The sequence below is a fragment of the Ceratotherium simum genome, chromosome 16 (assembly GCF_057802395.1).
Source record: "Ceratotherium simum simum isolate JZ-2026a chromosome 16, ASM5780239v1, whole genome shotgun sequence".
NCBI lineage: Eukaryota > Metazoa > Chordata > Mammalia > Perissodactyla > Rhinocerotidae > Ceratotherium > Ceratotherium simum.
The window spans coordinates 40,148,859-40,220,301 of NC_141915.1; the positions used below are offsets into that span (position 1 = coordinate 40,148,859).

The window sequence follows — 71,443 nt, forward strand, 5'->3', positions numbered from 1 at the left end:
CTCCAAATGCCTGGAGAGATGGCCCTGAATTGCTTCAGCATCCCCCTCTGCTGCCATATCTGGCCAAGCTGTGTGAGTTAAGTCTGTCACAGGGTCACTTTTCTTTTCTCTGCTTTGGAAAATTCTAGCTGAGGTCTTAGGCCCCATCTCTCAAAGTGGGGAGGGCACCCCAGGGCTGTGCATTCAAACCGTGAAAAAGACCAGCTCAGCCCTGGTTCGATGTTTTCATTTTGTGTAACAGAAACCCTGCCCCCTCACTCACCTCTTGCTCCCTGCTGGGCAGATGAAGAGAGAAAAAACAGATTCTTCGTGGCCCACCCGCCCTACCAACGGCCCAGAGCCCGTTCTGAGCAAAGCTTCTCAGTGGCTTCCTCTCCTACCAGTATTTCAGGCTCGGCCGTTGGGGCTCTCTCGAGTTGAGTGAAGCAGCAAGAACATCCCTTTCTCCTGGACCAGAGCTTTCCCTCCCTCCCCCCATCAAAGCCCGTGAGGCTAGCACCCCCAAACTAGGTCTGGGGGGAGGACCCTCAGTAGCGTGCTGGAGCTGGCTCTCACAGGCTCGTTGAGCCAGTGGTGTACATCTCTTTCTGACTCTGTGTTCAGTCATTTTGTGACTTGAAATCGGCTGCAGGCTTGAAATCAGCTATGGTGGGAGAGTTTACACTATGGAAATTGGCAAGCACTACGAATCAGGGCCCTTCCCCACCCTGGGGTGCCAGTTTTCCAACATTTACCAGCACACCACCAGGACCCTGCTTGGTTTCCTTCCCAGAGGTCAATCAGAGAGGCAAGAGTGGGGTCTGCCTTCTGGGACTGTGGTCAGTGGGTGTGGATGTCTGGGGAGTGGGATTAGAGAATAGGCTGCTGGGAGGAGAGGAAGCTGGAAGAGATTTTAAAAAAACTGAAATCAACTCAGAGTTCTCGATGCCATTCATTCATTCTACAAACATTTTCTGCTCACACCCCCAATACACCTGGGACCGAGATGCTAGAATCAGACTCTGCCTACAGGAGTTCACAGCCGGTGGGTGGTGGGTGGGGTGGCCACTTTAACCCTTTCACAGCTGTTTGCTAGGTCCACCCAGGGTTCCGGGTGGGCGGGAAAGGCAGAGATGAAGGCAAGAGGCTGTGGTGTGGTGGGGAGGGGTGTGAGGACAGCACAGGGTGCACCAGGGAACCTTCACTTTTTAAAGCCAACCCTTTGCGGCTTTGAGGCCGCCGTGGTGCTTCGCTTGCTGGTGAGAACGAGCCATCCAGGAACCTGGCCTTCGTAGCCTCAGCCGGCTCTGACTCCACAGCTGAGATTTACAAATGGGGTGTCTGGGGCTGGACGAAACCCTCAGAAGCCCCTCAGGGTTTCCCTTGTACTCCCTCTAGTTAAGATTGAGGTTAGAGCAGAGGATGGGCTTTTTAAAGAGAAGAGTCATCTGCCCGGCTAGAAAAAGTGAATGAATGAGGCAGGGGGCTGTGCTGGAGGCCGGGGCTGTGACTTCTCCAGGCCAAGTGCCCCTTGCTGTCCCATTTCATGTTGCTCATCCAGCCTTTAACCTGCAAGAGGCAACAGCGAAGCCGGTGGGATGTGCGGCAGAGAGAAAACAACCACAGCTTGTATTTGCATGGCGTAGTACCATTCGCACAATGCAGTCACCTTCAATTTCCTCCTCCTCATAACCCCAAGAGGACAGAGGTTCTAATCGGTATTTAGCAGGGGAGAAAGGTGGGAATCAGAGAGGCGGTGGAGGGTCTGGAGCCCTCTAAGGAGAATTTCCCTCTGATGAAACAGGTCCCAGAGAGCCTCACCCGTCACCCATTACCCCAAGCCGAGACGAGAACAGCTGCCGTCCAGATCACCACCAAAGCCAGCCCCGCCGCCTTCCTCGGTCCCTGCTGTTCTAGAAAGACACGACCTCGACCCCCTTGTCTTTCTTGGTACCAGTGGTTACCCGCTTCCCCAGGTCTGAAAGGTGCACCCTTCGTGCCTGGGAGAACAGGGTGGCATTCTCTGGGAGCAGCCACCTATTCCACACCAGAACCTGATTTCTCCAGAGGCTCCCCCATGCCTTCCGATCCCCTCCGACACCCCCGCTCCACAAAGTCAGTCTGGGTGTCAAAGTGACCCCAGTACTGCTCTTTCTCATACAGGGAGGCTCACTCACCCAGGTCCATGACACGCTCTGGACGGCTGAAACCACACAGGAAGGCTGTGCCGGGCCTCGCGCTCCCCCTGTCTGGGGAGGAAGTGGTATGAGCCCCTTTTAAGTTGTAAGAGGAGCCACCCTCTTCCCTGCCCCTCCCACCTCTGCTCCTCCCTCCAATCGGCCTCACCCAGGGCCGCTCCAGTGCCTTCTGGGACCAAGGGGTAAGGTAACAGAAAGTGACAACCTACTCACTGGTCATAGGATAATGAATCATCTGATCATTTACGTTCAAAAAGCCCCCTGTGCAGCCCAGCAGAGACAAGACGGGGTGCCCAGCCCAAGGCAGGCAAATAGGCCATTTATTGATTCAACAAATGTTTATGGCCTGAATACCACATGCTGGGGAGTCAGAGAGGATGAGGGATGTATCCCCATCCTACTGCTTCCCTGCTAGGTGTCATAGGGGACTACTTTGCCCTCTGGCTTCTGGGCAGGTTTGGCCAATGGGAGGCACTGACAGATGATGGAAGGGAGAAGGGAAGGGATATGCCAAGATGTATCTTTTTTCTTTCCTCTTCTCTTCTCTTCCTTTCCTTTTTCTTTCTCTTTCTTCCTTTCTTTCTTCCTTTCTTTCTTTCTTCCTTCCTTCCTTCCTTTCTTTCTTTCTCTTTCTTTCTCTCTCTCTCTTTCTTTCTTTCTTTCTCTTTCTTTTTCTTTCTTTCTTTCTTTCTCTCTCTCTCTCTCTCTCTCCCTCCCTCCCTCCCTCCCTCCCTCCCTCCCTTCCTTCCTTCCTTCCTTCTTTCCTTCTCTTTCTTTCTTTCTTTCTTTCTTTCTTTCTTTCTTTCTTTCTTTCTTTTCTTTCTCTCTCTCTCTCTCTCTCTCTCTTCTCTCTCTCTTTCTCTCTCTCTTTCTCTCTCTCTTTCTCTCTCTCTTCTCTCTCTCTTTCTCTCTTTCTCTCTCTTTCTCTCTCTTTCTCTCTTTCTCTCTTCTCTCTTTCTTTCTTTCTTTCTTTCTTTCTTTCTTTCTTTCTTTCTTTCTTTCTTTCTTTCTTTCTTTCTTTCTTTCTTTCTTTCCTTCCTTCCTTCCTTCCTTCCTTCCTTCCTTCCTTCCTCCCTCCCTCCCTCCCTCCCTCCCCTCTTTCTTTCTTTTTCTGAACAGTTTTATTGAGATATAATTCATATATAAAATTTACCCTTTTAAAATGTACCAGTCAATGGTTTTTGTTTATTTACAGAGTTTACAACCGTCACTACAATCAATTTTAGAACATTTTTTGGTTGTAATTTAGAGGGGAGAGACAAAAGGAACCTCTTACTCTCCCATGATGTGATGTCACTCCCTAGTAATGTTTTTTATCACCTCCCCCACAAACCCTCCCATACTCATTAGCAGTGACTCTCCATCTCCCCTCCACCCCTGCCCCCATCCCCCCATAACCACAAATCCACTTTCTGTCTCTATAGATTTACTTATTCTGGACATTTCATGTAAATGGAATTAGGCAATATGTGGTCTTTGTATTTGGCTTCTTTCATTTAGATGATGTTTTCAAAGTTCATCCATGTTATAGCATGTATCACTTCCTCATTCCTTTTTATGGCCCAATAATATTCCATTGTATGGATATACCACATTTTGGTTGTCCATCATCAGTTGGACATTGGGGTTGCTCCCACTTTTTTGGCTATTATGAATAATGCTGCTATGAACATTCGTGTACAAATTTTTGTTTGGACAGTGCTGTTATTTCTCTTGGATATATGCCTATAAGTGGAATATCTGGGTCACATGGTAACCACATGTTTAACATTTGGAGGAGCTGTCAAATTGCTTTCCAAAGTGGCCTCACCATTTTACATTCCCATCAGTAATGTATGAAGGTTCCACATCCTTGACAAAATTTGTTATTGTTTGTCTTTTTTATTCTAGCCATCCTAGTGGATATGAAGTGATATCTCATTGTGGTTTTGATTTGCATTATCCTAATGACTAATGATGTTGAGCACTTTTTCTTGTGCTTATTGACATTTGCGTATTTTCTTTGGAGAAATGTCTATTTAAATCTTTTGCCATTTTTAAATTGGGTTATTTGTTTTTTATTGTTGAGTTATAAGAGTTCTTTATATATTCCGGATACAAGTCCTTTATCAGATATATGATTTGTAAATATTTTCCCCCATTCTCTGTGGATTGTCTTTTCACTTTCTTGATGATGTCCTTTGAAGCACAGAACTTTTAAATTTTGAGGCCCAATTCATTTACTGTTCTTTTGTCACTTGTGATTTTGGTGTTATATCTAAGAAACTATTGCCTAATTCAAGTTCACAAAGATTTATTCCTATATTTTCTGCTAAGAGTTTTATAGTTTTTAGCTCTGACATTTAGCTTTGATTCATTTTGGGTTAATTTTTGTATATCATGTTCTCTTCTATTCTTACTTTTCTGGATTTTATTAAATGCTTTTTCTGTGTCTATTAAGATGAACTTGGTTTTGTTTTGTCCTTTATTCTATTAAATATGCTATATTACATAGATTGATTTTTGTATGTTGAACCAACCTTGAATTCCTGATATAAATCACTTGGTCATGGTGTATAATATTTTTTTAGTATGTTTCTGGATTTGGTGTGTTAATATTTTGTTGAGGAGTTTTGCATCTATATTATGAGGAATATTGGTCTGTAGTTTTATTTTCTTGTGATGTATTTGTGTGGTTTTGGTATCAGGATAAGTCTAGTTGAAGATTAGTCAATTTGTTGGTCTTTTCAATGTACCAACTTTTGGCTTTATTGATTTTCTCTACTTTTTCCTATTCTCTAGCTCATTTATTTCCTTTTAGTCTTTATTATTTCCTTTCTTCTGCTTGATTTACATTTAGTTTGCTCTTGTTTTTCTGGTTTCTTAAGGTGAAATGTTAAGTTCTTTATTTGAGATATTTCTTCTTTTTTTCTAGTATAGGTGTTTATAGCTATAAATTTCTCTCTAAGCACAGCTTTAGCTGCATCCCATAGATTTTGATATGTTGTGTTTTCATTTTCATTTATCTCAAAGTATTTTCTGATTTCCCTTGTGAGTTTTTCTTTGACCCATTGATGATTTAGGAGTGTATTGTTTAATTTCCACATATTTGTGAATTCTTCAAATTTTCTTCTGCTATTGATTGTGGGCAGAGAATGTAATTCATATGATCTCAATTCTTTTAAATTTATTGAGATTTGTTTTATGGTAACATATGGTACACCCTGAAGAATGTTACATGTGTACCTGAGAAGAATGTGTATTTTGAAGAATTCTGTAGATATCTGTTAGGTCCAGTTGGCTCATAGTGTTGTTCAAGTCTTTTATTTCCTTACTGATCTGCTGCCTAGTTGTTGTATCCGTTATTGAAAGTAGGGAATTGAAGTCTCTGACTATGATTGTTGAATTGTATATTTCTCCTATTTATCCCTTTAATTTTGTCAGTGTTTTCTTCATGTGTTTTTCAGCTCTGTTGTTTAGGTGCACGTATGTTTATTTGTTACGTCTTCTTGATGGATTGACCCTTTTATCATTATAAAATGTCTTTCTTTGTCTCTAAACAATTTTCGTCTTAAAGTCTATTTTATCTGATATTAGTATAGCCTTTCCAACTCCTTTTTGGGTACTGCTTGCATGGTTTATTTTTTTCCATCACTAGGATGTTTCTTTCCTCGCTCTGTTTCTGGTGGCATCCCAGCCATGACTACGTGTCTTTGGTCTGAGTCCATCAGCCAGCCCCTACCTCTGTGGTGACAGCACCAGATGAGTAAACCCTCTCTTGGCTCCAGGCCCTGCCCTAGTTTCTGGGCTCTGGTAACACCACTTTCTCCCTGTGTCCCTCCAGCTCTAGGGATGATGGCAACTTCTTCCTGTTACTAATCTCTGGGTGGCCTCACCATCCCCTGTTTGACTTCTCAGCTCTTCTGTCTTCTATATAACTGGCTTGCTATGCTAAATTCCTTTTGTTTGAAATACCTAGAGCAGGTCTTGTTTGCTTCAACCCTGACCAATACAAGGTGATTTCTGTCCCCAAGGAGTTTAAGTTATAGAAGAAGTTAAGGTTAGATTACACCCCTGTTATGACCAAGACCAAGCATGACATGATGCTTTAGCTAAAACAAGGGAAGAAAATCCAAGATTGCATAGGGCTGGAAGGCAGATGGACAAGTAGATAGAATAGCTTTTCTTCTCCCCAGAATTATGAAGAACTTTCAGTTGGGGTGTAGTGCAGTGAGCCTAGCTCTTCACCAGCTCCCTGTATGATCTTGGGTAAGTTACTTCCCCTCTCTTGGCCTCTGTTTTATCAAATGTAAAGTGAGGAGACTGGATTGCCTAGGAGATTCCTAAGCTTTGGTATCTGAGACTCTAAAGTGTAGGACTTTCTTGTGGCATCCTGCCCATTGCTTAACCACTCTCTGTTATTCCAAATTCCCCAAATGGAGGCATGAGAAGCCCTCATGGAACTTTCCCTCTAGCTCAAAGGTTTTGGCTACTCTCATCATTGGCATTTGGAGCCCACTTGCTTTTAGGGATATAGGCAATCTCTTTATCTAGGTGGAGAGGACTCTTAGGGGTTATATCTGGGCAGGGTGTTGGTAAGGAAGGGCAGGGCAACTTCAGTTTGGAACTATTCCAGAAGCTTCCTCCTGGAGTCTTTTTCTCTGTGCCAGATGCTTCTAAGAAAAATGAGCTTAGAGGCAAAAGACCTATGTTCCACTCTTGCCTCTGCTATAACTTACTCTATGGCCCTAGGCAAGTCAATTCCTTTTGCTGGTTCTTGGATCCTCACCTGAAAAGTAGTGGGATAGGACCACATAAGCTCCAAGATCCATTCTCAGGATAATCCTTGTTATCCTCAAGGATTCTCTTGGTTCTCCAGCTGGTATAGGTCCCTATAGAAGGTCCCAGGTCAGGAGTATACAGTACACAGGGCAGGACTGGAAAGCTTTGTGGTAGATGCACCATGTTGTTGGGGAGATAAAGGGCTGCTTCTGATTTTGATCCCCTTAGCAGCCTCAGCCTGATGCTTAAGTAGCAGTGCCCGCCCCAGATCCTTTTCCTCCTCTCACTGTCCTTTCCAACCCCTCCAACTCTGGCTGTGTGGACACTGTACACTTTGGCCTGGGAGCATTAAGTTTCAGTTTCTTAGCTGGTCTCTGAACGAGGCAGTGGGGATTCCCTAGTATTTCTCAACACTGATCGTGAGCTTTCCATCCACGTTAGCGTACAATTAGTGACTATTCGCTGTGAATCCACCCTCTAGTATCGGGACATTATAGGAGGAACCCAGGATGACTTTCCAAATCCCATCCCATCCTTCGAGGCCAAGGCAGGCTCACTTTCAATGCCCTCCCTCCTCTGAACTCCCACAGCATTTAACTTTAGGGACACCCAAATTGGCATATACAGCGATGGCATGTAAACTATTTTCTATTCTGGAATAGACTTTGTACTTCTTGAAAACAAGATTGTGCTGTGTACTTTTTTGGTAGTCTTTACATTGCCTCAATCAGTGCTGTAATTTTAAAGATTTTATTTATTCATTTCTTTCCCCCCAAAGCCCCAGTAGATAGTTGTACGTCACAGGTCCGCATCCTTCTAGTTGCTGTACGCGGGACTCGGCCCCGGGTTGGACGGAGAAGTGGTGCCTCGGGGCGCGCCCGGGACCCGAACCCGGGCCGCCAGCATCAGAGCGCGCGCACTTAACCGCCAAGCCACGGAGCCGGCCCAAGTGCTGTAATTTTAAAAACAGATTTTTTTATGTAGTTTGGTTTAGTTCAATAATAGTATGGTAATGGATCCCATGGCTGATATCCTCTATCACAGAAGGTTCTGTCTCAGCCAACTTGTTAAGAGCATGTATGGTATGCCTAGCAAGAGAATTGAAGCCAGCTCCTTGAGACTGCTGCCTCTTTGTCTCTAGAGAATCTTAAAAGTCAAAGCAGGGACTCTAGAAGTAAAGCCCTGTATCGATGCTCAGGGGCTTGTGAGAGTGGGTTCCACTGTGTCCAAGCTGTGCTGAGAATATGGTTTGTTTTATAAGTGACGGCAAGCTCTCCGAGTTCATGTTCTCCAGATGGAGTGCCATGGATACTCCAAAGTGTCCATACAAAGGACACGTCTGTAAGACAGGCAAATGCATTGTGCTTGCTTATATCTGGGGCATCTTTGGACCACTTGGTCTTTGGTATTCCACTGACTGATTGCCTTACAGAAATGAAGGCTGTTCAACACTGAATACCTAATAAGCAGATACTTAATAAACATTTAATTGATTGATGAAATGACTTCAACCTTTTCCTAAGATGCCGCCACTCTCTGAACCTCTTTCTTGGGAATCCCTTTCTTCCTTTTAAATTTATTTTATTGGGAACTGACTGCAGATCCTGATCTCATCAGCAGCTTGAATAGAACTAGTATCATGGCAGAGCAGAGAACACCCTGGTCCCAGAGAATGGAGCCTAGGACGCCTGTTTTGCTTCTGTAGTGACTTCATTCATTCATTCAATAAATATTTGATGAGCACTTATGTGCCAGGCATGGTGCTGGACTCTACAGATACAAAGATGAACACCCATGGTTCCCAGCCTCGCTAAGCTCGCATGGAGCACAGTGGGTATATTAGTCAGCTCTGGCTGCCATAACAAAATACCACGGGCTCAGTGGCTTCAACAACAGAGATTTATTTATGTTTTTACTTATTATTTTTTTTGTGAGGAAGATTGGCCCTGAGCTAACATTTGTGCCCATCTTCCTCTATTTTTTTTTTGTATGTGGGATACCGCCACAGCATGGCTTGATGAGTGGTGCTAAGTCCGTGCCCGGGATCCAAACCCATGAACCCCGGGCCGCCGAAGCAGAGCATGCGAACTTGATCACTATGCCACTGGGCCAGCTCCCAGAAATTTATTTTATAGCAGTTCTGGAGCCTGGAAGTCCCAGATCAAGGTCCAGCAGGGTCAGCCTCTCTTCTTGGCTTGCAGATGACTACCTTCTCTGTCCTCACATGGCCTTGTCTCAGTGTGTGCAAGCGGGGGGGTGGGGAGAGCGAACTCTCTGATATCTCTTCTTATAAGAACATTAATCCTATTGAATCAGGGCCCCACCTTTATGATCTTATTTAACATTAATTACTTCCTGGGAGGCCCCATCTCCAAATGTAGCCACACTGAGGATTAGGGCTTCAACATATGAATTTTGGGAGGACACAAACATTCATTCCATACCAGTGGGGAGATGGAAAAATAAAGAGGCAATTACCCATCAGCAGTGAAAGTATAAAAACATACATGAAAAAGTGTACACTAAATTCAGGATGGGAAAGGAGGAGCATGCAAATGCAGAGGATATCTAGGAGCTTAAACTGTGTTGGTAATGCTTTGTTTGTGGTGGACAAAGGTCTCATTGTATTATTCATAATATTTAAAAAATAATGGAAGATAAAATTATAGTACAATGTAGTAAGAGCTAATAGGGGTGGGGGGCAAGCCCAAGATGCCATAGGAGCACATAGGAGGGTAATCAGGACGGCTGTGGAAAAAGTGGCATCTATGGGGTGTAGGAATATCCAGGCGGAGGGAGTGGGTAGTTGAGTGGTCAGAGGCAAGGGCCAAGGCCAGAAGTCTTCCCTAATAGACCTTGAGCAGATTGCTTACTTTCTCAGAATTGCTCAGTTTGGGAGTTTAAGAGAAGGGGAGAGCCACACTGTTTAATTTGGCCTCCTTGCAGGGGAGACCGGGAGGCCGGGTTTCTGGCCTTTGTTACCTGTGCAATGGGTTGGTTGAGTTTGGCATATGAGATAGCTTTTGCTTCTGCTATGTCTTTGGAGTGAATCTATCCCTGCCGCTGTGAATTGTGAGACAGATGGTGTGCAAATCTTTTCCCAGGGCTGACTGTTCCCCACTACTCTGCTTGTCCATTTGTCCATCCTTCCATTCACTCGTCCATCCATTCATTCAGCATCCGTCTACTGAGCACCTGCTCTGCCAGGTATTGGGCCAAGTGCTAGGACTCAAAGGTCCAATAAGCCATGGCTAATTAATGACCAAAGAGCTTGTCAACTAAAATGGAAAACAATGTCTCCACATTTGTATGGGGCTTCCAAATTTCTAAGCACATTCTTGTATCTTATCTCATTTAACTTTCAGGGTTGCTCTGTTTGGTAGGTTTCAATTTTCTGATTGAGGAAATTGAGACTCAAAGAGAAGAAGTGACTTGCCCTTTGACTCCAAGCTAAGGGGCTTTTCCCACCATGCCCGACTGACGCTAGGCATGACCTGAAGGGCTCAGGCCATGGCTGTCCCCTCCCTGCCTGGAAAAGATGCCCTCAGAGAAGGCTTCCTGCACCCTGCCCTGTTCTCTGAAAATGTGCGCACTGCCTTTGGGGAAGTCCTGCCCCAAACAAAGGTTTCTGAGAAGGAGCAAGGAGCAAGACCTGGAAGAAACCTTCATAGTCATTCAGTCCAACCACTTACTGACGACTTGGTGACCTAGAAGATAAACAAAAACTTAGGCTACCATGAACTCAGCCCCGTTATTGTGAGAAAGAACAGGGAAAGTTTTGAACAGGGCAAGAAGGAAGAGAAACCTTCTCTAGAAGGTCTGATCTGGACAGACCCAGCAGAAGGAAGCTCCCTGGAGGGAGCTGGATCTACAGAAACTCAGTCCTGCCTTTCTTGTAGATGAAGCCCTGGTCAAAGTACCAAATTCTTGGCTCTACTCAGTGTCCTATGGCTTCCAGTCCCTCTGGGCTTGTAATTCAGTGGACAAAGTCCAAGATCACACCTCTTACCCCTGCCCCCACCTCCAATCCCTGTTTTATTTCACTTGGGAATAGTGTTTTCCCATGTGAAGCCAAGGAGAGAGGGCCTCCACCTGTGCTGGGTAACCTGACAGGCAGATTTGGCATGGATTTAGGGTCCCAGCCAGACAAGGACACTCCAAATTTGAGAAAGGTTCTGCTTTGAACTTACCTAGAATTTTGTAATCAGAAAATCTAAAATAGAAGCTCCTAATTTCAGCATATGTGTACATCTTGTGTTGGTTGCTCAGTATTAGGAATTATATTTGGAGAGAGGCTATAATCTTTTTAGGATTTAGGGCCTTCTAAGGTCTTAATCAGGCCTCGGGCCACCAAGAGAGAAAGGAGCAACAGGTGTGAGGTGAGGGGTTATCAGGCTGCAGGGAGGAAGGAGACAGCTCTCTAGGAGGAAGAAAAGGGAAGGAGGTCTGGGCACAGGCTAGCAGGAGGTCTCAGGTCACCCCGACACCTGTTGCCACGGCCCAGTGTTGGTTTCCTGCCACTTGTCAGGACGCGCGTGCACAATGGGTTTGCCTTGACAAGAAGATGCTTCCTGTTTTGCTGCGTGGGTTCATTGTTGGGCATTGAGAGGAAGGGTTTATAGGTCTGTGTTTTTTATGTCGCCAAGCTCCCTGAGGGAAGGGGTGGGCACAGGTGAGGATGGGGGTCTGGGGCAGGTGAGAGGGAAAGCAAGGAAGCTGTTTATTCTCCCAGAATTGCTCAGCAAAACCTCATCCCATTCTAGTTTCAGCCAGTTAGAGAGGGAGGGGCTGGCCACACTGTCCTGCTGTCCCCAACAGCTCCAAGCCAGAGGGCCTGTGTGTGCCTGAGGGTTGCCCAGAATCCCCCTGGCTCCTTTTGCCCTTCAGTGAGACCCAGTGTTGACTTCAGTGGTGACCTTTATCTTGGCAAGGTGGCAACGGCAACCGGAAACTTGGACTGAAATAGCCTCTGCAGTGAAAGCAGGGGTGGAAAATGACGAGGTTGGTCTCATGGCAAGTGATGAATGAGAATCTAGAGAGCTCACTCCCCACCTCCAGACCGAGCCCACCGCTGGGCCAATTCTGCACATGTCACAACTGAGTTTGTACATGTTAGTCATTAGACAACCCAGGTGTCTTTATGCTTGCTTAGCTCGAGACCTTCTGTTGCGGTAGAAAAGAGTGTGGGTTCCATTCTCAGCTCGGCCAGCCAAGTTTCCAGGAGAACCTCCTCTCTCGTTTCCTCATCTGGGGATCGAACCAGTCCTCTCTGGTCTCACGTTTGGGGATTCCATTGATCCTCTCCTGAGGGGCTGTGGGGTTCAGAGAAGCTTGAGTTACGCACATTTAGGAAATCTTAGCAGAGCTTTGGTCAGAAAGAAAAGATAGGAGGAGTCTTGAAACCATCCTGTTTCTTCCCACACAATTGTTTAAGGAGGCCTTGCTGCTTCATTGTCCTGTTGTGCCCTCTTTATGGCATTCAAAGCTCTTCTCAACCTGGCCCATTCACCAGCTCTGGCCTCAATTTCTGTACCCACTTTGTGCTCCAACCATTCTGTGCCAACTTGGAGTTCCCTCCAAAACACTGTGCATTTTCATTCTTCTGGGCTTTTCCACGTGCTCTTCTCTCAGGCTAAGATGCCTCTGGCTCTGTCTCCCCCTGTTAGACTCTAACTCATCATTCAAGACCCAGTACAGAAAGCCCTTGCCTCCTGAAGAATTTCTGATGCCTCCAGCCCACAGCATTCTGTTCGCACTGCTATGACAGCATCTCTCAGTCTAATTTGTATCATAGGCACATCTGCATCTTTCTCCCTCCATCAGATTACAAGTAAAGGCCTCCTTTCCTATTTCTTAGATGCCTAACACAGCACCTGGCATATTCTTTGTGCTCAACCAGTGGGTGTTAAATTAAACTGAAGCATATTTCTGTTGATTTGACCCCAAACAGGCTCCACCCAGAGCTCATGAAATAGTGGCCTCCTTGGTACTGCTAGAGAGAAGCGGGGCAGAGGAGGAAAGCTTAATGGGGGATATCTCTAGTTATGTGCATGGCCACCTGCCCCTGCTCCTCAAAGATTAGTGTCAGCTTTGCCTTCTGAGTAAAGCTCAATGGGCCCCTGCTCTGGGGAAGCTCCCAGGCTTATAAGGCAGGTCACCAATTTCAAGACTCTTACCTATTGTTTGAGGAAAGATGACAGCTAAGACTTATTCAGCACCTACTGTGTGCCAGACCCTGAATCACCTCATTTAATCTCACAACAACCCTGTGAGGTAAGTAGTGTGTTGCCCATTCTACAGATGAAGAAGTAGAGACTCAGAGAAGTTAAGGATGTTCCCAAAGGAGACTCACAGCCAGTAGCAGAGAGAGAGGAATGGAACTCCCTTGTCCATCCTCTTTCCCCTATGCAACACTAGTTGGTAACCAGGAACTCAACTTCACAACCACTGAAAGCCCCAAAGTCAAATGCCTCTGCTGCCCCCACACCAGCAAAAATGGAAGCCCCATGCAGCCCTGGTGCCCACACAGTACTCACTTGTGAACCAATGTCTCATAAGCGCTTCTGGAGAGTAGGTCACATGCCCATGTCCTAGCTGCAAGGGAGGCTGGAATTTTGAGTCCTTGACTTCTACTTGGGGAGGAAGGACCATAACAAGGGAATTTCTTCCAGAAAGAAAGGCTATCTGTAAGATGATGGGCAACTACAAATGCGACAGGTGTCCACTACACTGACTTACCCGAAATGTTGCACCAAAGGGAGTTAATTTAGATGTCTGAACACATTCCTCTTTCAAATCCTGCTCCTTAAATGAGGTTTGAAGAGAGAATTTTTATTACATCATTTTTTGAGATATAATTTACATACAGGAAAATTCACCTATTTTAGTGTACAGTTCTAGTGGTTTTTACAAATGTGTACAGTTGCATAAACACTACCATAAGCAAGATACACTATAGAACAGTTGCCTCCCAAGGTCCCCTCAAACCCCTTTGTAGTCAACCCCTTCCTCCACCCCCAGCCCCTGGCAACTACAGATCTGGTTTCTGTTTATAGTTTGTGGGGTAAAGACTTTTAAAGCAAAGAACGAAAATAGAGGTGTAAATATCAATGTATGCATGCCAGAGTCTCCCCCTCCTTGACTCCTGTCCCAGGGGTGGGGAAAGACAGATATTATTGCAGACTGATTGAAATGGTCAAGAGGATCATTTCCTTTCAAATGTCAGGTTTAGGGCTTAACGCAGGAAGAAGGATGAGGTAACTGTGGTGGCTCCAGCTCACTGCATGGATCCTGCTTAGAGTGACAGGCGAACAGCACCTCGAACAAATGTAGTGCTGCCCTCAGATCCAGGTGGAGGGAGGCCCGTCGTCTTCTCACTGCACTCCTCTGTCAGGTGAAGGATGGGCCCACCGCTGGTCTGCGTCCCTACTTCTGTGTCATGCTCTGGGCCCCAGGACCCAGAAACGCTAGGCTCAAGTGGTGGCGAAAGGCTGGCTGTGTATGGGGGTGGTGGTGTAGACGGAGCTTAGGTGTGCTGGGGAGTCTCCCTGCCCTGCAGTGCCCCAGCTTAGGCTGGGGAGTAGGAAGAGAAGGGGAGGGAGCTGCAGGCCTGGGCTGGGGGCTGGAGGCTGGAGGGAAGCTCTGCAAGGAATCTGAGAATTCTAAATGTAAACAGGCCCTCGTAGGTCATTAAGAAATATATTTTTCATTATGGAAACATGTATTTTCAAAATGGAATATAGCCTGTTTTATTTATTAAGTTACTAGCTTGATTTCTAACATAAATACCTGGGCAGGTGGTGTGTAGGCCTCTTTTGATACTCTTGCAAATGTTGGAGGCAGGCCTAAATGAGTCTGTTGAGCTTTCTCAGAGATAGTTACCAAAGCTCCCTGCAGACCAGGCTCCCTGGTGGCACCCCCGTACCCATCTCCTGAGGGGGTGAGAGAGGAGGAGAAGAAGGAAACATTTATTAGATGTTGACTATGTTCTGGAATCTGACCTGGGCCCTTTCTCTCACATTTTCTCATTTGGGTCTCAAGTCCCCTGCCAGGTGGCTGTATCAGTGCCAATTTATAGATGAAGAAGTGGAGGCTTACTGACATTTAAGTGCCTTAGGGGTCCAAGCTGGGATTCCAACCCTAATCTGTGAAACTCCAAATCCACCAGTCTCCCATGTTGCCATGAGAGAGTGCCAACTCGCTTCTGCTCTCCTCCCCACCAGGATTCGTAGGGGGCAAGGAGTCAGTCACTTAAACGGGTTGCAATGAGGCCTGTGCCACTGCTTTGGGGGAAAGAAACTCAAGTTTCCAGAACCTTCTCTGATTGACCCTATTTTTGTTCCAAAGCAGAAAAGGGCAAGGCACAGGTAGTTAGGGCAGGGAGACTGCAAACACCCAGGGAAAGAAGGTACATATGAATTAGCCGTGGGAGCAAGAGAGAAAAAGGGAGAGGGGGATGGTTCAGCACAAAGAACTTTGGCCTTTGAGTCAGTCGTGGTTTCAAATCCAGATCCCACTACTGACTGATTGTTTGACTTTGACGGAGTCGCTTAATTACCCAGAACCTCAGTTTCAATATCTGAGAATATACGATTGATAGTGGGCTTTCTTCTCAGAGTCCCTGTGAGGTGAAATGAAGAGGAGCCAGTACGGCACCTGGCCGAGAGCAGGTTTTCGGCCGGCTCATCCCTTCCTCCCTCTCCTTCCTCTGGTTGACTGAATCCCCCAAGCCCATTTTGGCATTTTGTAGATTTCTACAGCTGAGAAATCTAAAAATAAACTTGAATTATGGTGGGTTTAGTGCTGAGGTCCCTGGCAGGCACTTCTGTGTAAATAGCAGAAGTGAAAAAAAAAAAAGGCATTTCATTTCTAGTATTTGAAACTCGAGTTAACCCCCATCATGTGGGTGACTCGGTGGAGGAGCGGGAGTGGCAAGGGGGAAGGTTTGGTATTTTTTCGTGGTTGTTTTTGTTTTTGTTCTGTGATGATGTGGGGGACTCTCCAGGGACGTGTGTCACAGAGCTGTAAGGAGAAGGGGGAGGTGAAGGCAGGGCAGGTGGGAAATTTGATTCTGTCCCTGACGTTATAGGGCAGAATTAGGAGAGGAGGAGTGTGGGTCAGTGGATGGAAAAGGGGACCCCACACTCAAAGGCCCCGTGGTTGTCATGCCTTTCCTATCTCCTGCTCCGAGTCACAGTTGGGTAAGTTCCTTAATTCATTTTTCAGTGAGCTTCTGAAGAAAGGCCATCTTTGGGGACTTGCCTTATTCCTGAAATGCTAGTACGTCAGAGACTTGGTTTAATGGGGGTGTGTGTTTGTGGGTCACAGAGACTCATGAAAAGAGAAAGCAAGAGGCGGGCTAACTTGACCGTGGGCCCACATTGATGGGAGTCACAGGTTATTCTTATTCTTGTTATTTTTAAGAAAATGCTTTCCCATCCCTCAAATCTAATTTTTCACTATTCCTACAATCCGTGTTTCATAGGCTCAGTAAGACGAAGTGAACTCCCCCCTGGTCCTAGGTGGGAGAGCCAGCACTTAAGCTGCCTCCTTCTTTATACAGGGCTGGCTCGGCCAACCTAAGAATGATGTGCAACTTGGGCTCAGGGATCCATCACTCTAACTTTTACCCTGTGACCTTGACTTCTGCAACTCTTTCTTTTTTAATGGACATAATGACATTATATGTCAACATTGTTTTTTTAAAAAAGAGTGAATAATCCAAATGAAAACATACCATACCATGCTTGGTATTTGCATTGATCTAGAAGTCTCTGAAGGTGATTTTATGGAGAATGTAGCCAAGTTGTCTCCTGTTCCCACTACAAATAACCAGAGGGAAGGGATGTAAGCAGCAGTAAGAGGCTGTGGGATAGATCCAAGGGGGAGCTTCCTGACTGTAGGGGGTTGATGAATGTAGGAGCCACTGGCAGATAGAAGTGACACCTTTCCAGTCCTCTGAGCCTCCAGCACCTTTCAGTGCTTGCCAAATACCACCACCTCTTACCCCTTGCTGGTGCCTGCATTCATCCTTCTCGAGCCAGCTCAAATGCCCCCCTCAGACTTCCCAGCATTGCCGTGAAGAATCACGGGCTTTTCTTCCCTGCTCCATGGTGTGACTCTTGTACTTCTATTTTGCACCTATGTTGTCCTCCCTGACTTCATGCCAAGCCCTTGAACTCTCCTTCCCTGAGTTCTCAGAGGATAGGGGTGCATTCCATTCGCCTTTATCAAACCAATACCTAAGGGACACCTGGTACCTAGTCAGTGCTCATTAAAGGTGTGCTGAACTTCACAACAATGAGTTGCCTATTGGTGGTGGTTGTTTTTTTTTTTTTTGAATCTTGTTAAATTTGATAAGCTCAGTCCCCAATGCCAGCATGCATAAAAATAGGTACTCTCATGCTCTGTTGGTAGGAATGTAAACTGGTTTGACTTTTCTGGAGAGTAATTTGAATTACTTAGAGTTTTATATGCCTTTTGATGTAATTATTTTTTTAAATTTTCTCTCTTCCTCCCTCCCCTCCCCTCTCCTTCCCTCTCCTCTCCTCCCAAGGGGTTAGTGAACAGCTTTTCATACAGATATTGCTATTGTTATCATAGCAATGTTTTTTAAAACAATAGCAAAAATGGGACCAATATTAATATGGATTTGGATAAATAAACTGTGATATAAATTCTGTCATATTTATACATATGATAGAATACCATGTAAACATTACAATTGATGACTGTATATGAATATTTGTTATCCAAATAACCAAAGTGCAAAAGCCAATTACAAAATAGGAAGCATGGTATGATCCCAAGTTTGGGATCCCAATTTTTGGATCTATCCATGGGAAAATCTTTGGGAGGATTTACACCTAAACGTTTTAACTCTTTATTTGGGTGGTGGGATTTTAGGAGATTTGACTTTCTTCTCTTTATTTCTCTGAATTTTCTCAATTCTCTACAATGAACGTGTGTTACGTTGAGAACACGGAAAAACATTTTTCAATGTCTTGAGGTGATTCTCTAAGTAAATTGCTTGGTCCTCAAATTCTGAAAACTGCAGAAACCAAATCAAAACGTAGGAAGTTGGAGGTGGAAGAACTATTAGAAGGCCTTTGGGCCAGAGGTTCTCAAACTTGGCTGCACGTTTGAGTCACCTGTGGAGCTTTCAAAGCGCTACGGCTCAGTCCACACCTGGTGCCAATAAATTGGAATTGCCAGGGGTGGATGGGGGCATGAATGTGTTACGTCTCCCCAGGTGATTCTAATGTGCAGCCAACTTTAAGAACCACTGCTGTTGAGCTGCACTGTCCAACCCAGCAGCCACTAGCCACACGTAGCTATTTAAATTTAAAAATGAAGCAAAATTCAAAATTCAGTTCCTTAGTCACACTAGCCACGTTTTAAGCGCTCAATAGCCCATGTGGTTAGTGGCTAACGTATTGGACAGCACAGCTCTAGATCTGCCCCTCAGTTTTCAGGAGAGGAGACCAGAGAGGCTCCTGGCAGGTGCCTCCTGACGCCCATGGAAGGAGAAGGTCGCTTTCCTTGCCTGCGCCAGGGCTCAGAACAGATCTGCTAAGGCCATCGATAATTGTATGCCTAGAAAGTTCCTTCTTCTTTCTTGTGTCTACCCCATCCTCCTCCTTGAGCAGGGGTAAGCTTTATGCCACATGTTTATTTTCAAGGGCTTGACGGGCACAGGCCCTCTAGACCTGTTCAGCCTGGTCAGGCCAGCAGGCGAGCTGTTTACTTGGAATCCAAGCGCTCAGAGGAGAGCAGAACAGAGCTGAGTGTTTTCCACGGCTGCTGAGAAAGGTGAGTGAGCCGAGGCAGAATAACAAAAAGCCACTTCAAAAACACACCAGAAAAAGTCAGAAAGCAGAGGCAATCAAAGGTTTGAGACACACACACACATCCCCAAAACCCTAACAAGAGAGCGAAAACAAGTCACAGGGGAGCTTCTAGCCCTGATGGTTTCGAGACTGTCGCGGTTGCTGACTTGAGAACGGGCCTGTCCCAGCAGTTCTGAGAGGAGCCAGGAGCTGAGGCTGTGGGGGCTCAGAAACCTCACCTGATTCTGAGAACTGCGTGACCTGGGTGGTGGGACAGTCCCTGAGCCCTCTATGTCTCTGGGAAGACAGGGGTGTGTGGGAATGGAAGGGTCAGGCTGGCTGGGTGAGAATGTGGGGGCTATTTTAGCTCAGAGACTGATCACTGGTTAGGAAGCAGAATCTCACCTGACCCCGGGCTACTGGGACCTACCGCCTCAGAAGGTAAGGTTCCACGCACATAGTCCATCAGGGAATTCAAAGACATAAGGCCACCCATGTCTAGCAAGTTCCTCCTTCAGGAGCCAACCATGAAGATGCCAAGCCAGAAGGGAAGCCTGGTGCTCTCCTCACCTCATCCCATTTCCCAAACTCTACCACAGGGCAGTGAAGTACAGTGAAGAGAGCTCTGGAGTTGGAGGACATGAGCTCATGTCCCAAGCACTGTCACTTACTTGCTATGTGACCTCGGGCAGGTCAGTTACCCCTCCGGACCTTAGTTTCTTGACCAGTAAATTTTAGGGTTGGTCTAGACCAACGGTTCTCAAACTGGGCTATATATTGGAATAATCTGGTGAGCTGTAAAAATAAACGAGATCCTAGCTGTTCTGGGACACAGCCTGGGCATCAGGATTTTTAAAAGCTCCTTAGATGATTCCAGTGTGTAACCAAGCTTGAGAACCACTGGTTTATCCAGTGCTTCTCAAGTTTAACATGCATAGGAGTCACTTTGTTAAAATTCTTGTCTAATTCCATAGGTTTGGTTTAGGGTCTGAGAGTCTGCATTTCTAACAAGCTCCCAGGTGATGCCCACGGACCACACTTTGAGTAGGAGCAAGTCCATCTTTAATGTCCACTTCACTCTAACCAGCAAGCTGAATTCCATGCTCCAGCAGCTCAATCAGTTTTTGTTTTGGTAGCTGGCAATAGTTGTATATTTCTGCCAATAGACATCATTGCTTCTAGGTTCTTTCTTTTTCCTCCCTCTCTCACAAGAATCATTTAAATTCTCACTTATCATTTGAAATCTGACTCGATCCTGTGGATATGAATCAAACAGAGATCTTCCCTTCAAGGGCAGAAAATGAAAGATAAAGCCAGACTGTGACGTGAGTTCAAGGACGGGCAGAGGCCATTTTTATTGGGAGGGTTGGGAAAGACTCCATGTAGCTGATAATAACAGTTAACAAGTATTGAGCTTCCATCTCTGCTGGGCACTGTTCAAGTGCTTTACGCAGTTGTCTCATTTAATCCTCACAACAACCCCATGGTAGGTACTGATAATGTTCCCCAGGTTATACATGAGGAATCTGAAGCTTGAAGAGAAGCAGAGACTTTTCCAAGCAAAGAACAGTGCCGGGACTTGAACTCAGGTCTCTGTGTTGACTGCTAGTCCACACAGAACATGGACAGTATTTGAGCTGCATGCCTGACCAGACCCGACCAGACCCAATCAGACTCAACCAGATCCAACCAGACTGGACCAGACCCAAGCAGACCCAACCAGACCTGATCAGACCCAATCAGACTCAACCAGATCCAACCAGACCCAGTCAGACCTGACCTGACTGGACCAGACCCAATCAGACCTGACCAGACCCGACCAGACTCAATTGGACACAACAGGACCCAGCTTCTTGGCACCAAGTTGTTGTTGGCGGGGAAAGGGGTGGGATGGGGTTTGCATGAGTTTAGGCTGCTAGAGTAACCTCTCCCCTCACCTTCCATAACTCCTCAACCAGAAAAGGGCAGGTGGTCACAGTTTTCCACCCCCACCCCCTGGGCCCAGGCTTCAGGGCCCTTGCATGGAGCCTGGCACCTGGATTCACACTTTTTCTCATTAGACTGCCTGTCCCAGCATAAATCTATGCTGCCTGCATCTTTTTCTACCTGTGTCATTTTCTTTTCTATAGGAGAACAGGCAGCGAGTCCAGCTTTGTGACTGTTTTGTTTTCTTTTCATGGGCTTGTCCCTTAGTAGGAATCTAGAATGTAACTTTCCAAATAGCGCTGCATAGAAGATAGTCTGAGGCTACCCAGATTGCTACAAATTCTAAACTTCTCAGATGCCACTGGGTTCTTAACCGAAATGGTAGTCAACAGCTCACCCCAATAGTTTTTCCAACTTGACTCAACCCATCTTGTCTCACTTTTATGGGACTAGAGTGGGAGCATGAGAAAGAAGGAACAGAGACTTCCTTGTTCCCCCACTAGATCTTGGGTTCCTGTCTTTTCATTTTTTGTATCCCCTGTATGGAATATTATGCAGATAGATACATAATAATGTTTGTCAGATGAGCAAATGAAAGTGATTTGGGTGCATTTTCTTATTACGTCAAATGAATGGCAGCACTGATAGCTTGTCCCGCTTGGCCCTCAGGCAGGAGAGTCACCTGGCACAGGCTTCAGCTTGTGAAGGCCCCGGAACCCTGTGGGCTCAGTTACTGGGAAATCTTTCTCATTCACCACAGCTTCTCAAGTTCTGCAACAGCTCAGGAAGGCGAGGTTTTCTTAAGAGCCCAACCCCTTGATATACCGGATGAGTTGTAGAATGCCAAGCAGCCCAGTACTACTTAGGCAGCGCTGGGATTGTAGAATGGAAGACCCATGGAAGGAGGAGTCTCCTCTCTTCTCTACCTTCCAGAGAAAGGATCACCTTCTTATAGTGGATACTCTTAAAATTATGGATATCTAACCTTGGAGGCTGGGATGAGATAAGTGAAGGGTTCAATCCACATGGAAGAATTTTCCACTGCAGATAGTTTTTGTCCTGTCATTTAAAAAAGAAAGAAAGAAAATACAAAGAAATGACATTAAAGATGTACCAAGGAGCTAAATGTGCCCAAGAATCTAAAGTAACTCTGAGTTGGTCAACTGGACCCAGCCAGGGAAATGTTCCCATTTATTCAGCTTGTGTACATAAGTAAGAAAATATTGTCAGGTCAACCCCTTAAGACTTCCTCTTATTTCTTGAGTCTTACAAGAAATGAGCCAATGAGAGGTATGCCCCCACTGCTGAGGTGCCTGTTCCAGGGGGAGAGGGTCCAGCAAGAGGGGCGGGAGTTAGGAGAGGCCCCCACAAGTCCTAGCTCTGGATTCAGATGGGTGTGCTACTGGCATCACATTATTGCTATAGACCCAACCCTCTTCCGCCGGCTTTCCCTGGGGACCCGTGTGATTAATGCATTTACACCATCTCCTCTGAAAGCATCATCCATCCCAGGGGGATATAAACCGGTGATTGGTGCTATTTCTATCCCCTCCTTCAATAAATAGCTGCTTTTCTTTATTTTAATTGCTGGGGTTAGAGTTTTTGATTGTGTGGAACCATGAGGTGAGCCAGTGGGGAACCTTTCATTTAAATCTTTTGTTTAACAAACAACTTTCCTTGAGTATCCACCTGCTCCCATGACTTTATCTATGTGTTGTCGACTTTTAAACCTATTTCTTTGCTTTGACTGCTCTCCTTAACATTAAAATCACATTTCTAATTTAAAAACAAGAGGAGAGAGAGAGAGAATGGAAATTGGATTTAAATGATTGAAGTTAGCCTCGGAAGCCATTCTGCAGTACACATTCAGTGACTTCTTTTCCAGGTGCCGTCTGATGTTGGTGGTATACTGGTGAGCATAACTGCCTTCCAGGTGCAGAAGTTGAGGCCACAAGAGGCTGTGATTTGCCTAAGGTCTCATAGAAAGTTAGTGGCAGAATTGGGACCAGGGCTTTCCCCTCAAAGCCCTGGATAAAGCCTTAAAGCCATGGTAATGTAGTTGATTCATGTGTTCTTGAGTTGCTATTACTAGGCACTAGTCTGTCTTCCCCAGGAGACTGAGCTCCTCATGGGCAGGGACCTCCTCTTCATCCTCTCTGTATCCCTGCACCTCCCAGCTCGGTGGCTGGCACATACTGGGGCCTCAAGAGAGGTGTGGGGAGTAGAATTGGGTGGTTAAATCTGACTTGTGAGACTCTTAGCCGTAAACAGCATGAAGTGAGGCAGGCCGGCCCCACCCCATCCTCTCCACTCAAGTATGTCCGAAAAGCTTAGCTCAAAGCTCACCTTATTTAAGAAGACTTTCCAGACCAACTCAGTCTCTGAATTTAGGAGCAAATCCTGTCTGTTCCCCTCATTTAGCACTCTCTATATGCTAATTTATGTGGGGACGGGGCAGTATGGCAGACTGTCCTAAGTGTGGGCTGTGGCTCTACCATTTCCTAGCCGCGGGATCTCGGGTAACTCCACTGAGCCTCAATTTCCTTATCTGTAAAATAGGTCTAGTAAAAAATCCTCCCTCACAGGCTCGTTGTGAGAATTAATTGGGACAAGTCATGCAAAGCGTTCAGTGTGGTGCCAGGCGCTCAGTACATTCTACCTGTTATTGTTATAAGTTTTCACAACTGAATGTTTTGTTTCTCCACCTTCTCTGATGATGGTTACCTCACCTGTGAAACGGAGGAAATAATATGCAATCTTGTTGGATTGTTATGACAACTGCATGAATAAGAGAATACATGTAAAAATGCTTTGTAAACTCTGAAGGTTTAGGTGTGAAGTGTGGCTGCCCCCCAAGATTACACAACTGGTAAGAGGTGGTGCCCTCCTGGAGCAACCACACCCTCCCCCAATACACATACACATAACATCCACACAGCAGCAGCAGCACCACCAACACCACCAACACCACCACCACCAACACCAGGAAACATCTAGGTGGTCTGACCCCTGCTGGCATCCCAGGGAAGTTGCTCTCTCCTTATTTCAATAGCCACTCACTGAGCCCTCTGGGCTATCTGAGCAAGCAGTGGTGGATTGGCAAAAGATGAACAAGACATGGACCTCATCCTCAAGAAGCTTACAAGGCCGCAGGGGAGAAGTGTGAGCAAAAGTTAATCTAAAAGAGGCCGAATGACACAACAGCAGTAGCAACAGAAAGACGGAAGGAGGGTTTGGGAGTGAGAGGAGGCTTTATGCCAGGGCTGGCATCTGAGCTGGTGTTTGAAAGATGGGTAATGTATTACTGCGCTAGGGCTGCCATAACAAAATACCACAGACTGGGTGGTGTACACAACAGAAATTTGTTTTCTCACAGTTCTGGAGATTAGAAGTCCGCTAGGTGTCTGCAGGGTTGGTTCCTTCTGAAACCTCTCTCCTTGGCTTGCAGATGGCTGTCTTCTCTATGTCTTCACACGGTCTTCCCTCGGTTTGTGCTGTGACCAATATCATCTTATAAAGACACTAGTCATATTGGATTAGGGCCTACCCATGTGACCTAATTTGACCTAAATTACCTCTTCAAAGGCCCTATCTCCAAACATATTCTGAGGTACTGGGGGTTAGGACTTCAACATATTAATTTGGGGGGGACACAATTCAACTTATAACAAGTAGAATGTTTTCTTTTTACATTCGTTCAATTACAAAAGTACTCGTAAAATGTGAAATGTTGAAAAGCGCAAAAAGGAAAATAAAACCACTAACAGATGACCATATCTACACAATCTTTTTTAAAAAAAAATGAACATATACCTTTCAAAATGGGTTTATACTTCATAGCACCTGTTGTTTTGTAACCTGCTAGTTTCACTTGACAAATATATCATGAAATTTCCTCCTTGTCGTTAACTGTTCTTCCACAACATCACTTTTAATGGCTGCATAGTGGTCCATTATAAGGATGTATTCGATGTATTCAATGTATTCAGTGAATGGATAGTAGGATTTTGATTAGCCAAGATTGGGGTAGAGAAGGAGTAGCTTTATGGGAGGGGATGTAATGAACCCCAAGAACACAGTCATTGATTACACTTTAGCAAACTGGGACCAGCCGAAAGAGTTCTCAGAATCAGGTAGATTACCCTTACAAGAATGTAATTTTGTGTGTGTGTGTGTGGGTAGACTGTGGATGTGAGGGTACTGCTGCTTCTGAGAAGTCCTGAAGGGTCCCAAGAATGAGGCAGCTGTCCAATTTATGTCTGACTAATGAAAATCTCAATCAGACCCAACGGGGCAACCGAAATCCAATATTTGACTCTATAGGGTGAGACTGAACTTGATGAACACGTAATCATTTTAATTGAGATGCTGCTTTTTGATGAGCAACTTTTAGTGATTAGTGATGGTTGCTTTTCCCATCCATCACTCCCCTCTTTCCTTCCCCACTGTTCATCCTCAATGAAGAGAAATCCTTGGTAAAATGAAGCCAAGAGACAGAGACTTAGCGATAAAGATTTGTTGGTCTTGTTTCAAACTGAAGACTTGGAGGGATCCAAAAGGGAAGTTCAAGTTGGACCAGGAGGGCGTCTAAGGGAGAGAGGAGGCAGGGAGAGGGGGAAGGGAGCACAACTCCACGGCATCCACCAGGGTGGATTTCAAATGATCTAATAGGCGATTCAATAGGAAGAAAATGCTTAGTCCTGTTAATTTCAATAACTGAGCCTTTCAAATTGTGTTTATAAAGCCTGCAGAGTCTTAGGTTTCATTTGCACCATGTGCAAGTGGGAGAAGAGGAAAGTGGGAATGACTTTCTTGTGATTTGTTAGAGAAAGCCCACAGAACAGTTTAGGAAGGCAGAGATGTCAGCTACAATGTTATTTCCAAGACAACCCATTCTCAAGTGAGAAAACTAGTCAGAATCACAAGTGTCTTTGGGGGCTCTTTTTACAGGACATGGCAATTTCTAAAGCCTTAGGAATCTTACTAGACCCTTTTGTTTACCAAATGCGTCCAGGGACAGATTTATTCTAACCAAGTCCAGCTGGGAACAGCGATGAATGTTCACACAATTCTGCACATTGCCTAGGAGAACAAGATGTATATTCTTGTGAAAATCTTCAACCTAATCCCTTATCAAATTTGATTCTTTGAACTGGTTTTTTGATGTAGGGTGGCACCTCTCCCTCCTCAGCTGCGGGGGAGAGAGCCCATCTTCTGCAGTTCCTTCTTAGGTACTTGCGTTCATGATGCTGGCTTGCATTTTGGAGGCGATTTCATCAGTTGGCATTGTAAGGACAAAAGCAGGCCTGCTGAGCTCAATTTTACTGGCAGAAATAGACAAGGAATGAAGAGGTTATTACTTATTAACTGTGAAATGCGGAGCGTATGGTGCTTTTGTTTGCCGACACCATCCTTTGAATTCCCCGTGATTGCGGAAATTGTAAGGCTTTCCTCCAGTAACGGATTATACTGACACCCCTCCCGAGTGCTGTGGGCATGAAGAGGGTTATGTAAATGATTGCTACTTTTAGGAGCTGCCAGCCCCTCAACTTTTGCGAGGACATAGGAAAAGCAAATCCAAGAAGGATGCAATTCACTTCAAACCTTGAACAAATCCACATCATGAAAACCTAGTTAAGATTATTTGCTATAAAAAAGGATTTATCACTTTGCAACAATTCACTATGTGATGACTTTAAATAGATAGCTCCTCTCATGCATTTTATATCTTTTTTTTTTTTTTCAAAATGAATCTTTGTTGAGACTACACTGTGTGGCTAGCTCTGTAGGAAAACCACATAGGCCATGTCTCTAAGGCAGACGCACGCCCCCTCATTCTGTGCAAATGAGTCTTTCGGTGTCTTTCAGCACCCACCTCCAGTGCCTAGTGAGTGAGTCATGCCACCCAGGAAAGTGGGGACTGCTTCCTAAGAACAGCGCTCACATTCCAGCAGACAGTCATCCTGGAGGCTGGCAACCTCTCCAAATGCTTGCCAAGCAACACATACAGGGCCTAACAGACGCCCTGACGGGGACCAGGTAGCCAGAGAAGCAAGTCATGCACCTGAGGAGGAAACCTAGGACAACGACACGCCAAAGGCCCAATGCCATCAAGGTGCCCAGGGCGAGGGGGGCCATCAGGACATTAATGCCTCATCCAATTATGAAAGATGACTCTATTTAATTCACTTGAATTAAAATAGGAAGGCCACTTCCACTCCAAGGCGGAAGATGCTGTCAGTGGATGCAAAGTGAGATTGGAGGACCAGGAAGCAAAAGTGCCACCTCCCCTGAACCTGTCACTGATAAGACTGAGAAGACACCATTTCACTCTTCTGGTTACCTTTCACAAGTCCCTCATCTGTTATCCTTTCCGAAGAATGTAGATTCTCTTGGGAGGAAGCAGGCATCACTAGTGCCCTAAAGTGCTAAAGCCCAGGGCGGGCAAGGAGAAGGCACGAAGGGAAGGACAGGTGTGTATATGGCGAAAAAGACAGTTAGTCTCACTCCCCACTGAATGTAAACTCCTCGACCACAGGGGTTTTTGTTTTGTTCATTATGTGTCCCCAGCACCTAGAACCCAGTCTGGCCCATTTTAGGAGTTCAGTAAGTATTTCTTCCATGAGTGATTCTCAAATACCGAGATGAACTAGTCCTTCCAATGAAGTGGTTGCTCCACTGCGAAGCTCTATGGGAGCAAAAGTGGTGTAAGGTACGGAGCCTGTCCTTAGGTCTGGCTGTGTGCTAGCCCTATAACCACTTGGTATTCATTCACTCATTCACTGAGGAAGATTTCCTCAGCCCCGCTTCTGTAGTACACTGTGTGTATTAGTCACTGGGGGCACAAAGATGAAAGTCAGTAAATATTTCTTTAACACCACCACAAGCCAAGCTCTGGGGTTACCATTGTGACTCAGGTTGGGACCATACCCTTTGGTAGGAGACACAGACTGTTAAAACCACAGACAGGGGAGCATCTCACTCCACCTGGAAGTGGAGGTGCCGGGAAAGGCTTCACAGAGGAGGGCACATGTGGGCTGCTGTTCACCAGGCTGGGGCGGGGCTGGGGGAGCATTCCCCACCCCCCAACCCGCTGAACACGTCCTTCCCTCTTGCTAGTCCTTCATTGTTCACTCCCAGCTTGGCTCACCCCAGGTCCTGCCACCCCAATAAGAGTACAGCACAGATGTGTGTTATTACTAATCCCAGTAAGTGTGAGAACTGTTCCCAGAGCTGGTGACATTATTGGTGCTGGTATGGCTAGGGTACTGGGACTCCCATCTAGCTGCTCTTCCTTGGTCTGGCTCCCTTGGGAACTTGTTGTGGGAAGGGGGACAGGCTGGGCAGGATTAGGGTATTCCTGGGTCCTCTGAACCATTGAAATACCGCTGGCCCGCACCAAGGACCAGTGGATGGTAGGACCGTGCAGTCTAGCACAACACAGTGACAATGTCTTCAACGACGCTGCCTGAATATGGGAACAGTGCCTGCCCTTCATTCGGAGACATCCATGCCCAGGCTGGAGGGCCTTTGACAGGGAAATATGGTGGCAAGTTGGACTAGAGGGCATTTCCACCCACATAGTTTGTTCTGATCTAGTAATTCTTTCAGGTCTCGAGTCTGAGACGTCAGAACCCCTTGTGGCTGTTAAAATGCAACTAGAAGAATGTTGTTTTGGTACTTTTACACATCAGCTGCTAATCTTGGCAGGATTTTCCCCTTCCCAGGGTATAGAGAGAGAAGAGGAAGTGAAAACAGGAGGGGAGAATTCTCTTACAGCACCTCTTGCCTCGTAGACAACAACCAAAAACCCCCTTGGGTTTGAACAGGGCCTTGTACTTTTTTGTAGCTCGTCCCCATCCACAGATTGTCTCATTTGGTTCTCAGAGCTCCCCCAGGTGGGAGGCACAACTCTGAGCTGCTCCAATTTCGCTCTCATTTGCAGACAAGAAGTACTCCTGGGGCTGGAGGTGAGGGCTGAGGACCGGCTATTCCGGGAGAAGGAGGTAATTCTTCAGAGACGCTGGGGGTTTCTGAGTTTCTTCAGGAAAACTGGATGGAGGCTCATCCATACCTGGTGGAGAAAGGTCTCTGTGAAGAGGGATCCGAGCCGACTGCCCTCTGGGTGGAACTTTTCAGCCGTGGAAGATGGAGGAGCTGGACTCCCCAGCACTGAGTCACCATCTGCTGATCTCCCCTGGCCGTGGGACTCTCCTGGCTGCTGGGGATCTCCCACCCTGAAGCCTTTGAGAGCTCCTGATTTCGGTATGTGCTGCCAAGAGAGGGATGTCTTCCCCAGAGACCAGTAGGCATGTTTCCATCCTTTCTTGTTGCTTTAACAGATTTCATTGACAACTGGAGGTATGCAACAGGCCAGTGGGAAGGTAGGGAGAACATGGAGGCAAATGGGATGAGACCCTTGTTCTCCAAGAGACTGCAGTCTCCTGGTGCAGACACACATGGACACAAACACAACACAAGGGCTGAATTGAGGGGCGGTGGGGAGGGGAGGGAGTGCTAGATGCCACTGAGGCAGCATCATGTCAAGGCCAAGTCCCAGGGCAGAGTCCCCCGGCCGGTGCCCCCTGCTCTGGGAACCATGTACTCCGCACTGAATATCAGCAATGCATGATTGGGCAAGTGTGAAGTTGCAAGGGGGCCAGAGTGTCTGTAATTGGGATGGTCCCAGGGAATTCAGGATGCCATTCCCATGGTCCTTTGGGAAAGACTCTGTAGTATGGCTTGAACTGAGAATAAGGGGCTGGGACGTGGAGTTCAGACAGGGGATTTGCTGGGGAGGGGACATCATGGTGACCCTCTCCTGCCTCCTGTGGGTTTTGGCTTGGTTGGGGTTTGGGAGCTTGGGGCCCAGGAGAAGCTGGGGATCAGAGTTACTGAGAAGGAAGGGATATTCCTCTCTTTGTTTGCCAGAGGTCAAATGCAGGGCCACTGGGCATCCCAGCAGGACTGAGAGCCAACAGACCAGAACAGAGAACAAGGCTGTAGGACCATCGTGCAGGGACATCCCCCTCACACATTCTAAGATCTGTTCCTATGCCTCCAGGTCTGGAGGATTGAGTTGAGGCTGAGATTCAGTCTGGGCTGGGAAACAGACCCCCGCCCCCCGCCACTTCCTGGTTTGTTGCTGCTCCTGTCTATCTCTGCCCTCACTTCTCACCAGGGCCTTCCTTCCCTCCTGCAATGCCCTTCTCTCCACTCCCACTGCCCTTCACTCCTGTGAAGCCTTCCCTGGTGTCCTCACGCAGGAGTGCTCGTCTCCCTCCTCTGAGCATCCCTGGCTCATGGGACCACGCATGTGACCCTTGCTGGAGGTGTTCACATTCTGCCTCTGTCTCCGAGATTCTCACACCCTAGGCCTGGGCCCAGGTCTCCCTCATCTCTGAGTGTGCCCCATCACCGAGCTCTCTATTGAGCTATCAGTATGTATTGAATGACCACATGGCAAAGATCTGACACTGGCTCCTCTGCCTCTGTCCATCACCTTCTTTTCTGGAGAAGAGGTAGTTTGTCTGTTTCTGAGGAAGAGGGTGGGGAGAGGGAGATGGGAAGGAATATTCATAGCAAATTCCCCTTGGATGGAAATCTCGGATGAAATCTCATCAGAGTCAGGATTGAGGGCTCAAGGGGCACCCAGCTAGGGTGACTGGGAATGACAGAGAAGTTTGCTGGTCTGGAACAGGAGGAAGGGGGCAGAAATCTTTGCAAACAGGGCCCTGGCATTGTAGGAATTTGCCCAGACTACAGGCTTGGAAGGGGGTTGGTTTTCCGGGTGAGGCCAGGAAGGTCTGGCTATTCCAGCCTCTTCTGTCTTTCTAGGGTACAGCGAGTGGGGTGAATGACAAGGAGCCAAGGTACTGGGCAGCCTCCAAGGGTGGCCACCTTTGACCCCAGAACCATGTTTTCAAATGGATAAAGCTCTGGTACAGGGTCGATTCAACAACTATTCAAATTTCCTACAAGCTGATATCTACTTCCTTCCCCTCAGTCCAGGCTCAGCCTTCCCTGGGAGAGGCCCCAGCTCCTAGGGTAGGCCCTGGGTGGAGAACTTGATGGGATGGGGCTTCATTCACGTCCCTGAAGTCTTTTTTTTTGTGAGGAAGATCAGTTCTGAGCTAACATCTGATGCCAATCCCCCTCTTTTTGCTGAGGAAGATTGGCCCTGGGCTAACATCCATGCCCATCTTCCTCTACTTTATATGGGACACCACCACAGCATGGCTTGACAAGCAGTGCGTCAGTGCTGGCCTGGATCCGAACCTGCGAACCCTCCGGCCGCGCAACGGAGCGTGCGCACGTAACCGCTGAGCAACCGGGCTGGCGCCCCTGGAGTCTTGAAACTGGATGAACAGGAAGCATCCTGTTTAAAACTTACATAAACAATCTCACGCCTTTTCTGAAGTACCACGGAGGGGGGTGAGTGGAGCCTGTGGTGCGTGTGAGGGGCTGTGACAGAGGGAGAGCTTCTGGGTTGGCACTGGACCCACCTCTGATTCCCAGGAGCTGGGCCCTCAGCAGCTGGGAACCTGTCCTGGCAGCCTCCCGTCCCTCCTTAGTCAACCGCACGCACACCCCGAGTGCCGTAGGAAGCGCCACTCAGCCCAGCCCGGCTGCTGAATCAGTCACCATCTCTTCATTTTGATGGCAGCCTGGATTTGTTATCCTTCAAAGATCATCTCTTGGAAGGACACCAGCCTCTTATTACGTCTTCCAGCCTGCCTGGGGGCAGCTCAGCTAATCCGGCATTCTTGGGCTGGTGTATTCACTTCTGGCCTGGGTGTTCTGACGCCACCTCTGGCACCAGCAGGGTGGGAAGACGGACAAAATAATTAGCCCAGTGAGTTGAAAGGAGAATTAATTCCCCTGTACAAGCTTTTGTTTCTTCTCTTCCTGGGTAACTTCAAACGTGTTAATCCAGGACTGTTCTTTTTCCTTTTGTAACAGGTCTCATTTACAGCAGTAGTGTTTTGTGGTTTTTTTAAAGTGTGTTCTTCATTAGAATGTAGTACATGTGAACTTTATAACATTAAAGATCTTTTCCCTTGTTTATTATAAAATGATTTAACTATATTAACCTCAGTTTTGAAAAAAGAAGAATAAAAATCACCCCCAATCTTACCACAAACATGCTGGATCCAGTTTCTGAGTTTTCCCTTCCGGTCTTGGTCCAGACGCATATTTAATTGTACACGGTGTGATCCCAATATACATTTACTCTTTGAAAGAGCCTAATCTGACATCATATGCATTGCCCCATGTTGCTACATCACATCAAGACACGAGAAACCTTTAGTATTATAATTTATTTAATCAACCTCCTGTGGCTGGAAATTTGATTGCTCCTTCTTTCAGGCTTGGAACAGAGATGTTCATCTGTCTTTTCCAGGCTCTGTCAGTCCCTGGGGCCCAGGAGAGAAGGTGGTCTAGCTTCGGGGGTCTATCAGGGTTCCAATGACTCCAGTGATCCTTTGTCTGCTCCCCCCACTCAAGCCCTGGGCCTGACTCCTGCCAGTCGGCTCCTGCTGTGCTCAGGGGCCCATGAGAAGGAGCTCCCACCACTGAGTAGGGTAAGGGCATTTCCAGGGCACATTTGTGAGAAGTTTTTCATTTGTGCGGGCACTCACCATCTCCTCTATCAGACCAAAGGCGGGGGCCGTGTCCTACTGGATCTTTATTCCTGGTGCCTGGGAGAGGTCTTGACATATATAACAGGTGCCCTGTAGTTGTTTGCTGAGGAATGAAAGTCAAAGAATGAATCCCAGCTCACAAGGAAACATGTAAGCCACCAACCTCTGCTCTCTCCCCAGCCTGGGATGCAGAATCTGACAACATTGCTCTGCTTTAGAGGCCCAGGGGCTTTGACTCAGGGCAAAGAGCCCCCTTATTCAATAGCTTACTTCTCCCTCCCAGGTAGCCCTGCACCTCTTTCCTTAGAATCCTGGTCCATGCTGTCCCTTCCCTATTCCAAATTCAACTATAAAGTGATGACAGTTTAATAGAGCAGAGTCCCCGTCCCACCCTCTACACCCAACTTGAGGTCTCCCTTTATTTAATAGGGTGACCAGCTTGTCTCTGTTTGCCCGGGACTTTCCCAGTTTTCCCACTGAAAGTCCCCCCTCAGTTCCAGGTAAAAGGGACAGTTTTGTCCTAGTTCCTCGCATCCAGTTCTTAACAACATCCTGTAGAGGGCGCTGGAGGCACTGCACAGGCCACAGATGCCCAAGGGGACCCAGCCTTTGCCTGCTTTCCTGGGTGGGATGGAATATTACAGGGACACCATCAGGCTAGGGGTTCTGCCTCCGGCCACAATGGGTCAAAAAACAGCCCACCTTCTCCCCTCTGGCAGGGAACGCCTGTTCAGGGGACTGACGCCTGTTGGAGAAGAGGCAGTTACCTCGTCAGACAAGCCTGGGGCTCTGAGCCCTCTGTTGCTTGCTCCTGAGAAGGCAAATGATAGAAATAAATTGCATCTTTGCAGGCGATCAAGCTACCCAGTGTGTTGGAGCTCTAACTACCCTGCCAGCAGGACGCCCCAGGTGCATCTACCTAGAACACCTTAGGCCACAGCAGAACAAGTCGACCTGCTTTTTTTCAAGTGTGTCTATTACCTCTCCGCCTTCCCCTGGTTTATAGACCTACCTTGGGAAATTAAGTGGGAAATCATAAAATTTACTTTCAAAGTGGGTGGCGATATTGAAAAAAGAATCTTGCTACAAAAATTCTCATAAGAGAGCAGACACGCACAGATCTGACTTGGAGCATCAGCCTGGCTGCAGCCAACGGCAAGTCAGCCCTTCCGACCAGCACGGGTTTCCCGGCGCTTCACACACATCAGCCCCCTGCTTTGGTGTATAATGCCTATTGCTGATGTGTTGACGTGTTCACTTGGGTTGCAAAGTGTTCAGAACAGATACTGTGGTGGTGGGATCCCTTACCAACGCTTCCGCTTGCTCACCCTTTGTTGTTAAGCTACCTACTTTGGGCAATAATTACAGTTCATTAAATGTGCTGTGAAAACTGTTTTGTAAGGAGGGCCTGGCTGAAAACACCAACAAAATGATTTAAATACACAGAGCTGCTGTTTACGACGACTCAGAACGTCATCAATGAGGATTATCCATCTGCACAAATATTTGGGAAATGACTACTAGGCTATCAGTCTTTATTACTGTTCCGTAAAGAGAAGTTATTTGCTTTTAAGCCCTCCTCCCTCTTAAAAAATCATTTGAAGAACCGGAGGGGTGATGAGAAAAGTGTTGGTGCTTTTAAAGAGTTGCAGAAGCGAGAAGGCCAGTTGGCAGTGAGTTTGAGTTTATATCTCCCAGTTGGAGGTGTCTACCACCCATAGCACTGGAGTCAGACAGACCTGGTGGGAATCCCGTCTCCACCATAAATTAATTGTGCAATCTGGGACAGGTTATTTAACTTCCCAGAACCTCAGTTTCTCCATGTTGAAAACAAGGATGATACTCGTCATATCCCCTCATTAGGTTGGTGTAGGGGTTAAATGAGATAATGTGTGCAAAGCACTTAGCTCTGAGCCTGGCACCTGGTGGGGGTTCAACAGCAATTTGCTGAAGGATTGAGTGGCTCCGTTCTCCTTAATTCCAAGCTGACTGCCTGTTCTGTTAACCCGATGTTGCTTCAGCTAGAATTATATTGCACTTGATTAAGTTACAGCTTTCTCTGTATTTAGATACACTCATTGAATGGGTTTGATGTTTCCCACGTTTTCTCAGGTACTCTGCCTTGAACTGTCCTCGTCATCATCATCATCAACAATAATGCCACTAACAGCTAACATTTATTGAGTGTTTACTATGTACCAGGTATTAGGCAAAGTGCTTTTCGCACACTCTCTCATTTTCTTCTCACAACCACCCTGGGAAACTGATACTGTAGTCGTTTTATCCCCATTGTGCAGGGGAGAAAACTGAATTGGCAAAACTGGACTTGAACCCAGAACTGCACTAAAGCCTGTATTCTTAGCCACCACTCCACTGCCTCTCTTCATTTGGCGAATTTCATCCTTTACACGTTGGATTTTATGAGTTTTGCTTTTGGAGAGCATATCAAACTCTAGGTTCCTGGGTACTGGTTACAGCTGGTTTTGGGTTTCTAGTGATGCTGGCAATGATAAGACAACTCATGGTGCCATGACTTGCTGTTTGGGGAGAGAAGTAGAAGGATTTCATTGCAAGGAAAGTGATCCTGGTCTAAATAAACTGGCATAATGGGCAACATGAAAAAGTACCAGTTGGTGAAGGATGTCAAACTCTGGGCAAAGTTCAGTCCAGCTAGGTTTGAACAGGCTTTTGAATATCCCGAGGATCTGCTCTCCCTAGAAGAAGTTGAAAGGACAATTCTAGTCCTGACTCTGAGACAGTTGGATCTTAGATGAGTCAATCACTTCTCTTCTTCGGGCCTTGGTTTCCCCTTTTGGAAGATGAGGGGATTAAACCAAACTGGTAGTTCTCAGAACTTTGATGAGCTAGATTCCTTGGCTGCAACCTGGGAGACTCTAATTCAGTAGGCTTGGGCGCCCCCAGGCAGCCTCCCTGTGGAAATTCTGATGCCCATTAGTTTGAGAACTGTCCACCTAGACCGTGTCCGACATTTGATTTTCAAGCTAACGTCCCAGGAGACGTGGAGTGTTTTTTGAGGAAGAAGAAGACCCATCCAAAGCACACACACTGGAAGAGGTGGGTAAAGTTCAGAGAGTGAGTAACTCTGCGTAGCAGCCATCTGACATTGTTACTTCTGGAAATTTCTGAGCCCCAACCAGGGAGGTCTGCTAAAAGGTTCCCCAGGGCTCACAGATTGACAGGAAACCACAACAGGGGTAAAATGCAAACATAACACACCCTATCAGACATGAGGGCAGCTCTCTATGAAGCACAATAACATATCATCCAAAAGTTTATGAGTCATTTGTTTTAACTCTGTGTGCGTGTGTGTGTGTGTGTGTGTATTTTTTCATTTTGGTGGTACGGAGAGCTCTGGAGGAAAGAGGTGGGGATTCAAAAGGGAATAATTTTTACACGTACTTTTCCCATTATAAGAACACTGATCTCTAAGTAGATTCATTTGTCTTGAGTCTTTTGGATTATTGCTCCACAGCGATGAAATCCCTAGGATGGATCTGCAATCTCCACATCATTTAGTACCTTGTGCGACAGCCTGAGGACAGTTTTCCTTTCTCCAAGAAAAATTATTTGTAGGAGTTGATGGATCAACTCAGGCCCAAGATTATAAATATAGATTTCATTGGTAAAGTGATCTACTCTAATATTATCTTCAGGAATTAGAAAATAAGACTCAAAAGTATGAAAAGCACATGGTAATATAGTAAATGCTCAACAAATGTTGGCTACTATTATTATTAGGTGATTGTGGGACTAACTTTCACGAATTTGCCGTTGAGTTTTAAGCTGCTGTTGACCCAGGATAGTTTCTGAGAAGACAAGGTTCCTGAAACTCCAGGTAGCAGGAAACATACCTTCTCTCTAGTGCAGTCTTCCCCAAAAAGCTTTATCCCCACTACATATGGGATCCTTCAGACGATTTTGGATGGTGTGCAGACCTTTTAAATAATGTTCTTTAAAATAGTATGTATTTAAATATAAACATAACTAGTAAAATATCTGTGTTTAAGATTATTTTCCTTTTATGACAAAAGACAATAGTTTTGCATTTATGTTGATATAAGGTTTCCTTTTAAAATAAATTATTCAAGTGGAATAAGTAAGTTGATTCAAAGAAAGCTAAGTAATAATAGTACGATGTTACCCAGAAAAATTGTGGCGGTGGTATGCAAATGACTGAGCTTTGAGAAATACTGTCTGAGTGAATTGAACCTGTTTTCTCGCCGATTTGCTTCGTATGAAAACATGAATCAATACTCATTTTATGGAGTTAGCGTCTATAATATAGTTACAAACAGTTTGTGCTGGACAGGACCGCAAGACCGTCACAGAATAACCCTCCTTATTTTAGACAGATGGTTTTTGAGATATGTCGTGCCTTGATGAAGTGCAGTATATTACAGAGGAACTATGATTTCACTCTATTAGAGAAAATATTAGTGCTTTCTAGTGGTCTAGACCTCAAAAGTAGAAAAGGGATAGTCCTCTGCCCCCAGGTCAGCAAGAGAGACATTGGAAGGGCGAAACTGTGTTCTATGGCAGGATCTCAAGGGGCACCTGTCTTGAAATATTTGAAGGTCTTTTGAAGAGGATTACATTCAATTCTTTTTGACTTCGAGGTATAGAAGTAGAACCAGAGGGCTGAAATCATAGGAAGACAGATTTTACCTCAATGAGAGGAAATACTTTCAGTTAACTAAAGAAGAAATGAGCTGTCTTAAGAAAGGGTGGGCTCCCCAAGACTAGAGGTGTTTATTTTAGCAGCACTTGACAATCTTAAGGGACATGGGGAAAGGAGCTCTCTCTATCCAAGGGCTTGATGGGTGCTTCAGGTGGCTGACCTAAGGTCCTTGCCACTCCTGAATGTCAAGGAGTCTGAGGAGGCCTTTCTTGCCTTTCCAATGGCTCATCATAGTGGCCAGTATCTGCAATTATTGTCTTAGTTTTATGTAAAAAGCAATTAAATCATTCGGGAATTTCCCCTCCCCACATAACACTTTTTATTCCTGAATACATGCAAAATAATTATAAGAAACTTTTTGGTGTTAAATGAAAAAACATGTGAACATAAGCCAGCGAGTTTAACTGTTTACTGCAATATATTTTAAAAATCAAGTTGTTAAATACTTGATTGTTTGGGATTTGCGTTTAATCAGGGTTTTAAGAATATGCAGTAATTTTTAGAGAAGTATAGAGGTCGGTCTGGTAAATTGAAAGTTCCATCACTTCTCTCAGAAAGCTGCTATTACGGGCTTATCCTTGAACTATAAAATGCACAATTATTAGGTTGAACCAGGTGAAATTGTCATTTTGTGGATAAAAACCTACATTGGCAATTTCACATGGTTCAACCTAATATTAAGACATTTGTAAACAGTGTTATAATTACTGATACATTTAGATGTTGTTTTCTGCTAAACTCAGAATTTTCCTTACCATACTGATCAAAGAAACATTATCACAGTAAGCCAAATTATAATCAGCATGATTTCTTCTAAAAAGGCTGAGTTCCTTTTAGCTGGTTGTTGCACAGTGGAGTTTTCATTTTTAAAGACGTTAAATCCTCTAATGTGCAAATCATTAAGAAGTCAATTGTTCTTGTTCCAGCAAGGTTTGCCCAGCGGTGAAAAACAAGATAAAACTCATGCATTCCCTGAACCCAGGTGGGGAGACAGTGTATGGTAGTGCTTGGGGGTGGAGCACAAATCCTCTGAAATGAGGATTTTAAGTATAATCCCAGCTTCATTGCTTGTTCACACGAGAAACCAAAGCTTCAATTTAACTGCAGGCAGTCGGAGTTTCACACTGTCAGCACCCACTGTCTAAAACCCCAAACTAGTACCTAAATGTGAAGGATCAAAACTAAAAATTTGGAGGGATTTAACTTGAGATTCTCTTTTCAAATATAGTGAATCAAGTACTCTGTCTTTTCCATAGGGCATTCAGATTATCGTGTTAAAATGAGATCGCTCCTCATAACTTTTCCTGAAAGCTCTGCTTTACAGAATACATAATTTTCATGTACTGTAGGAGAGCCATTTAAAAGACATGCTTGTTGGGGCCGGCCTGGTGGCGTAGTGGTTAAGTTCTGTGCTCCACTTCGGGGGCCCAGGGTTCGCAGGTTCAGATCCCGGGTGCGGACCGACATACCACTTATCAAGCCATGCTGTGATGGCGTCCTACATATAAAGTAGAGGAAGATGGGCACGGATGTCAGCCCAGGGCCAATCTTCCTCAGCAAAAAGAGGAGGATTGGCAGGCCGGCCTGGTGGTGCAAGTGATTGAGTGCGCACGCTCTGCTGCGGCGGCTGGGGTTTATCGGCTTGGATCCCGGGTGCGCACGGACACACTGCTTGTCAAACCATGCTGTGGCAGCATCCCATATAAAGTGGAGGAGGATGGGCATGGATGTTAGCCCAGGGCCAGTCTTCATCAGCAAAAAAAAAAAAAAAAGAGAGAGGAGGCTTGGCAACAGTTGTTAGCTCAGGGCTAATCTTCCTCACCAAATAAATAAATAAATAAATAAAAATAAAAGACATACTTGTTGACAGATGGAGGAAGATATGAAATTTGAAACTCCTCTAGGAAAACCGGGGGACTATGGGGTGCTGGTGCAAATAATCTGTAATCAATCAATAAATCAAAATTTGGGGTGAGTTTATTATGAGCCAGGTCTGAAGACTATTGCCTGAAGGGCTTCCTCCCCGAAGGAAGAAAGCACACCCAAGAAGTGGGTTGTACAGAGTGGTTATATACCATCTTGGAACAAAGAGCATACATCACCTACGACAGGAATATCCCTTTTATAACAGTCATGAGATTGCTTTGCTAGCACAGCAGGTCGGTAATTAATCTGGTTTCCAGGAAGAGATCCTTATCCTTAAGGAAATGCTGACATGGGGGGAAGCCATATCCCTATCTTTAAGGGCATCATTGTTGTCTTTGGGACATTGTAAATGTTTAAAGCAGATGTACAATGCATGCTCAACAGGCCATCTCAGGTCTTTTTGGAAAGACAAGGTCAGGCCGAATTAGTTTTAAACCAAATGGCTTCCCAATATACTCCAATATATCCTATAGCTTTTCATTTATTCATCAGGGGGATTCCCCTCTCTCTCATTTGTTAAAAATCAATAAAAATTTAAGCTCTCAAGCTTTATGCATTCATGCTCAAAATAAATGCACTAAAAATCATGGCTATTTGGAGCAGTAAGGGGACTGAGATAGAAAGTAGTTCAATCTATTTTACAGTTGAAACAGGCTGGGTTTAAGTGACTTGCCCAATGTCTATGGGGATGTATAAACGAAAACATCAAAAGACCTCGACTATATTCCTTATTCTCAAAGAAACTAGGAAACATCTCAAACATTGGTGGTTTCTACATGTATCACTCTGACAACTGGGAGTTTTAATTCAATCTTTCCCCCCGTGGTTAACAGCTGTCAAGTCTCCTGACTTAATTCATCCTACAGCCAACTGCCCTAGCATTGTATGGGCAGGCTCGGTCTGGATAAGACTTGTTTTCCCACTGCCATCTCCAGCTTCGCAAAGGACCCACTTCCATCCTCTTGGAGACTTCAATACCATAGTAAGTAACCTGACGACTTGCTCCGGCAGTTTTCCACCCATATTATTTCACAACTTCTCTGCCCAGTTTTGACTCTTAGAGTACATACCAAGGAGGATATCCAATTTGTTGGGGATGAGACGGCTGAAGTTCTTTTAGCCCTACAATGCCGACACCCAGAAACAGAACTGTTTGATAAATTAGTTCTTTAATAAAGAACCAGAAGAAAGATTCTAAGTTTGTTTAGAAAAACAGGTATCAAGGGTTGCTACCACCCGATATCAAGTTTCCTTTCCTCCTCTCACTCCCGCGAGGCTGAAGAGTGGTCACATAGTCACTATGTGCCATGAGCTCAGTAGAGTAAATTCACTGTAAATTAAGTCTTGCCCATGTACAGGAGTTATCTCCGTGTAAGCAGAAGGCTTACATTTATTTAGCCACACTTTTTTCAAAGATAACCCAAATATCATAGATTCCTTTATGCTCGTATGTAAATGTAGAAACATATTTCCTTTACTTTTGGAGTCAAAGACCAACTTCCATATGTGACATGAGTATAATGTAAGGAAACTAATTTTCACAAGTGTCTTGTACAAATGAACTTACTACTGCAGCAGTTCACAGTTGGGTAAGGCAGGGCCCTGTGAGTATGCAAATTTATAAGGTCTGTGAGTGGCCCCTCCATCCGGTCACTGCATTACAGTAACAAAATTATATGCTTGTTTTGCATAAAAATTTTTAGTGCATTAAAAACACTGAGACTTTTTTTTCCATCTTTTTATTACATTTGGACCTTTAAGAAACATGTACCATCAGATACACCACTATTCAGTAAAAAGCTATTCTAGGTTTGGGAAGCATGCGTGTCACAAACTGTCTCGCTTCTAGTCTCTAAGACTTTACTAGGAGTTTATCAAAAAGGTAGGCTCTCATCTACGGGATCCTGAGCCTTGAGGTTTTGAATGTTTTGATTATTGTAAAACAATTTCAAGTGAATGAACTGAATTCCCAGCTGCTTGTCTTCCAGCATGGGCTAACCATTTTGAAGTTATATGCTCCATTGCAAGAATCTATTCTGTCTTTGGAAAACTTGGTAAAAAAAGTAATTTTTTCTTCTGTACAATAAGGATAAATTTACCAGAACATACCCAATATTAATTATAACAAAAAGCAGCATAGATAGTGTATATGTGCCACGTTCACTTTAATGACGATTTCATAAGCTAGTAACTACTTTAACTATGGAGACTATTTCTGGATCAATACGAGTTTCTGCAACAAGGGTGGCTGCAGATACACTCAACACCCTAACACGACTCTTGGCATCTAGCACTGATTAAAAATAAAAAAGGGTCAGTGAACAAATATACACTCACATGATTATGTTTTCAAGAAGCTACTCTTTGTGGAAGCAGACAGGAAAGGGGACTTCTGGGAAGCTGTTGATTGGGACTGGGAAGGTTTAAAGCTATGGCTTTGGTGAGCACCCAAGTGAGCTGTAGGAAGGCATTTGTAAGAGTAGATTCTGCAGCATCAAAGGATAATTCTCTAAAAGAAGTGGGCATTTTCTCAATTAATTTAAATTCTGAGGCTTTCAGTAGTCGAGGACTAAAAACAATTCCAAAGAAAAGAACTATCTTCACAACCACTTAAGAAAGGTGACTGTGCCATTCGGCTCATGATGCTAAATGGTCCAAAAGCCTTTGGTGGTGTGATACGGACAAGGAAAATATTAATACACAAACCACATAACACCATTAAAACTCAAAAAACATTTTTTCATTTAAAAAAGTATTTAGAACACATAAAACAAGGCAACATTTATTCTTTTTTCTCATCTTCTGGTATGGGATCTGTTGGTGGCTCCTCCACTGTTGCACTGTTGCTCTCCGAGCCAGTGTTACTGTCACTGGTCCCTTCCTCTGCCATACTGTCCACCCCCTCCTGCCCACTCTCCTTGTCCTCAGGAGTAGACGTGCCTTCTTCACCATTCTGTTGGCTTTCCGTCGTTTCTTCAAGGTGTGTCTCCTCTGTAATCACACGTTTGTCACGATTAGTTCCAAGACAAAAACTGACTCTTCTAATCATGCTGGCATTCTAGAGCCGTGCTGTCCAATATGGCAGCCACTAACCACGTGTGGCTACAGAGCATCTGAAGTGAGCTGGTGTGACTGAAGAACTTTTAGCATGTTTGAAACAATTTGGGGTTTGAAAATCTACTTTTTAACTGTAAATTGATGAAATCCAAATACAGATCAAGTATTCCTAGCTAAAATTCAGATGTGCTATAAGTATAAAATACACATCAGATTTAGAAAATTTAGTATGAAAAAAGAATATAAAAAATTAATACTTTAAAAAATGGTGATTACACGTTTAAATGATATTGTTTAGGATATACTAGATTAAGTAAATATATTATTAAAATTAATTTCACTTGCTTTGCTTTACTTTTAAAAAATGTTGTTAGTAGAAAATTTCTGATTACACAGTGACTTACATTTATTTCTATTGGACAATGCTGTTGTGGAGTGCTTTGCATTTAATAAGTAAGAAAGCAGGTATGGAAATGATATAAGGTCAATATTTTAAGGACTTTGTTAAAAGTCATGCTGGGCTGTTTTCTGTAAGAAATTAAGAGCATGAGGTTTTTGCTCGAATAGCCTCAAACAATTTTCTTCATTTCTTTCTTAAGCTAGAAGGATAAAATCTGAGTAAAGACCTATAGACATGCTCTATTTGTAGATGACAAAGCAGGCAAAGGACTGAGGTGTTTTGTCTAGTGGCAAAGTGAGCAAGAATCCACACTTGAATTCTCAAGCTCTTGCCTTAACCACAAAAATACACTCATGCTCCAAATTTAAGATAAAACACATGTTCACACAAAACAGAAAAACGCTCAGATAATGAAACTTAAAATCTGACTATCTGAAATGTTAATCTGCTGAATTAAATTTTGTAGAAATATCTGGTAAAGATATCTATATTCCATTAAATGTTTTCTGATGTCAAATCAGAAGTTGTCAGTTGAGTACTATGTACTCAGGAGTACAACAACAGGGAGCCTTTGGTTGTGTTTCTTAAAATTCTTTTAGCTTAGTCCTATTTACATAGTGCACTGGGCAGGGTCAAAATAGCGCCAGAAGGTAAGGTGATCTCAAAATTTCCAGTAATAATCGATTTAATCTGTACTTTACGTAAGTTTTACATGTTATTTTTTGCTTTGAGGAATGCTTTTTTAATCAGGAAAATCAGTATACCTGGAAGTAAGAATTTTTCTAGGATGGGATCCACAAACTTTTTCTGTAAAGGCTAGACAGTAAATATTTTAGGTTATGTGGGCCAGGCAGTCTCTGCTGCAACTACTTAGCTATCTGCTGTAAACCCAAAACAGCCACAGACAACACGTAAACAAACGAGTGTAGCTGTATTCCAATAAATCTTCATTTATAAGAACAGGTGGCGGACAGGATGTGGCCTGCAGGTTTTACTTGCCCAGCTCTGTCCTAGGACCCCAAAAATGACTGATCGTAAAAGCAATGACCACATCTTATTTAAACAATTTTGGCAATAAAGGTTAAAATACTGAGTGCCAATAACCATGTCAAGTCTAATGCCGAATGATTTTATGTACATTTTCTTATCTATCCTTTGGAATTCACTCTTGGAGGCAGGTACTAGAACACTTACAAATGAGGAAACTGAGATTAAGAACTTATCCAAAGTCATACCACCATGACTTTGGTGGTGGTATGACTATGGCAAGTGGTGAAGCAGTATTGGACCCAGACCGTCTGACTCCAGGGCCGTTATACTCTGTATTTCCCAGCCAGAAAATGACATGACTCAATCTGGGCAAATAAGCAAGACCTCAAACAGGAAGACTAAAGACAACACACCACTGCTGTTTTGTACTGATACCAACATTTTAAGTGAATCTACTATAAAAGATTAAGATTTAGAAAGAAATGGGTAGGTCATAAAGAGAATAACCTAAGAGGCAAGATTAATAGAGTGACCTCTGAAAAGTGCTGAGAAAGAAAAATCAAAACTAAAGAAAGCTGTAAACACCCTTGACATTTACTTTGGTGTCAACTGGTAAGTTACCTGTCTCCATTGGAATGCTCTCGTCGTCCTTCTTTTCTTCGGTCTTATTAGCTGCTTGCTCTTCCTCAGGAACAATACTGCTCTGACTGCGTTCAGCTTGCTCTGCTGCCTCTTTCTCCCTTTCCTCCTGCCTTTTGCGAGCCTGTTCTTCTGCCTGTGCAATTTCAGCTGCAATTTTTTCCATATCCACTTCTACTTTCAACCCGCACAACTAGTAGTCAGAAAAAAAAAGAACTCTCTTAGTAATGTTCTTTTCTTACAATCTCTGAATCAGAGAAATTATTTCAAAAGTGAGTTTTTTGGGAAACAAACTATACACACATATATGGGACAAAAATCGTGGTTCTAGGTTCTTCTCTGAACCTCTGGTGTCTACAGGAAAATAAAGTTGCTCTAGCAGCCATTAACATCCAATATCACAAAATGGTTGGTGAGGCAATACTGAAAGTACTGGATTGCATGCAAGGCTTCCATTTTATATTTTTAGGCTACCAAACACTAGATTTACTTGTTTTAATACAAAGTGCAAACAGTGAACTACATCTAATGAAGACATTTGAGAAATAAATCTCAATAAAATAAAAATAATTCATGATTGCATGAGACTTTAAAACATCAGAGGGTTCTAGAGTCTACAGGCCTAGTACATGTGTGTATACTATATGATATTTCAAACCTACTGCCAAGTTTGCCAGAAAATGGGAATAATTTTATAAAGCAAAGGTCTTACCTGTTAACCCTGTTTCAAAGTAAACAACATTCAATAAAAATACTATTTTGGTAAAAAGAATGAAAAAAAAATTAACAGACACAGTGATAAAAGTATAGTTAATACATTAAGTTGATACCCTCTTAAGTTCATTGTTAAATGAATCTGTGCTCTCCAGGAATTTCCTCTTCTTTTCCTGGTGTCGCTCCTCTATTTGAAGAAGTTCAGCTTCTAGTTTTCGCTGTAAGACATATGATCAGGCTTTATAATTACTGAATTATTTTCTCTAAAGCAAATGTCAAACACAGAAAATATGTCTCATTTTTTAATGGTCCACACTTTCTCATAGTGTGATAAATATTTTGAATTTAAATAATTTATTACGGAATGTAGCTAGCTAGGATTTTAAAATATAAAATGCAGCATAGAGGAATGACTAAGATTAATAAGTATATGTTAAAGAATACTGTTTTAGGCCTGAGCAATTTCTTTGGAAAAAAAAATTTAGTAAAGCAGTAAAGGTTGACAGGATATCTCAATTTTTTTTTTTTTTTTTTTTTTTGGTGAGGAAGATTAGCCCTGAGCTAACATGTGTTGCCAATCCTCCTCTTTTTGCTGAGGAAGATTGGCCCTGGGCTAACATCCGTGCCCATCTTCGTCTACTGTATATATGGGACACCTGCCACAGCATGGCTTGATAAGTGGTGCGTAGGTCCGTGCTGGGGATCTGAACCCGTGAACCCTGGGCTGCTGAAGTGGAGTGCGCAACCTTAACCACTACGCCACTGGGCCGGCCCCAGGATATCTCAAATTCTTAATGGATATACTTCTCATCACAAGGCTCTATGTGACAGTTTTTTTTTTTTTTTATATAATTTTTTTATTTATTTATTTTTCCCCCCAAAGCCCCAGTAGATAGTTGTATGTCATAGCTGCACAGCCTTCTAGTTGCTGTATGTGGGACGCGGCCTCAGCATGGCCGGAGAAGCGGTGCGTCGGTGCGCGCCCGGGATGCAAACCCGGGCCACCAGCAGCAGAGCACGCGCACTTAACCGCTAAGCCACGGGGCCGGCCCTCCATGTGACAGTTTTAATGAAAAACTTATTAAATCTCTGGGAAAGGTCCACTCCCTCAAGCCTTTCCCCTGAATCAGGAACAGGTTAGACTGAACATTGAAATACTCAACAGGCACATTGATGCATGGTATAGAATCAGGTCACTGGGATCTGTGGCATAGGCCCATTTTCTTATAACACGTTTTGTGCCTTTACCTGATGAACCATTAAGGACTGGACCTGTCGTTTGAGGACCTGCATTCTAGCTGTTGTGACAACCGACCGAACATCTGGCACCACACTCTCACTAAGGATTTCACTAATGAGGCGGTGGTTTCTCTGGAAACGGGCAGTGGCTGTATGCTTCATTGAGAAGCCATCGTCATAATCTGGAATAAACAAGATGTTCTGGAAATCAGGTCACCAGTAACCATAAACAAGAGAGTGTAACAATGTTAACCCTTTACCATGGCCCTCACTGGCCTAACAAGTGGGTCTAACGGGCATCAAGGGAGCAGTGGGGCAGTCACTTGATAAAAACCATACAGAGGACATAATGTGTTCACTGGCTAAGGTACTGGTTTTTCCCACAACATCTTTAAGTGATGACATGTGTCTGAAAAGAATTTGGCTGAAATACAAATGAGATAAAACCATGTGTCTTTTGGCCTGGAAATCAACGTGAAGGCTGCATGTGTCAGGAAAACTGAAATTCTGCCAAACGTTTCACTCTCTTGGTAGTAATTTAAGGCATTTACAACTGATGACAACATATGAACTGGGCAACGTCTTTGCCATCGTAGTTTACTATTACAGTAATGAAAATGCCCACTGCAGAGACAACAATTATCTCTAGCAATGTTCAGTTTCCTAGACCAGCATATACATGTTATTAGATTAAAAAACCACTAAAACCCTAAAGTAATTTTATAGGAAAAAAATAAAATGTTTAATACCAAATTTTACTTTTCATTTTTATCAATTTACACACGTATACAGTTGTCAGTGTGTAAATGTATTGCGTTGTTTTCATCCACTCAAGTTCATATACATAGAGTATGGATCTGATTCATATGCATATTATTTTTTTTTGGTGAAAAAGACTGGCCCTGAGCCAACATCTGTGCCAGTCTTCCTCTATTTTGTATGTGGGAATCTGCCACAGCATGGCTTGATGAGCAGTGTGTTGGTCTGTGCCTGGGATCTGAACCCTTGAACCCCTGGCCGCCAAAGAGGAGTGCATGAACCACTAAGCCACCAGGCTGGCCCATATATGCTTATTTTTAATAGCTATGCAAGAGTGTTTCCTTAATCTCAACCTTCACTCTATCACCTCCACAGTTTTTGACTTATCTGCTAACAACCTGTAGTATTACTTACTTAATATTTTTATTTAAATTAACTCACTTAAAAAAAAAAATCTTCCTCTTAAGCAATACACATTAAAACACAAGTTCCTCTCTGAACCACCTAATCAATGTAGTGTCCCATCAGAGGTGGAGGGACCACACCTTAGGAAACACAGCTACTGAGGCCCAAGTTGTGCTGCCACGTCACACTTTACTACCTCCCTTATTTGGTATTTAAGTAGTTCCTGAAACTCTTATTATCATAAACACCACCACTACAAACTGTTGTACAAATTACTTTTTGTATCCTTTCAAGTAATTTCTTTAGGATATATACTTCTGAAATTAAAATTATTGGAATACAAGATAGTGTTTTTAAAAAAAATTCGGTGACCCTTTTACTTTTTAAGGAAGAGTATTTCATATTCACACTTAAGATTATATACGGTACATTTGTGCTACCTCCATCTAAGTTATCTTTTCTGTGGTTATTTTTTGCTTTCTTCTTTCATCTGCATGTCCCCCATGTTGACCATTAGTAGGGGAAATAAAGTCTTAGCAATTTTGGCTTGTCTTTCCTTGCATGTTAGCTGTCTGATTTTTTTCTGGTGGGTAGAGGGAGAGTAGGCTTATATTTTCTACTTAACTTTCTATTTGTAATTCACCAGCCATTTACTTTCTCTCTCATGACTATCCTCTAAAATTTAAAAAGCCTTCCCTGTCTTGTGTGGGTGACTGCATGTGTCTTGCACGTCTTTCAGTCATCTTTGCAGCTGTTGTACTCATGGACCTGCTGCCCTTCTCTTGGTTTCATGTACATTTCCACTTCCCAAGTCTTCCTCTTTCTACTCAGTTCTGAGGGATAAAGGCCAAGGTCTAAAGTCAATCTTATCCTGGCTTTTTTTTTTTTTTTTTTTTTTTGGGTGAGGAAGATTCGCCCTGAGCTAACAACTGCTGGCAATCTTCCTCTACTATGTATGTGGGATGCCTCCATAGCATGGCTGATGAGTGGAGTAGGTTTGCTCCCAGGATCCGAACCCACAAACTCGGGCTGCCAAAGAGGAGCGCATGGAACATTAACCACTCGGCCACAGGGCCGGCCCCCTTATCCTGGCATCTTAATTATTATCTATCCTTTCTTACTAGCAGCTTTAAGATCCTATCTCAAACTTAGAAAATATAATGCACAGAAGTTGGAGAAACAGAGAAAAGGATCCTCTTTTGAAGGCTGTTCCTGAACGAACCTCTTCAGTCCTCCTCAATGTTCATGCCATTCTCTTTCACCTAATGAAAACTTTACCTATTTTCTACTTAAGGCTTCTATGTTGCTAGCCTTTGTTTCCTCTTATACTGACCCTTATCCTTCCAATTATTTGTAGACTGGATCTTTTTTTTATTTTTTAATTCTGTATATCTTTTTCTTGCATTAATCAATCCAATTTGGGCAATTAAGGTCTGCATATGCTCATGTCTTTATTGCTACTGATTCTGCTTAATACTCAATATTGTTTCTATTCCATATTTTATTCTCTATATTACTATTTTCTATTCTGTATTTATGGGAATATTTGTCAATATCCCAGTCCATTCTTTTAACAAATCGTTTTTATTTTTCTCTCCTTTAAAGTATATCAGTTTATTCACGTCTTTAGGTGGTATTATTGCTTCCTTTCTCAATAGTATCTTCTTTAAAGTTCTTACAAGCTTCCTCTTTGTTACTGCTACTTTAAAACAGAATCTTAAATTATTTTCTTGATGTTTCTGTTGCTTGTAGCTAGAGCTTCCAACCTTTTCCACATAACAGCAGCACACAGAGAAAACATTACTTGTACAGTATGCTTGATATGTGGATGATATGCTAGCTAGAGTGGCCATCTCTGGGGCTCCATACAGCTTCAGACCGCCCCGGCTGCAGAGAACCAGGGGGCCCAATCTGCACACCTGCAAACTGTGGAATGCAAATTAGGAAGCTCTGCTATTTGTGTATAAAATTTGTATGTGTGCACTCTCCTGAGTGTTATCAGAAGCTATATTTATAAATTCTAGTTGGATTTCTGAATTAACTAGAAAAGAAATTTCATGATTCTTCCCACTCATTAAGTTTCTCCCTTAAGAGCCTTTAATTCTGCAAATTTAGGGACCCAATAAGAAAACAGGATATAACTAGGAGGCATTTAGCTTTTTAAAAGCAGCTGAGGCAAAACCTTGATTGTTATTCAAAACCTTTTCATGTATTCTGAGTCAAAGATTTTGATAAACAATAAATAGTTTTTGCTATTTTCTGCACTAAAAAGGACATTTCCTTTTCTTGTGGGAAATTCACATACAAACCTCACTAATCAAAATATTGAAATGGCACTTAAATTATGCTGTGTTTTCCATTTAGGATAGGAACTAAAAACTTAAACTTAAGAGATTTCTCATTTTAATTCTCCGAGAAAGCATAAACAAAACCCCACTTTTTTTTTTTTTTTACCATCTGGGTCTTCAGCAGGCTGAATGCTCATGTAAGGTTCTCCTTTCTCCATGCGAGACTGTCTCTGTCGACTTTCTTCCTCTAAAGCAGCTTCTGCACGACTTTTTGCATTTATATAAGCAAGGTATGCGGGGGAATTATGATAGGCCTTCATGGATTCATTGTACTCTATCTGAAATTCAAATGTTTTCCAGTTTTATAATTAACATTTTGCAGGTTATAATGAATACCTATCTTATCTCTATGAATATCAAGATATGATAATTATCTCCTTTTTACAGATAAGGAATCTGAAGCCTAGAGAGATTAAGTGACTGACCTAGGCAGACAAAGCCTCAGTGCAGCCTCAGCTGTCTGATTAGATCTTACGTTTCTTTTATAAATAATAAGCAAATGTTTATGCGTTTTACATTGTATCCATCCCACTGCAGTCCCCATTCTACCTTTTCTGCTTCGTATTCGTTTAAATATTCTTGTTTTTCTTCATCAGTGAGATCTCGCCACATGCCACCAATAATCTTGCCAATCTCCCACAATTTTAGGTCAGGGTTGGAAGCCTTTACTTGGTCCCAGACCTTAAAAAGGAAACAGATGAAATTTCAGTACTGACGCCTAAAAATATAGACCTTTAAAAATACTTTTTAATAGGGAAGCTTTTAAATATAGACAAAAGCAGAGGGGATAGTATCGTATCCCTATGTTCTCATCAACCTGCCGCAATAATTATCAACAGTTGGCCAATCTCATTTCATCTGTACTTTGCTGGATCACTTTAAGGCAGGTCTCAGACATCTCCAATCCCTGCAGATATTTAAGATGAGCTAACTCAATAACCTAGTCTATGAGTCTCTAAAAGTTCATGAGAATTTAGAAGGAAAGTGGTTAATCTGCATAATACAACACACCATATCGTCAAATATATATATAATAATTATACCAAAATTTAAAAATTTCTAAATAGTGGTGAAAATAGCTAAATGTTCTTGTCCTTCCCAAACATACTGGCTATAATTGTTATTTTAAGAGTAATGTAGGTTCATCACTAAAAAACAAAAAGAGGGAAAATTCAAGGAAGTATAAAGAAAATAAAAATTATCATAAGTTTACTGTTTAGAGATAACCATTGTCTTTTAGGCTTTTTTTTCCCTCAAACTAACATGTAGTTGCTATTATTTTTATAAAAATAAGATACTAATACATGTGGTCTTGTATTCTTTTTTTTAACATTTTTCTCATGTCATTAAATATTCTCCAAAAGACTACATAACATTGTCTTAAGGATTTTAACAGTTTATTTAAACTGTTCTCATTGGATTTTAGTTCTGCGATTTTGAAATCAGAACTAATTTCACTAAAAACTGCAATTCTTTAGCCTTTCCTCCGGCTATGCACAGAAAAGCTGGCTAAGCCAACCTGAAATTCATTGTAAAGCAAAGAACAAAGAGGCAGTCCTCACTCCTTTCCCGCTCCTGAGCACCTACCTTTCTGCTGTACCTCATGTAGGGCATCAGCGGCTTATCTGGTGGCTTTGGGGGTTTTGGAATCGTAATACCAGAGGATGCCTACAAAAAAGTTAAATACATTCATTATTCAATTGCAAGAAGTTCACCAGCAAACTGAAAAGAGAGTCCCTTAAAAAATGCTAATGCGCCTTTCTTCTACTCGTCCATGGATACAAGATTCTTATATTTTCTCCACTGAAAATAGCTATCACTGCAAATTCAGAAATGTTCACATCAAAAGAAAATAAAGAAAATGACTTCAAGCATATAATTTTTAAATATTTTACTTAGCAGTTCATTGCCACTGCTTTGACAACCTGGCTGTAAGAACAAATACAATATTACATAATTATCCATACATCGAATATATATGGTTATATATCAAATGTCCCACATTTAGGACATTACCTGGCACTCTTTATTTTGCTTAATTTACCATTACACATACAGTCAACACTTGATTATCTGTACCAGAATCTAACTCCTTCAGCACTTACCACACTCACACTGTCTGTAGGAGACTTTGTACCATTTTATACTATTTCAGGAATGCACCCCCATGTAAACAACACCACCGTCACCACAAAAACTACTTCCTAGGTTCAACAACGGAAAACAAAAAACCTTCTTATCTCCTTTATCACGACTAGAGATTTTACTTTTCTTAAGGTTCTATGCCCATATCTAGGGTTTTTTCATAAAGGGGATCAAGAAGTGTGAACTACAGACACACCTCTTTTTATCCTTAGTCCTAATCACAGTGTAGGAGTGAAGAAGTATACCAGGAACAGAGAAATGGCAGACAGAGGGCTTGATTAAGTTATACTGAGGCCTTTTATCAAGAAATTCCATTTGATTAAAAAATTTTGGTTTTGCAGGGAAGACACAGAAAGGAAAAGGAAAACAGAAGAAAAGGAGGAGGAGGGGAGACTGAAAAATATTTTTTAAAAAGGTTAAGAAAAAAGTTTGTTAGAGGAAAAAAAAAAAGGGGAAAGAAAAAGATGAGAGAGAGGTTCTTCTGTGGGCAGCTATCTAGGGAAGAGATATCAGATAGCTTCTAGAGGGCACCCCAGATAGCTCCCATCCAGGAGGGCCTATTTCTGAACTTGGTCTCGTCTTAACACACATGACTGCATCTGATCAAGGACCCAGATTCCTGGGAGACTCCTGATATTGATTCTCCTTGCCAGGCTCGGGGGAAGAAGTGCTGGCTTCACTCTAATCATCAAAAGACAGGGACTGGCAAATCCTTATAAGAAAACTCAAGTGACATTTTGCTCCTTTGCCCCTTCTATCGCATGTGTTGAAACCCCAGGGAAACTCCTCCATTCTGAGCTGGGACCCCAATCATAACCTTGTTTTTCATCCAAGGGCTCAGGGATTAGCATGCTTGTGCCCCCTTCCACTGCTTTCAAACAATGTTTCCTCTTCCTATGAGGAGGGTCTCCCTCCATCCCTATATGCTTGTCAATAACTCTGCTTCTTCATACATGAACTTATTAGAACGTATTTCACCTCTGAAGCAGTAGTTCCTCTTTCCACTCCTCCTATGCATTCTTACCACAACTCACGCTGGTGCCCATGCAGCCAGGCCCTGTTTTTAGCCAGTGGTGGGCAATGGAGGTGAGCCATGGGGGATGGAAACTTGTCACCATGGGTGGTATGAACAGCTAGTAGGAGGAGATCTGTCTCAGGGCCTGCAGTTCTTTGGGGGGGAGTAGGGGAGAATCCCTCAAAGCTAACCTTATGTCATGTCCAACACAAACTTTCAGAATTCCATGAAGTGGGTTACAAATAAAGTTGGAATTGTGCCAATAATTCAAGTTGGTAGACCACTATTAACAATTTTTAAAAAAAGATGCAAAGAACTCAAAATAAAACAAAACCCAAAACAATAACAACAAAGTTAAATTCTAGCTGGTTTTCAGGACATTCAAGATTTATAGCACTAACCACTCCCAATTTATTTACCGTCTCAGACAGACATCTTTCTACAACGTCTTAAACATTTCTCTACTCTTTAGGAAAAAAAGCAGTTTGCACTGAACACATTTACAACCACTGCTTTGCTGTAATCCTCTGGTCTGACATATGAAACACTGCTGACCCCTTTACTAAATGGCCCAGGGGTGAGCTTTTGGAAGGCATGTTTCTTTTCTTAGCTGTTTCTTTCCTTGTTCTATCACCTCTAGGCAGCAACTGTCCCTCTTTCCAATTTTCTGCCTCCAACTGGCAATGAGTTGAGGGAAAACAATTAATTAATTATGCTTGTTAAAACTGCACTTATGTGACGGGCCAGCCCGGTGGCGCAAGCGGTTAAGTGCTCGCGCTCCGCTGCGGCGGCCCCGGGTTCGCAGGTTTGGATCCTGGACGTGCATCGATGCACGGCTTGTCAGGCCATGCTGTGGCGGCCTCCCATGTAAAGTGGAGGAAGATGGGCATGGACGTTAGCTCAGGGCCAGTGTTCCTCAGCAAAAAAAAAAAAAAAAAAAAGAGGAGGATTGGCAGATGTTAGCTCAGGGCAAAAAAAAAACTGTGCTTATGTGAGAGTAAGGCCCTGGGAACCTCCTATGGATAAAGTCCATGATTTTGTGAAATTTGTTTTGGCTACTCAAGAGTTTTTTGTTATTGTTTCTTCCCAATTCTCAGCTTATTTTAGGATTTTTTTCTGGGATGGAATTTCCGTAACAGCACAGAAATAAGTTGTTTTAACATTCTGTCTCAATCTGTTTTCATACCTGTACTTAACAGAATGTTAATCATCATCTGAATGTAGAACTGACTAGGAGTGAATTCCATCTCATAGCTATCATAAGCACTCCAAAAGGTTTCAACATGCTATATAAAGTGTTTATTGTTTGAAAACTATTCAAGTGTACTGGAGTCATCAGGGAAAACCAGATGTTCTGTAGAGCCTACAGGAAACTACTTCATAGAGCTTCACAGAATCATTCCTTCAAATCACTGACTTAAAGAGATTTGCAGACAATAATACCAACTGGGAGCCAAAAAAAAGGGCAACACATAATTGGGGTCATCTTAAAATAAAACGCTTTTAAAACGGTCAAAATCAGATCTATTGAGTCCTAACAGCTTAAATTAGATATATAAAAAGTGGTGTAAATCTTTAAGCATAACTGATTTTCTTAGAGAATGATTCAATGACCTGAGAGAGAGGTCACTAAAAGTTGAAGGGGCCGGGATTAACACAGGCTAAAAGCTTTCCCATTTTCTAGGCCCTTCAGGTTAAGCCTAAGCAGTTTGATTATATACTTCAGTCTGGTGGTGAAAAGACTATAACACCAGAAAACCACCAGAGAACCAAAACACCAACTTTTACATGCCCAACAAGCTGCCTATACCAATCTATCCTGAAGCTAGTGACTAATCCAAACGTTGGGTTCTAACATCCCCAAGAAGGAACGGAGAGGAAGAGATCATTGACCCAGGCCCTGAGACAGCGAGTGTACTCTCCTTTTCCTAGTTAAGTCTCTACTGAATGATCTCACTGTATTAACAGAGAATTCCCATAGACACATCCACGTTAAAAACAAAATGCTTACAGAAACGGAAATACAAATGATTCTAATATTATAGTTAACCACCATTTCTATTCCATTAACATAGATAATCAAGAGCTGACTGTACAGAGCTATTAAAATGTAATCATTCTCTTTTTCATTGCCCATGAATAATTTTCTCCATTAACATGAATGATCCAAAATTGATTTTGCTCCTTGTTTAAATTAAAATGTTCTTTATCATTTGATAACCTTGCCACCCATTATACTTGTGAAACAACACATTTCGGCCAGGGAAAAACATGTACCGATGCACAGAGAAACTGTATGCATTGTGAAATGCATAGACACACACTTTGTCAGAATTCTTTTCAGATACCATGAAATATGCATGGCACGTAAAACTTGATATGCTTATGAAGTACAAATTATGCAGAAACAATGAAAAATTTAGACAAACAAACCTATCAAGCTAAGCAATACGCTTACCAAGATAGTCATAACAGTCTGATAGGTACAAGCTTTCTGCTGTAGCTTGACTACAGGGTGAGAGGGCGTTTTTGAAGTCAGATTAATTGAATTATTTATGAACAGAGCAAACAAAAACCAGGTACTAAAAAGTTTACAGCCATTCTGGGTTGTATAAATTCTCATCAATACCACATTCCAATGTACGTAGGTATTTGGCTTTTGGATTTATTTTTTGTAAATCATTTTTACAGTTATTTGTTTCTTTGGTACTTAAACTTCTTTCAATGGAGTTTAAGATGATTCTAAAATAAAAAGTCTTAAGTACATCAGCCAATTTTGATATCTTAGGTTGATCATTTAAATGAAATATTCTAAGTTTCAGAAATCATATCCCTTATCCTATGGGTTATAAATGCACTTCTAGTTGTAGACATCTAGTCTGGTACTTCAAATTAATTTTATTCAACTTTCATTCTGCAATTCTTTGAAATGACATAAGTTTTTTTTCTTTTTAACTAGAGAGAAATGAATCTCAATTAGAAGGTCAAATATTAAATCCAAAAGACAAATAATTATGTGTAGCAGTCCAAACTGGTAAGCCAGCCAAAAAAAAAAGCCAGGTCTATAAGCCCAGCCTTTACTAAGAAACTGAATTCTTGAGCTTAATGCCAATTACCTTAAGTGAAAGATACTCTTCACCTCAAAAAGGGTATTTTAACCATAAGAAATTCTAGGTTTGTACATATGGTACAAACATTAAGTACCCAAGGCTTTATCTCTACCAACCACCAAATAGAATGAATTCTTCTTTTCTTCTATGTACATATCCAGATTTATTTTTTTTCAGTGTAAGATCGTACAACGAATGTTTAAAATAGTGGAAAAGCCAGGTTAAAAAAAATTTTTTTAATGGCTGTGCTGATGATTCAAAAGGACCTAACTCTGAAGGCATTTCTGGTCAATTCCAGTTGTTTGCCGGATGCTGTAATAGTTGATTCTCCTACCGTGACCCGGCTGTTGGTGCCCGGGTTCCCTCCCAGCCTGTAGTTGTTGTAGGCGAGATGACTGTATGGATTGTATCCCACAAACCCTGGTGTGCTGGGCATTTGCTGATGGAAACAAATGAGACAAAAACACGAATGAGAAATGAGCTCAAACGAGGAAAACACAGAAATGAAAAATGATCTGCATATGGCATGCAAAAGCAACCTGAATTTAAACAAGCAATGATGTGTTGTAATTTCATTGAGGAACCAGTCTGCAAGTGTTTTTTTTCCCTCTTTCCTTCTCTTTGCAGGGGCCAGTGGTATTTGTGTGAGTGTGAATGTGCGTGCTTGTTTTTTGGGATAAGCAATACAGTGAAGTGTCTTAAGCATTCAGGATTACTTGATGGTCAATAGTATGATATAACAACCCAGCGATATGTCTGAGATAGGAAAGCTTGAAATGTGATAAACTAGAAGTCTGAAAACACTTTACATGCAAAACAAAACACGATTTATTTGACAGTTATGTGGATGCCATCAATGTATTTATCTACTAAAAACAAATAAAAACAAGAAATGCATCGCTCTCAAAGACAGTTTTAAATCATTTTATATAATGTGAGAAATGAGAAGAGATTCAAATCAGGAAGCCAGAAGTTGTCAATCGAAAAGAACATATGTGGGATTTAATGGATGTCACATACATGATTTCAAAACAAAGACTTGTAAGAAATGCACGGATTTCACTCTGGGGTACTATCTGATCTTTTTAACCCAGTCCCTCTTTTATAGGCTTTCTCTTCCATCTCTTCTTTGATCCATCTTCCACAGGTCAATCATGAACAATTTCTGCGTTTAGTTTTAACGTGAAACTACTTTTCTAGTTGACAGACTTGAACTTTATTTTTTCATCTAGTTTCCTGATAGCTCTAGCTCTTTCCAAACACAACTACTTGTTGCAGCAACGGCATTCTTGGCTTTTGTGAATTATGTGTTAATGTGATCACAAATGGGCTCTTGTATAGCAGTGCCCTCATGCTTAATACAATGACATCCAAGCTTAACGAGAATCAAGGTATAATGCATAAAAAGGATGTAGCAGAGACCAAAAGTATTTTACCTAATGAAATTCAATCAAAACAAGTGACAGTAATTTCATTTTAACATGCAATTAAGAATATCAGACCTGAATTTTATAATGTAAAATACACTTAACACATCCCAACTAAGCTGTAGCTGTATAAACAGTTTTCTAAAAGATGCCGCTGCACATACCCTTAGGGTCCAAAAGACAGACATTCAAGCAGATATTACATTTGATACTTTAGGAGAAGAGAACAACTGATCAATTTCTATATAGTCATAGAAGACGCAAATCAAGCATATTTAAGTAGGCAAAACAGATGAAGCATCAAAGCCACAAAAGAAGTGTATATTACTTGGAGTGGTACATTTACGGGTGGTGGTGGTGGCGGTAATGGTGGTAGAAGTAATGGAAAAAAAAAGGAGGATAACTCATTTAATATCCATTCTGTTGGATGTCCTAATCCCTAGTCTTCCGTATTTTATGTGTCAATGTGAAATTATAATGGTACAGAAATATGACTAAAGAAAGGCAAAAAAAATCCCTTTCTACATTTGAGAAGTCATAAAGGGACACTTGGTTTTTGAGCTACTTTATTATCTCAAAAAATCAAGTTTGTCTTCAAGATACTATATACACTCAGAGGCAGTATTTGCATCAAAATGACTTCTTCAAAGGTTGCATAAACAATGAGAATCACTGTTCAACATTATGAGGCAACAATGTAAGAAAATTAGGTAAGGGAACTAAAAAAAAAATTGAAACTAAAACATGACAATTATACCATTTCCAAAAATGAAGTACATGATTAGCTCTGAGGTCAGGAATCTCAATTGTTCAACTCCACCTGTATAGCCACTAGCAGAGTGCCAAGGAGATGGCCGTAAGAAATGTTCTGATTTAAGAAAGAAAACAAACCAAACACAGGACTTTCAGATCTACTGGAAGTAACTTTAGAGACTATAAGTTACATAAATTGAACTGGGAACATGTGATACAGTATCTCTTTTTAAAAGCATCTTACTAAGGAAAAACAAATTGTTGACAAACATAACTAAAACATATATCTAAGGGTTAGTAAATAAGAGTAGTTATCTAGTGGAGAAAACAAAATTATACAAGGACCTAATTAGTAAACTAGCCTGAAATTTAGGGAGTGGGGGGTTTGAAGGAGGGCTAACAGCTGTTAAAGAACTGCTTTTGTAGGGTATGGTCAATGTTAACAGTGTTGTTGTTGTTTTAAAATAAAAAACAACAAGGAATCCATTTCAGCAAGGCCTGAACAGTTACCGTTAAATCTGTTTTACGGATTGGACAAGTATTTTACATGCTGACCAAGCTGGGCCAGAGCTTGCTGGGTAAAAAACTAGTTGACAACTATTATTTAGATGCTTTGAAACATATCAATTCCCAAACCAATAGAAAATTACTTATGGAGTGGAATAAAATTCAATAGCAGGATCTGACCCACAGATAATGAAATCCTTACTTGAACAGCTTGAAAATAAAGATTTACAATGAGTGTTATTCTAGAACTGGAAGCTTTATTGTTTAACACGAAAATTATATATAGACAAGGAGAGAAAAATGTAACCAGTTGAAGGTTAGGTTTAAAAATAATAATAAATGCCAGAATGAGTATTCATTCAATATCAACCTGAAAGACTCTTAATGGAGATCAATAAGAAAGAAGTGTTAACTTCTCCCTTATTTCCCATTAAAAAAAGAACTGAGCAGGAGGTTGGCATTTCAGCAGTATGTTTCTTTAAATGTTGGGGTTGGTCAAGGTAAGATGCAGAGTTATTTTATTTAGTAGGAAGTGCTGTTTTTTAGCTGAGTTTTTCATCCTGTTGCTGTGATGACTGAGTGACTGTCACTGGAAGACATCTGGGTTTTTGTATCAAGGCCAGACTTGGCTATTACATTAACAAGAAAATTAAAACTTACTGTTGCAGGAGCTGGGGTGGGAGGTGGGGCATAAGATGGTCTTTCTGTTTGAAAGAAAATAAATAACTTCTTGTAAACAACTGAGATATAATACTATGCAACAAAACTACCAATGGTCCTGTTTTGAAGAAAAAAAATGAGAGTATTTTGGAATTCCCATTTGCTAGGGCATTAGTTTCTTATTAATATAGGTTGATAAATATAAAAAATGAAACTTACTTGACATTTTGGAAGATTAAGTTCTCAGTTCCTTAAGAATGAATCTGAGACACTAAAATAAAAAAAAAAAAAAAGAAAAAAAATGAGAATCAAAACTCAGCAAGCATAAGAGAATGTTTTCCTAAAGAATAGGGTAGTTTATAAGTGGTATTTCTTAGTAAAATTACTTTACATTGTCTTCTAGTAATCAAGTATTTGCATATTTTAGTAATTCTTTAGGTCATTTGGTTCATCAGAATTAAATGACTAAAATTACTGGGGATATTAAAAGTAATATTAGACACGTACTTTCAAGTTTTTCTTATGATACTGAGCCACCTCTTGTACGGAAAACATTTTATGGATGCCATGTAAACATTTAATCAGACTGATAAAAATTTAATGACAACAGAATGACGTATTATCAGGGCCCACTCCAACAAGGCCTACCAGATACCGACAGCCCCCACTCAGCAGCAGCTCTACCTTCCTTTTAGAATAACAACTCCTATTAAATGGAGCAGCATTTGATTCCTGGAGGTAGTGCAAAAGGTAATTGGTATGATAATGCCCTTTACATTCTCTTATAGAGGTAAACAGCTTTGTAACTGCTGGGAATAAATTTTGAGAGTCTACCTGAAAAACTCTTACAAAGCCTTCATAGTCCATTTCAAAATATATCTACTCAATGGAGCTTTCTTGATAAATTACCTGGGCAAAATTAATTGCTTCCTCATCTGTACACCTACTCAATTTACATAGGTCTATGATATTGTTTACTATATCGTATTATACCTGTTCATATGGCTAGATCGTACGCTGCCTGGGAACAGCAACAATTTAATTGATTACTGTAGTCCCAGTACCTAGCTCAATTCTTAATAAATTTTGTCCTAGTATTTACCAGTTCATAACATGACCGTACCCACATGAGCTTATCCCTGAGATCAATATACATCACACACAGTGCGTACAAAGAGACATTCATTTTTAGAAAAAAGGCAAATAACTTCTATGACTACTGGCACTTTCATCCAACATTATGTGAAACAAACAGGATTTTTTTGCCTCTATGTTGCATTTTAAGAGACTTCCCTGGAGCATAAGGAATAAGAGGCCTGATGTGGAAAGAAACAGTTTATTTTCTCAGTGGCCCAACCTGGGCCCTCTTTCCTTAAGTAACGGGCAGAAACCATTGATTCTAGTGGAAATCTGCACATTCAGAGAGCTGTCAACACCCAGTTGGCCTTGCTGTGGGGAGCCCTGACAATATCCGCCACAAGATCCTTAATACGTCACACTTTATTGTTTAACGCTTTAAAATAATTGCTCTCCTTCGCTGTACTATAAATTCTTAAGGGTGGGCTTGTACATTTACCCACCAGTGGATCCATCCTCGGCGCCTGGCATAAAATACTAGATAAGCATTTGTTGAGTCCCTTACACGGGACAGGCTTATTACCTACACTACCTCGTCTGACAGTCACAACTACCACGGAGATATGTACTGCCACTCCTATTTACGGATGAAACAAGAGAGTCTCGGCGAGTTTAAGTAACTTGTCTAAAGACACACTGCCAGGAAGTGCCAGAGCTGGGTTTTAAACCCAGGCCAAACGGCTGCAGAGCTTTCGCTCTTCCCTCGAAGCCACACCGCGAGCCCTCGGGTCTCTGCCTGAACCAAGGGGAAACCACCTTCCTGGGGGTGAGGACCACGGGCTTGGCTAGCCCCAGGCGCTTCCTCTGAGGTCCTTTCATTAGGTTTGTCGTGGAGGCTACACTTCACCAGCAACTCCACCAAAGGGGGGTATGCACAGGTGCTCTGACCAGTTCCGCGGCGTTAGTGGAAGGGGCAAATCTTGCCGCCAAGGAGGGGCCCCAGATGGGACTCCCTCCCAGCCCTCGCTCCGCTAGGCCTCAAGGAGGCCGCAATCGGTCCCCAGTTCTGGCCCCGCGGCCAAGCCTGAACCCCAGCAACCCCCGGGAGCTCGGGGTCCAGCCGAGCCGGGACACCGCGACTTGCCACCCGTCCTCCCCACCCCCCGACCCGGCCAAGCCCGGTTGGAAACACTCACCCGCGGGCAGAAAACGCGCCCGCAGCTCCAGCCTCGCTTCCCTTTGTCCCTCGCAGGCCCCGCCCCTCGCGGCGGAGCTTCCGCACTCGCACTTTCAACACTCGTCTGAATGTCTCTCCGGGTCCCCCCGACTCTCTTTAGAAAAATAAACTTTCTGTTGAGGACGCGGTGAGGCTTCCTACGGCCAAGGATTTTTTTCAGGCCCCATACGTTCCTCAAACCTCCCGAATGCGGTACCTTCCCGGGCGGCGCCGATTCGTCACGGCGGCGAGGGCAGAGAGGCCCGACCGCGGGATGGGCCCGGGTGCGGCGGCCGTGAGGGGCTGAAGCGCCGGCGGGGGACGCGCCGAGGGGCCGTGGGAGCCGCGCGCGGGCCCGGAAGACGGCGGGGTCGCCCCGACCTGAGGCCCCGGAACCACTGCGGCCTCGCGGCCCGCGCCACTCGGCCACGCTCCGCGCCCGCCCCGCGGGTTTTGTTTGTTTCCCCCCTGGTCCCTTTCTTTCCTCTTTCGCCCTGAGAAAGCCGGGCATGGAGTCGTGGAGGACTCGGCTGGCGGGTTTTTCGCCTCCACCAGCGCCTTGCAGGACGTCCTGCCGGAACCGGCCGGCATTATCCTTGGCGAAAAGCGACACGCACTTTTTCAGGTTTTGCAACCGCGAGTGTGGAGTCCTTGCCACAGGTTTCTGAGCCAAGGCCCAGGGGTGTCAATCCCCTTGGCCCGGGTGGTGGGCCCTGGCGACACTGGTCTCCGCCCAGCGGGGCCTGGGCTCATTCGGTTCCCTCCCCGGGAACGACTGTCCCCCACTTTCAGCTTAAACTCACCCCATCCCCGCTCGCCCTCCAATCCTTCCCCTGAACTCGCACGGTTCTTTGATAACTTGATAGTAGTCTCTACCCCATTCGTTGTATACTCATGAATAGAGATTAGTGAAATTGAAGAGCATAGTGAAGGGAAAGACTAAAAGAGAGGTCATCCAAGGATAACAGGCAGCCTGAGTGGTGCTTGAGATAATGTACATGAAAGTGCTTTTTTTTAATATAAAAGCATCAGAGACGTAAAGGATTAATGTAAGATACACGAAGGCCTCAGCAGGGATCCCAGGACCTTCTTTCTCCTGCCTTGTCCAGCACCTACAGCCTGGTTTCTTCCCTGCCTTTGAGGTTATGGTGGAGGATTGGGCACGTGAGGTGCTGGGGCAGATGCTCCCTTGTGTCGTCTCTAGGCAGTCCTCTTGAAGAAAAGCCGCAGGTGCTGGATGTTAGGAACAAAGCTCACTGTAGTGAGAAAGGCGTGGCACAAAAATGGTGAAAAAGGAAAGGAGGAGATCTGAGTGAAGCAGTGACATTGATGCAATTTCTCACCTCCTGGTCTTTACTCAAATGTCACCTCGGTAGGTCGTTGCTGACCTATTTAAAATTGCAACTCATTCTCCAACCTCCACTCGATTCGTGGTCTGTGCTTTGTTTTTTCTGTAGCACTTACCACCCAATGTAGTATATTTATTATGTATTTGTTTTGTTGTCTTTTTCTTCCCATCAGAATGAAAGCTCTTTGAGGGTGGGCATTTTTGACCTCTGAAACAGTGCGTGGTACATTCAGGTGCTCAATATTTGTGGAATGAGTAAATGAATGCCCATCTCATTTTCCTCCCTTTGGTTCTTCACTCCCAAAGATTTGCAAAATTAAGAAAGGAAGAAAAGAGGCAAAATATAATACGGAAAAAAACCTCTTCCCTAGTCCTGAAGAAATTAAGACTGCAGAGTGAAATGTCTGAGTTAGTAGTTTGTTTTTTCCCCAAGCAAACGTCAGAACATATGATCTTGCATGTACAGGGTTGTTGATGGGAACCACAGGACAGACTTTTGGAACAGTGCTTATTCCTGGAAAATATGGGATGCCTCCTTAATATGACTATTTAAACGATATGTAACTCTCAAGGTTGTTGGGAGCCCTCACAGGGGCCTTGCTGTGAACTGCAGAGATAGTCTTAGACCCAGGGAGTTTAGTTTCCTTCCTGGCAGCGAGATCCAGGAAGTTGACCTGCTTTCCTCTCTGACAGTACTCATACTTCCTTGAGGTTCTCCTTCCTCCAAAACAGGGAAGCCAAAACTAGTAAGTGATTAAGCTAGGATTCAAGCCCAGGTCTCTTTGATTTCTTTCCATAGTACTGTGGGAAGAAGCTGGGGAGGGAGATGGAATTAGGGGTGGAAAGAGAACCATCCCTGTGAGGGAAGGAGAAAAAGGAGAAAATGGGAGACAACAAGGAAAAACCCACAGTCCTTGGACACCTAGTAGTCCATGGATTGGCTCTAGGAGGTCTATGAACCGTTTAAAATTGTACACAATTTTTATGTGCTTTTTTTTTTTTCCCCCCAGATAGAGGGTTAGTACTTTAACAGATTTTCGAAGAGGTCTTGACTCAAGAAAGATTTTGAACCAACCACTGAGCCATGCAGTTTTCTGTAGTGTGTTCTAAAGAAGCTTTCTGAAATGAATTTTTTTTCCCTTAAAATAGGGAAAGACAGGACAGAACTCTGGCTGAGCTGAATAGCCTCTAAAAGTCTGGTTGTAGGCAAAATGGTGAAATAGGCTGATTTTCTCAGCTGTTTCTGTGAAAGCAGAAGTTATGGGTATTCAGTTCTATTGCTAGAAATAGTTGTGAAATATCGAAGCCCAGCAGATTTCCAGGGCAGAGTAGATTCACAATGTTTTGTAGAATTTGACAAAGTATGGTTTGCTTTTACAACCTCTGTGTTACCTTCAAAATACCTTGAGGATTTGGGACACGTGGTGTGGAAAAGGATGAAAGTGTTTGAAAACAGGATGGTCCTGGAGAATTTGGGGTATGATCTGTCATCCATAGATCTTATTTGAGGATCTAGGGCATGTGTCAGCAAACTAAAGCTGCAGGCCAGATCTGGGATGCCTCCTGTTTTTGTAGTTTTATTAGAACACAGCCATGGCCATTTATTTATGTATCATTTATGTATTAGCTGCTTTCAGCCACAAGGGCAGAATAGTATATGTAGTTGCTGCAGGGATCATGTGGCCTGAAAAGCCTAAAATATTTGCTATGTGGGTTTTCACAGAAAAAGTTTGACAACCTGGGTCTAGAGTTTTAAGTGTGTGAGAGGAACTGGAAAAAGCTTGTAGTGATTTGCACATATACCTTATTTCACAATGTTTATTTGTATTCTGTTCATAAATATTGGCAATCTGTGTGTACATGCTGGCCATAATTTGTAAACATAGAACCAAATTCTGCCCTGTGCACAAACTTTCCTTTGATTTCATGTTTAGATAATTTGAGTAATGTGTGTATGCATATTATTTCACTAAAGTTTAATATTGATCCATGTCTCATAATGCATTTCCATTTGAAACTTTCAAATTAACGTTAGAGAACATTTTTGTACTTTAAAAAACTACTGTGGTAGAATAGTTCAAATTGGGTAACTCACTGGGAAAGAATAATTCTTCTGGCGGTAACTGAAGGGTTAAAAAAATTCTCTTTCCCCCTTGTGTTTTGAGCTATTACTTAATCATTGTCAGCTATAATTGTCCTCACAAATTCTTCTCTCCCAGTGACGATTTTTATCCAAATAGTACTGTATATTTGAGTAGTACTTTGCCAAATATATTCACATGTATGTATTTCAAACAACTCTGTGAGGTGGGAAGGGTGGGAACTATTACCAACCACCACCTTTCCCCTTGTATTCAAGTGTGAAAATTGAGGCCTAGGGAATTTAAGGGATTCCTTCCTGGTTACATGGGTAATTAGTGACAGCTCCAAGGCTGGGATCCTACAATTGTTAGTACTTTGAATTAGTCTTTATTTTTGTTTTTTGTTATGGAAGCATGCATTTGTTGAACTATTCCAGAGATATTGAAGAATATTTTCTATTCATCCATAAAATAAGGATAATATTATGCATCTTGTAGGATTGTTGTAAGGATTAAAGATTATGTACGAGGTTGCTGAGTACAGTGCTAGGAGCAGAGTCAGCATTTTGCAAATGGTGGCTACTGTTATTATACTTTCCCCAGGATTATGGGATTGTTTTTATTTTGATTTTTTAATTAGAATTTACCATTTATTAGAATATACCATTCTATTTCTTTTGTGTGTGTGAGGAAGTTTGACCCTGAGCTAACATCTGTTGCCCATCTTCCTCTTTTTGTTTGAGGAAGATTGTCCCTGAGCTAACATCTGTGCCAGTCTTCCTCTATCTTGTATGTGGGATGCTGCCACAGCGTGGCTTGATGAGCAGCATGTAGGTCTGCGCCCAGGATCCGAACTTGCAAACCCCAGGCCGCCGAAGTGGAGCGTGTGAACTTAAAACCACTACACCACCGGGTCGGCCCCTAGAATATACCATTCTTGATTTTTTTTTTTCTAAAAAAAAAGTATAAAAACCATTCTCTCTCCACTGTGGTTGCAGTTTTCTTCATTCCCCAAGTGAGCTAATCATAGTGGAACATTGAAACTCAGTACAGTGTATCAAACTCAAATACAATGCAGCTTTAGAGTTCATGTTTGAAGTTTTTTTTATTGTAGTGGTATCATTTACTTTGGTAAATTCATATCCCGATTTAAAACGCCCCAAAGCAAATAAAACTTTGTTATAAATTCAAGAACTGTATTGTAAAATGTTCATGTTATACACACAATAGCTGCATAGTGGAGTTACTTAACAAGCAGTTACATTCATGATGCCCAGTAGTAAGTTTTTAAGACTGCAAAAAGATTACACTAGATATATTGTTTTATTATGATTACAGTTGCTTAGTACAGTAACTTTAGTACAGTGGCTTATATGATTGCATTTTTCAAAGCTTTAATAAAGTTAGTAGCATTAACTAATATCGAATGAAAATACTTTTATGTATAGGATGTATTTTAGGTCAGATGCTCACACAAGAATAAGCACTTAACATGCTGTTAGATCCTTGACAGAACAAAATCATCCCTTTCACTAAATAGAAAAAGCCAGGCTAAAAGGAATCCCAAGTAAATGAAAGAAAATCTAAAATTTTATGTCCCTGTATTATGTTAAAGATTATTTAACATATTTTTCTTCTGGTTAAAATATACGTTTTTTTTTCTAGTTGAAATAAAGGAGAGAGAGAGAGAGAGTGATTGCAAAGGCTGTACTAAAATGTTAATGTAGCTGGAGCCCTTAGATGATACTTTAGCTGGGAAAAAAAGTATGGTGAGTTGTACTCAACATTTCTTCTGCTTAGAAAAAAATTAATAGCTTATAAATTTCTAATGTTTTAAAACAGGTATTTATTATTTAAGGTCTTAAAATAAATATACCTGTATTAAACAGTGTGGTTATTTAAAAAACTTTGCAACAATACTTGACTTATTCACAAATATATTTTCTACCCATATTTGTTACAGTTTGAACAATTTAAAAACATATCCTGCAAATACTCTTAGCTTAGACAACAGTACTGTTATCTTACTTCACATAAATGATTGCAAGAAATATTTATAATACTTTATAGAGTACCTTATCTAATGCTCACATCAAATACTCAAATTAATCACATTTAACTTTACAGATGGGACAGCTGAGGTGGTGAGAGGTTGGATAACTCTGTTCTAGTAATTGTAATTTCATGTTGGTGCAGCTGGCCTTCTAATTTTCTGTAGGGGAGGACAAAACCTTTAAAGTTCTTTGAATAAAGTAAACTCTGCTGGAAATCAGATAATGATTACAAAAAACTTTCAGGTGAAGATTAACTTAATTTTACTTAATCATCAAATTAGCTGAGAGGTTTGTTCTCTAGTTTGCTCAGAACTGCTCATGGAAAGTTATTTTTCGAAGTGTGCAAATGATTGTCTCAAAAGGAAAAATTTTGGTTAAATGAATATTGAGTCTTCTTTAAAAGTTTGTTTATAATTGCTTTCTTTTTTTAAGTAGAAAAATCTTTTTAGATATAATGGATCATCAAATAATGGTGAGTTACTCAGTGTGATTCTTAAGATAATACAATCATATTTAAACAAACTATTCCTTTTTCCTTAGAATATTCAGCCATTGAGTAAAATTTCCAAGACTTTACTAAGCCATCTTAATGCTTACAGTCTCTGATAAAATTTCAAGGGAAAAAGAAGACTATTTGGAGAATAAATAAAATAGAAACTGTACTGAATTTCTGATTTTATGTTTAAGCTCCCCCTCTCCAAAAAATACACCCATAATTAGACTCAGAGAAATTTTATCCTTTACTTTTTTTTTCTGAATAGAATCACACATTGATCGTAACACATGTACTTAACTTACATTTTGGGACAGAAGGCGATCAGCATGGCCCACCTTGGTCTGTCCCAATGTCATTTTCAAATCAAGTCAAATACTGTCTTTGGATTAATTAGCTGCTGATGGAGGTTTGATAGAGGGGATACTACATGATCTTCTCATGATAAGCCTGACTTCTATATCTGGTAGATTATCCTGCTTAGTCTGTAAACACCCTTCATCAGTGGCTGCTAAATGAAGATCAAATCGAAGAGAAACAGATTTTTTCCTTAGTCGAGGGTTATCTTTAAAGAAGGAACCTTCCCATTCTTTAATAACTTCATCCACTTTCTCTGTCCTGAAATGATAAAATAAACTTTTCTATATGAAGAAGTATAGATATATTTTAAAAAATGTAATATGTATTTCTTGTGAAAAAGAAGCCAAAAAATTTGTATAATTTATATTTTACATTTACATTTTAAATTGTAATTTACATTGTGGAATTTATAATTTATATACTTTAAAAATCATATGAATATAATTTCTAAGGAATTGTATGGCATTCTCATGTTTTGGTTATATTTTTAGGAAAATGGTGAATTAAAGATTGAGTACTCCATCTGAGTTTTCATTTATATATATTTATTCATGTCAGATTAAAAACCACAGTATAAAATTATGTCTGGAAATATTCAAAGATTACTGAGATTACTCAATTGAAGTTAATTTCTTTGCATGTGTTTATTATTATTTCTTGGTCAGAATTATTTTACTTACTGGATAGTACCACGAGCTTCAGTGCTTTCCTTCACGATATTTCCATTTAATATTGCCTGTTTGGTCACTGTTTCCACTTTTTCATTCTCACACTTCTGTGGGACTTTTGTTGAAAAAGATATTTCATTTATAATGGCTGTGAAAATGTTACTTATGAAATATTAAATTACAATGTGGAAGTACTATTCTCAGTCAATTTATATGTCGAACTTTATTCAAATATTGCTTGGTTTAGCTACTTTAGAGTGTTTAATTTATTAATAATCCCTATAAATGGCATTTCACTTTTCAAGTTAGTTTACTTATATCAGAAACTCACCTGAAGGTAAAACAAAACCAACTCTACTTGTGGTAGGTTTTTGTTCTTTTTTTTCACCTTGGATGCAACCATAATATCTGAAATTGGAAAGAATTATGTTATAGGAGCAACATTGTATTAGCATATAATTGAAACAAATGCTCACCAGTAAGAGAATGGATAAATTGTAGTATATTCATCAATGGAAACACTATTTAGCAGTGAAAATAAGTGAACTAAGGGTATACTGTATCTTTATGGATGAATCTCCCAAGTATAACATTGAGTGGACAAAAAAAAGATAAATTGTAGCTAATTTTATAAAGGTTAAAATAATATGCAAAACAATTTCATGTTTTGCTTAGGGATACATACATATTAGTATAAAGGAATGTATGAGACTAATAAGCATCAAATTCTGGGCCAGGTTAGACTGAGGGAGGAGGATGAGATTGGAGGGATGTGGTTTAGGTGCCCCAGGGTAGGGGGCAGATTTCAACAACGTTGTAAACGTTTCACTTCTTAAGCTGGGAGAAGTGCATACCTGAGAGTTCATTATATTTTTCTTGATACTTTCTTGTATATCTTAAATATAGCATAACAAAGTTTAAAAAAATTGTATTAAAGACCACTTTATCAACATCTTGAATGATTAGGCATTAAATAAAGTTTACAACCATTTATTTTATTTAATAATAAATTATGTATATATTTACATAGCACTGTTTTAAGCACTTTAGAAACGTGAATTCATTTAATCCTCACAGTAATCCTATGAGGTAGCGTTATTCCCATTTTATAGATGAGAAAACTGAGGCACAGAGAGGTTCAGTAACTTGCCCAGCATCACTCAGCTAGTAAGTGGTATATTTTGAATTTAATTTATGTTTTTCAAAGATTTAGTAAACGTCAAGACTTATTGTAGGTTAAAGTAGTTTCATCTAGTTTTATAGAGGACTCAGAATTCTGAAGCAAGCAAGAATAATGGTTTCTTTTTATGAGAACATGGAAAATTGGAAGTTGTGCTGTGCTCAAAGCCATGTGACCTTATAAGTGATATTACAGATTATGAAAATGTGTGAATTAATAAGAGTTCTTCTTCTGATACCTTTTGTGATCAGGACATCTGGAAGTCTTTTAACATGTACTCAGAACAACATTGCTTTCTATGGTTGTAATATAAGCACATTATTATTATTAATTATTATTATTATTTTGGTGTTTGATGTGTGGTGGGAGTGGGCTCTTGGGGTGGGGGTGGGGGATGTGGTAATAGTATGTGAATTTTCCCAGCTTTACTTGTGGGTGGTCCGTAGAAGGCACTAATTCTAAAAGAGATGAATGGCAAGGGAAGTGAGAAAGTTAAGGAAGGTCATTTTTGTAGCAATTGAGAATTGTTAACATTTTTGTTCTAGGCTTAATGTGCTCTTTGTTGTAGCTCACGTCCCTGACTTTGGTTATCATGTTCATAATTTGGGGAGGCTGCAAATAGTTCTCCCACATATTCCTTGCAATGCATACTAATCCTATTTTGTTGTCGGAGCTCGGCGAGCATGCCATGGTGATGATGGGTTTTTTAGATTTAATTTCTCTGACTACATCAATGATGTAAGCGGCACTATATTTCTGGCCACTTGTTATTAACCATATGGAATGAGGTACCTGATTTCTTCCTTTTCGAGGAGGCGGCGATAAGTTGCTATTTCTTGTTCTAGCCTCATCTTTGTGTTGAGAAGCATCTCATGCTCTTGAAGCTGCTTTTCGATGCCACGCCTTACTTCCTGTAGCTCTTTTTCTAGTCTTTCAATCACGGCCTCTAAGTCTTGCAGCTGCGTCTGGTAATGTTGCTCGCTGGCGTGTAGGGAGTTTTCAAGGCCCCTTTCCTGTTTTATATAGATCTTCATCAGTGAAACAAAAGGTGTTTCTGAAATCTGATTTGCAATGTTTTCATCCTATTGTGTTCTTTCTTAAAAAGGTTGCAATAATTGTACAACATTTATGCAAGAGGTCTTTTGTTACAGCTTTGTGAATGACCCACGTTAAAAAAATTATATTATATATATATATATAGCTAGAGAGCTTACTATGTCAAAGGTATAGTGTGATAATTCTTATGGCAAAAAAATATTCTGCAGTGTGATTAACTTATTATATCACTCTGATTTACAGTGATTTACTGGATTGGTTCCAGGACCCCCCACGGATACCAAAATCCGAGGATGCCCAAGTCACTTAGTTGGCCTGCCTTACCTGCGGGTTCCACATCCGCGGTGATGGAGGGCTGACTATATTTGATATTTTAAATATTGAAAGTATAGAATATTGAATATAAAAGGTGTTTTAGGAAGTGTTTAAATCTTTTTCTGTTAGAAGTCTCAATGGTATGGATAAAAGACTCCCTACTGTTATGACTTTGGTTAATGACAAAGGCTCTATTCCCCTACTCCAACAATTAGAGAACCCCAGTGTGATAAGCAAGGATTACTTCATTTTTATAGGCATGAACTAAACCTTGAATGAATTGATAATAGCCCTTGTCATGATGGAGGCAGGGGTAGTTGAACTAGGACCAGGGATAGAATTCAGTGGCCTTGGTTTTTAGTTTCTCCCTGTAAAGTAATGGACATGATTCCTTTCCCTCTCTTAACCAGGTAACATCTGAGGACTCAATGGGCCGATCACTTTTGAGATTATTCTCACCACAGC

At 42.3% G+C, this 71,443-nt stretch overlaps 3 protein-coding genes and 1 long non-coding RNA gene across 5 annotated transcripts in view; 1 reads left to right on the forward strand and 3 right to left on the reverse strand.

Annotated features, from left to right (window-relative positions):
• Positions 1-2,218, reverse strand: part of CCR7 (C-C motif chemokine receptor 7) — an 11,735-nt gene extending 9,517 nt beyond the window's left edge. The window contains exon 1 of the mRNA XM_004434526.3: positions 2,157-2,218. Coding sequence (XP_004434583.1) covers positions 2,157-2,166 — 10 coding nt within the window. The 5' untranslated portion in view covers positions 2,167-2,218. The remainder of the gene's footprint in view (positions 1-2,156) is intronic.
• A 13,719-nt stretch (positions 2,219-15,937) lies between these two features.
• Positions 15,938-31,736, forward strand: LOC147915015 (uncharacterized). Its single transcript, XR_015554594.1, has 3 exons — positions 15,938-16,138; positions 28,638-28,957; positions 30,530-31,736. It is a non-coding gene; the product is annotated as an uncharacterized LOC147915015 (long non-coding RNA).
• Positions 31,737-41,680: 9,944 nt separating this feature from the next.
• On the reverse strand, positions 41,681-61,521 carry SMARCE1 (SWI/SNF related BAF chromatin remodeling complex subunit E1). The gene is made up of 11 exons (XM_004434524.2): positions 61,404-61,521; positions 59,350-59,401; positions 59,131-59,174; positions 56,118-56,222; positions 51,101-51,181; positions 50,063-50,194; positions 49,620-49,791; positions 46,011-46,183; positions 44,879-44,980; positions 44,031-44,241; positions 41,681-41,953 (listed from the first exon to the last, which is right to left on the reverse strand). The coding sequence occupies exons 2-11, from the start codon at positions 59,354-59,356 to the stop codon at positions 41,745-41,747; spliced, it is 1,236 nt and encodes a 411-aa protein (XP_004434581.1). The 5' UTR covers positions 59,357-59,401; positions 61,404-61,521; the 3' UTR covers positions 41,681-41,744.
• A 6,226-nt stretch (positions 61,522-67,747) lies between these two features.
• Positions 67,748-71,443, reverse strand: part of KRT222 (keratin 222) — a 7,030-nt gene continuing 3,334 nt past the window's right edge. Inside the window, exons 2-6 of one of the 2 annotated variants that reach the window (XM_004434522.3) lie at positions 71,438-71,443; positions 70,400-70,620; positions 68,759-68,835; positions 68,440-68,575; positions 67,748-68,017 (exon numbers count right to left, since the gene is read on the reverse strand). The exon at positions 71,438-71,443 is cut by the window's right edge and continues 123 nt beyond it. In XM_004434522.3, the coding sequence (XP_004434579.1) occupies positions 67,789-68,017; positions 68,440-68,575; positions 68,759-68,835; positions 70,400-70,620; positions 71,438-71,443 (669 nt within the window). In that variant the 3' untranslated portion in view covers positions 67,748-67,788. Of the gene's footprint in view, positions 68,018-68,439; positions 68,576-68,758; positions 68,836-70,399; positions 70,636-71,437 lie in introns of both variants that reach the window. The other variant, XM_087440210.1, reaches the window with a different exon arrangement.

Coding starts and splice junctions, on each gene's coding strand:
- SMARCE1 (XM_004434524.2), bottom strand. Junction 51,182..56,117: donor GCACCAACAGCCGGGTCACG/GTAGGAGAATCA, acceptor ACTTTTTTGTAG/GCATCCTCTGGTATTACGAT. Junction 41,954..44,030: donor GAGCATTCCAATGGAGACAG/GTAACTTACCAG, acceptor GTGTGATTACAG/AGGAGACACACCTTGAAGAA.